General features: G+C 39.5%; 1 protein-coding gene across 1 annotated transcript; it reads right to left on the reverse strand.

The window, feature by feature from the left end:
- Positions 1 to 4,034: 4,034 nt before the first annotated feature.
- Positions 4,035 to 50,145, reverse strand: arglu1a (arginine and glutamate rich 1a). Its single transcript, XM_028799216.2, has 4 exons — positions 49,562 to 50,145; positions 30,022 to 30,247; positions 26,740 to 26,823; positions 4,035 to 4,581 (listed from the first exon to the last, which is right to left on the reverse strand). Exons 1-4 carry the CDS (start codon positions 49,924 to 49,926, stop codon positions 4,417 to 4,419), a joined length of 840 nt encoding a protein of 279 aa, XP_028655049.1. The 5' UTR covers positions 49,927 to 50,145; the 3' UTR covers positions 4,035 to 4,416.
- Positions 50,146 to 72,089: the final 21,944 nt, after the last annotated feature.

Genomic DNA, 72,089 nt, shown 5'->3' on the forward strand with positions numbered 1-72,089 from the left:
AATAAACATGGCTCATGTCAATAAAGTAACTCCACGCAGGGAGGACCTGGGACGTGAACCTGGGTCTCCTAACTGCAGAGCAGCAGTGCTACCACTGTGCCACCGTGCCGCCAGCTTATTAACAAGAATGCTATAATTATTGTTGTCTTATTTTACTTTGCCTTTGTTTAAACTTTTGATGTTGCACTTTGAGATTTACTGCTAAAGTAAAGTGCCCTATAAATAAAATGCATTATTATTATCTCTCCTGTTTTTCACTGGTTACCGGTCCCATCAAGGATTAAATTCAAGATTCGGCTTCTCCCCGTCACAGCCCTCCATAACCTTTGTCCCCCTCAGCTCCTTACACTCCCCGTCATCTCCCGACTGTCCCACACAGACACAGAATTACTAGACGCCTCATGACCATCAATGTCGCCGCCATATTGCGAGTGGCACTGCTGTGGAGTGAAGTAATAGATAAAGACGCATGTGCGGCTTGGGATTGTACAAACCGCTGTATGCTCCAAACCAGATCACAGGGATTACATTTCATAGGTAAAGCTGAACAATTGTTATATTTGGCCATTAGAAAATCCCGCTTTATAATCTTAACTTAAGCTAAAATAGCAAAGCTATGCATTTATGTGCTCAAGTGAGCCTCCAAACAACGTTTTGGCTAAACGTATTTAGTCACTAACTATGTAGATTGTTGTTAGCTGTTAACATTCCTCAAACTTTGAAAGTTTCCCAAAGAAATCCACCTCAGGAAGCAGTGGGAGGTCAGGTAGCCCTTAGACGGGATTTTGAGAAAGCTGTCCTGTGATGTGTGCCGTGCTAGTTTGGTATCAGATGCTGTACCGGCATCATATGATCATTGCTACCACTTGCTCACATTAAAGAAACAAAGGAGGTCTGATGATTCCTTCTGAGGGTCCAGTCAAGGTGGTCAAAGCAGCTGAGCGTGTTATCCGACAGTCGACATTAGGACAAGCTGTCAGTGGATCTTTGATCAGTCAGTTTGTTCGGGCTGAGATTGGTTCAGATGATAGACCACATTGAGGAAACAAAGTTTGAAATTGACAACCATCATTTCATGCTCATGTCTTTAGTTGTGTCTGTCTTCCACAAACTAAGGCTGCACCATATTGCCAGACTGAATACTTTCAAATTACAGAGTGGCAACACAAGGAAAAAGCTACGAAAGACAGTTCTGTTTCAAGGATTTTAGATCCTATCCTGTGTATATTTAAGTAACCACATTACTGTATGTGTGTGAAAGAGAGAGAGAGAGATTGAGAGAGGAATGAGTGAAATGTTTTCAGAAATTATTAAGCCAATTTGTATACAATAAAATTGTTTATTTTTGTCATTGAGTGTATCATTTCACTGTTAAAAGAAAGACAAAGATAACTGGCAGTAACAATTCACAATTGGTATGCCAGTTTGAAAAGATAAGTTTTGTGGTTAGTTTTAAAATGTGTTATTGAATCGAGCTGACGAATATGAGAAGGATGAGAATTTCCGAGTTGAGGAGCACAATGAGAGACACTCGAGCTCCAATAGAACTGAGTGTGATGTGCGGTACAGAAAGTCGAGGTGCAGATGAGGATCTGAGTGAGTGAGAGGGAGTGTAAGTCTGGAGGAGATCAGTGAGGTTATGGAGAACTTTAAATGTTAAGAGCGGTATTTAGTAGTGTAATCGGTAGTTAACAGGGAGCCAGTGAAGTTGAGAGAGAAAGAGGTGTAATATCTTCAGTGGATTTACAACAGCAGGTTATTATCCTGGCAGCAGAATTTTGAAGAAGTTGTAAGCGATGGATACGTTTTTGTGGGATGCCAGATAGAATAACATTACAGTAAACTATAGGTGAGGTGACTCGGGCATTAAACAATACTTCAGTACTGTGATGTGTAAGAACAGGACAAAGTCTAGAAATGTTTCAGAGATGGAAGAAGGCAGTCTGAGAAATGTTACTTATATGGGAGGAATTATTGAATAATAATAATTATTTAATAATTGTCATTATTAGTGTATAAATGGGTATAAAGAATTGCATTTAAATGATTCGCCAAAATCTGTTGTATGTAAACGATACTGTTTTAGACGTTATTGTTTTTTCATCAGAAAACACAGTTTCCACGTTTACCTGTATTAGTTTAAATGGCACTTTTGCCACCCGCAATATGGCGTACGCGCTGACGTATCGTGTCGACTGGGTAGCACAGTGAATGCGGCGTCTACCTATACGTGTCTATGGTCCCACACACCAGACGCTCCACCCTGGGAGGGCAGGTCCTTTAGTGTTATGGCCCCTCAACTCTGGATCTCTCTTCCTCAACTTTTAATATCTCAACTGAAAACTTTCCTCTTCTACAAACTCTGTATGTAAAGCGACCTTGGGTTTGTGAAAAGCGCTCAATAAATGTAACTTCTTATTATGATTGTGTAATTGATGTCTGAGTGATGGGCTATGCAATGGGACAAGATTAGTTGTATTCAAAATTGGTCGAACAATTCTGACCTAAAAATTTGAACAGGCGACACAAAAATGGGGAAGTGTTTTAATCCCAATGGCACATCACGATCTCCTCTGGTGTCTCGTGGTATCCCCTCAAGGTGGACTTCATTACGTTTCTAATCGCCCATTTCAAGCAAATCTCGGAAAGAAGTGTACGGGAAATAATTGCATGTGGAAGAATACACATACGGTAAAGTACGCACACAGAAAAAAGCACCCAGCGGCGACAAATAACTATTACAAATAAAAAATATACTCCACCTATACTGCTAGACACTTTTTATTATAATAAAACAATGACTGGTTTGCTCTTGTACAATGTCTCCGCTCTTCGTTTTCATTAAGGAATGGCACTTTGTCTATCGATTCTCACGGCACCTCCAAGTATCTCTTCCATTTATTGTGCGAAAACGCAGATATTCAAATCCCCTGTAACTGAGTATTTGCTTGCCTTTCTGATCGATAACTCCACCTCGCTTATTTAAAGAAAAAAAAAAATGTCGACTTGCCTTGCTCGAAAGTTAGGGAAGATTAAAGAAAACTTAACTGTGTGGCCTGTTTATAGGACGACCTTCACTTACTTGACGTAATCAAAACTATAAAGCCCTAATTTGCCTACCTGTGAAATAAGAAGGTATAATATAAATTCTGAAAACTAAAGAATAATCATTTCCTAGAAATGGTAATTTAGGCACAACAATGACAGTAATAAAAGGATTAATGACTTATTTTATTTAATGGACCATCCAACAGCTCACTACCCCAATTAGTACAAATTAAAACATACAAGCTTATAAATCTGTTTAGTGAACAATTATACAATTTCGTTTATTGCGATGTGTAACATAAAATGTTTTTCTTCTTTCTCATATATATGCCTTTGCCGTATGCGTATTTTTTCCCCGTGCGCTTCTTTCCGGTCACCGTTTCAAGCTCAATAACGTTGGCTTAGCTAATAATAATATTTCTTTAATTCTTTACGCTTTTCTCACAAGGAGGACCCGGGAAGCGAACCCACAATCTCATTACTGAGACTCAGCCTCGGGTCCCGGGGTGCAAGACAGCGACTGTCACGTCACAATACCAAACTATTGTCCACGTAATAATTATATTGACCCTTTGGTCTCAGTTTTCTGGCGCACTGGGCCTTCCTTAGTGCTGTAAATTCATCTCAAAAATTTAATTTTGGAAGTGGAGAGACAGGGAGACAAAGACATTTCCAAGTAGAGACTTTTTTATTTCTCATTTGTGATTATTATCAGGTTGGGGGAATATCCAATAACAATGCCAAAAAAAAAATAAAAATAAAAAATAAATTTTGACCTCCCTACCCCCCCCCCCTCCCACCCCCCCCACATGCAGCAGTTATTTCCTTACCTGGGTCAGGATTGCCATTGCAGAAAGTGTAATTGAATTTAACATCTTACTACTTACAGATACAATATTTGGGGAGGGGGTGGGGTGGGGAGGGGGGTGCAAAATACCCATTTCATCAAACAAAAAAAAAAAACAAAAAAAGGTTTAAAAATGAAAGATGGAACAACCGCATCTTTTAATTATGACATTATCTTACGTTACATTACATCACACAGGATCTTAAGAACACAAAAAGAAAATCTCTCATCAATTTTGTTTGGTGCTAAAAAAATAATAATAAAAAAAAAAATGTGGTAGAGGAGAAATTAAAAGGGGGGGGGGGGGGGTCCACTGTTCTAGACAGATGAGAGAAAGACCTTTTGCCAGTTTAACATCAGAATGAGGAAAATCCGTTTAAAATCATTTGCTTCTTTTCGTTAAGAAAGATTGTTGAGCACAGCCCACATCAGTATAAGCCAACTTGTCAGACTTTCCAGAGAAAAACACTTCAACATGAAGCTACCATACACAGTTTTGAAAAAAGTATACAAGCTGCAGTTTATTCACTCGGCTTTAACGTAAAGGACAGCTTGGGCCTCGACTTCCCTTTGCCCAGAATGAGTTTCTGCTCCTCTTTTTGCTGACGCTGCCTTTCTTGTTCTAATTTCATCCTTTCCTCGTGAATTTTTCTTTGCTCTTCAACAATTTTCAACTGCTCCTCAGCCTGTAGGGGAGGAAAGAAGAAGACGACGACACCATTAAAGTTTTTTTAAAAAGAAAAGCTGCAATCAATTTGCTGTCAAATGTACAAACCACACGCCATGGCGCAACGTTACAGGCAAATCCGAGGTTCAATTTCCCGAGAGGAGATGCAGTGAGTGCGTACGCCTGATGAGCCCAGAATTACAGCAAAACACGTGTCGCGTACTCTTTGCATTATTTGACATTAAACTATTCAACCATTCTATGATCTGCTTCTTGCAACTGAAAGAGGGCACCGTGGCAGATGTTAGCCAACTTGCTGACCAACCACAAGCATTACCTGGTAGGTAACCACTCATACAATCAGATTTTGATTCAGACTACAAATACCATGAAAATATATATTATTAATCCTCTTTAATAAAATCCCTGTGTGCGTCCAGGTGTCCGTTTGTGTGTGTCTTCTGGTGAAGTGTGCATGCACGGGGCAGGGTATGATGCGTGATATTACTGTCAGAGAAAGTTACAGGCGTTTTACAGAAATACAAACCAGTATTACTGCGAGAGGAAATGAAAGGTTCACAATACAGTGACGCATATTACAGCCACATACAAGCCAGTATTAAAGTCAGAGGAGATTAAAGGCATATTACGGACTTACAAGCCACCGGGCATACAAGACAGTATTACTGTCACAGAAAATTAAAGACACACAATACACGGCGGCAGCCCACGAAGAACGGTCAGCTCAGCAAGTAAACATCAACAAAAGAAAGGCTGAAAGAAAGAAAAATACGACCAACAAAAAGAATGAGGTCAAAGTCCCTTGCCATTTAATATAGACTGTTCCTACTGTTTATGCACTACTGTTCTAGCACCCGTTCTTGTAACGGGCTTAATGGCTAGTTAATATATATATATATATATATATATATATATGTGTGTGTGTGTGTGTGTTACGGCCAAAACTGAAAGTTCTGCCAGTTCCCAAATTGGCTGGCATTTCAAATTTTGGCCGAGAGTTGTGGCCAAAGTCTGAATTACTAGAAATGACTAGTGTTTATGCTACTTTGGCCAGCCATTTTGTGAAGTGGCGAAAACTCCCTGGCCAAAATTCGATGTGCTGAAATAAGACTGTCCGCTCAAGGTGCGAAGATGCTTAAAAATTCAGATGCAGATTCAGAAGTGAGTTTTCCATTCTGCACGAGAAACTGCTCACACCGGAATCCGTAGGCACAGAAGAAAAATCACTACAAACCGTCGCGTCTTCCCAATCACCGACTGGCAGCCAAGGCTCGAAGCGATTGCACTACTAAGGGTGCAGCAATTTGCTGCAAATGTAGAAATAAGAAACTGTTGTGCAATTTGAAATGTCATAAAAGTTCATCTTGTTGTAACAAGTAATGATGAATATTCAAAAAGTAAAGAGATTGTACAGTAATCCCTCCTCCATCGCGGGGGTTGCGTTCCAGAGCCACCCGCGAAATAGGAAAATCCGCGAAGTAGAAACCATATGTTTATATGGTTATTTTTAGAATGTCATGCTTGGGTCACAGATTTGCGCAGAAACACAGGAGGTTGTAGAGAGACAGGAACGTTATTCAAACACTGCAAACAAACATTTGTCTCTTTTTCAAAAGTTTAAACTGTGCTCCATGACAAGACAGAGATGACAGTTCTGTCTCACAATTAAAAGAATGCAAACATATCTTCCTTTTCAAAGGAGTGCAAAGCAAGCAGTCAAAAAAAAAAATCAATAGGGCTTTTTGGCTTTTAAGTATGCGAAACACCGCCGGTACAAAGCTGTTGAAGGCGGCAGCTCACACCCCCTCTGTCAGGAGCAGGAAGAGATAGAGAGAGATAGAGAGAGACAGATAAAAAAAATCAATACGTGCCCTTTGAGCTTTTAAGTATGCGAAGCTCCGTGCAGCATGTCCTTCAGGAAGCAGCTGCACACAGCCCCCCTGCTCACACCCCGCTACGTCAGCGCAAGAGAGAGAGAGAGAGAGAGAGGGAGAGAGAAAGTAAGCTGGATAGCTTCTCAGCCATCTGCCAATAGCGTCCCTTGTATGAAATCAACTGGGCAAACCAACTGAGGAAGCATGTACCAGAAATTAAAAGACCTATTGTCCGCAGAAACTCGCGAAGCAGCGAAAAATCCGCGATATATATTTAAATATGCTTACATATAAAATCCGCGATGGAGTGAAGCCGCGAAAGGCGAAGCGCGATATAGCGAGGGATCACTGTATAAAGTATAAAATTATACAGACACACCAAAATCTGCTCATGCCTTTTTTCTTTCAACTTTGGCCGATTGCCCCATGCTATTTCACAAACTGGCTGGCCAAATCAAGGAAAGATCGGACACTGGCTGGTCAATTTACAGCAACACTGGCCATTTCCCCGATTTAGCGGAACACTTCCCACTTTGGCCATTACGAGGTGTGATCAAAAAGTCCGGTGAATGTTGATGTAGAGCACCATCCAAGAGCAACACCAAACAAATCACTGCTGGTTCTGACAGGTCCATCCGAGAGCCGAGTTTGTGACCAGTTTCAACTCATTTGGTATACCGTCAGTCGTTTGTGAGCCCACTGTTGAGTTCTAGTGGGTTTTTCAAGTTTTCCAATAATAACGGATAGCGAGCAACGCATTAACATGAATTTTTGTTTCAAACTGCACAAAGCTCAGGAAACCCATCAGATGGTAAAATCGGTTTATGGTGACACTGCACCGACAATTAAGACTGTCTACAAGTGGTTTAATCAATTTCGTAATGGATCTGACTTGGTTGAAGACGAGAAAAGATCAGGACGTCTTTCAACATCAATAACCGAGGAAAATGTTGAAACGGTTTCATTCTTCATCACAACAACACTCCTTGTCACACATCCCTTCTAGTATGACAATTTCTGTCGAATAAAAACATTAAGCTGTGTCCGCATCCACCTTATTCGCCAGATCTGGCACCATGCGACTTCTGACTGTTCCCTAAATTGAAAATAACCATGAAAGGCAAACTATTTCAATCCATTGAGGACAGCCAGGCAGCCACGACAGCCCAAGTAAAGACACTCTCGAACGGAAACTTCCAGAACTGCTTCGCAAAGTGGCAAGAGCGTTGGGATAAGTGCATTCCAAGTGGAGGAGAGTATTCTGAGGGGGGCTACCAGTTGGAAATCTTTTACTGCAATAAACGTTTCTTTTTAAAAACATTCACCGTATTCTTTGATCACACCTTGTATGAATTTTTGTTTTGTTGAGAACATTTATTTTTCTTTTTGTAGAACCTGACTTGTGTTTGTGGAATGTTATTTAATTTTAATAAAATCAATAAAATAATAAAAGAAAAAGTTAAGGCGGCAAAACTGGGATGTGGGACCATAAAGGTTGAGAAACACTGGTGTAAGGAAGGCAGTGAGGATTTAATATGTAAGAATTAGATGTGGGGCAGCGCCCGTCAAAACAAACCTTAAAGGGTCCACCAAGAATGCAAAGACAATTTATCCCCAATAAATAAAAGATATCAAAATAAAGAGTCAGAAAACATAATTATCTATTTAGTATTATTATTATTTTTACAAGGCCTCATAACGAAAGGTTTATTACTGTGGCTAGTTTTGGAAATTTCTAGAACATTAAAATAATTTTTCCTGTGGTCCTTGGTCACAAGTATGAATCACCTCAACTCAGTTGTAAACAGCACATGAGTATCTCTCTATTCCCTCTCATATATCTATCTAATGTCTATATCTATATACGTACATACAGTATATACTTTATATATGTGTGTGTATCTATAGATCTATCTATACATACACACATGCAGTATAAACACACTGCGGGAGGAAAACAAAAACGGCAACACTGGGACTGAAATTTCAACCTTCACTGCTGCAAAAACAATAAACAAATGAGAACAATAGGAAACAAAAGAGCACAGCACAAACAAGCAGAGAACAATGGCAATTGTGTACAACACCAGAAGTCAACTAGGAATCCTTCCATAAACTGTGTAACCACCTACCTCTTGCAGGCACAACTGCTTGACACCTCTGGTGTAATGAGCTTACCTGTAGTGGTGGGGGGCTATCATCTTGTGAAATCTCACTGCTGACCCCTGGCTGAGGGTCATGTGACTAGATGTTGGGCATTCCAAAGGTGTTCTACGGGGTTAATGTTAGGAGAGATGGCAGGCCAACGACATGTCATCAGTGTCATCGGTGATGAGCACTTCTGCTGAGGAGTTCAGCCACATGGAGCAGGCACTGTTTCTGCTGGCAGCTGTACCAGTTGTACAGGGGTAGTTCTGCCATTACCTCTCACAGGGACCAGTCTGATGTGTTGGTTGTGCTGTAGTCACTCAATGGCAACCAGATCATGGACAGTCATTTGTCCATCTGGTTTGCTAAAACATACATTACAGACGGCCTACCAGCAAGCAGCATGCCACTGGCCCCAGTCTCTTGCAAGTGGTGATACCTTTGACATTATGGAATATACAGAAATCTGACCAAAGGAGGCCTTGGTCTTGATGTGACCCACAAGCTTTGTAAAGGTGACCTGATCAGGTGTTGCTGCATCTCGATCGCTGGGTAAAATCAAACTTGACAAGTTTGCTTGTGGCTGGCAAAAATGGCAATGAATCGCTGCACAAACTGGACTACTGGTCTGAAGGCTAACACAGCACTTTAATCTTCTCACTCCAGTAATTCTGGATCCTTTTTCTCCATTTACATATATATTAATAAAGTTTATTTAATCTAATCTACACACACAGTGGTTTCTTTTAGAGTTAATCACATCAACAAACTTGTAACCCGACACAAACTGTGAAGTTCAGATTTTGCCACAATATCACAGTCTCTTTCCACCAAGATAATAATTAACTCTCAGTTAAGTTTAGTTGCCACGTACAATCAAAGCTATGGTGGTCAGCAGTACAGAAAGGCCGTCTTGAATTGCTTGCTTACAAATTTTGGACAAAAGTACACAATTAATTAAAACAAAATTTATATATTCAGTATGTGTGTGTATCTGTGTGGAAAGACAGATACAGTTCATGTTAATAGTAACAACAACTTTTTATATATTGCTTTTCTCACTACACCAAGCGCTTTACATGGAGAGTGGGGAGCCACTTTAACCACCACCACTGTGTAGCACCCACCTGGATGATGTGATGGCAGCCATTTTTGCGCCAGTACACTCACCACACATGCGCTGTTAGATGGTGAATTGGTGAGAGAGAGAGATAGCCAATCAAAAACAGGGGATGATTAGGGGCCCAGAATGACCAGGCCATGGTGGGCAATTTAGCCAGGACATCAGGATACACCCTACACTTTACAAAGGATGCCCAGGGATCTTTAATGACCACAGACAGTCAGGACCTCAGTTTTACATCTCATCTGAAGTACAGCGCAGTGTTCCCATCACTGCACTGGGGTCCACATTCAGACCAAAAGGTAAGCATCCCCTGCTGTCCTAACCAACACCTCTTCCAACAGCAACCCAAGCTTTTCCTAGATGGTCTCCCATCCAAGCACTGGCCGGGCCTAAACAGGCTTAGCTTCAGGTGGGTGACCTGTTTGGAGGTTTAAGCTGTGAATATTTTTTTCCTATGAAAGTAAGCACACACACACACCTCAATTTTCACATTTCAACCATCAACAAAGGTCTGCAAAAAAGTGAAATAAATCTAAAATGCCCCATGCATTCTGCATCACATGCAAATTTAAAATCTTCACAGGCGAGTTTCAAAGATGTGAAACTGAATCAGCACTGATTGGCAACGCTCTGCAAGGCCTCATTTCAATTCAACAGCACTCGGATAAGTCCATTCTTTTCCTGCCCATGATGCATGTACAAAAGCTTTGCCAAATTACTCCACAACTACTGCGCTTTCAACAAAATACTCAAAAAGAATGTATCGGGCACTTGTTAGAGCGTAATAGAAATGTGACCACCCAGAAAAAGACTCACTGATGTCAAACTGAAACAATATCTCAGCTAAAAAAAGGCAAATTAAATCCAATGTGATAAAAAAAGTGAAAACACCCAAGGAGATATATATATTTATATATATTATATTAGGGGACACTTTCCCCTGCTCGCTTCGCTCTCACACCCCTGGGTTTGGCTAACTGGACATACAATTTTAAGAGATTGTTATTTTCATGGGAATTGTTACATATGCATTATTTTCACTTTTACTTAAAAACAATATTTGGAATTAACTTTTCTTCAGGATTGCATTGAATTTTGATTGCATGTTTGGACTTGCATCATGACAACACAACGTATAACTGCGTGTAAGTGAATTTAGTTTCTCTCTAATAAATTACCCAACTTTTTCGAATGTTTGTCCCTGCTCTTTCTTCTTTGCTTAGTTGTTGACGTGTCATCTAGAACGTATAAAATTATTGTCCTGATTAAATTTATAAGAGCTGAGAGTGCAGGAAGTGTGCCTGCCAAAAATCATTCACACAACTGAGAGGTTAGATGCCTGTGGTCTTGTTTGAAAATGGTTTTAAGTATGGCATGACTTGAGAAAGAACCTCGTGTTAAAAGACTCCGCCTCGCGGGACTTCATTCCAAAAAGTCTCTCAGAAAGTCACGTCTCGTCCCAAGATTGTTTTTATTATAATATCCATATCTCTATTATAAAAAAAATCTTTGGGAGGGAGACGAGACGTGATCTTCTCAGAAGACAATTTCAAGTCCCGTGAGAGATACATTAACTTGCTCCCAGCTCTCAAAACAACGACAAGCAAAACACGCAGCTCACCAGCAGCAGAAATACAGCAGATGATCTGACAGCATCTCCTTAGCATGCGTTCAGCCAGCCCCTCTTCACAATGCAAGCAGTGTTATACATCCTGTGAGAAAGAGATGTAACCATGCCCGGGGCCAAAAATAAAGGACAAGTATTGTTTTTACTAAAGTTTTAAAGTAAAAGTGAAAATAATGCATATGTAACAATTCCCATGAAAATAATCTCTTTAAATTGTAAATCCGGTAAACCAAACCTGGGGGTGGGTGAGCGACGCGAGCAGGAGGCGGAGCCCCGTGTATGTGTGTAAATATATATATATATATATATATATATATTTTTTTTTTTTTTGCTGGAGCCAATCCCAGCCAACACAAGGCGCAAGGCAGGAACCAATCCTGGGCAGGGTGCCATCCCACCGCAGGAAACACACACACACCAAGCACACACTAGGGCCAATTTAGAATCGCCAATCCACCTAACCTGCATGTCTTTGGACTGTGGGAGAAAACCCATGCAGACACGGGGAGAACATGCAAACTCCACGCAGGGAGGACCACCGAACACGGGTCTCCTTACTGCGAGGAAGCAGCGCTACCACTGCGCCACCGTGCCGCCCACATAAGATATATAGATATAACTCTATATCTATCTATGAGGGCTGTGGAGTCGGTAGATAAATCTTTCAACTCCGACTCCTTAGTTTCTAGTACTTCTGACTCCAACTTCTCTGTATTTAATATGCTAATGTATTTTCCATGTTGATTAAAGAAAGGCAACATACACGTCATTTAACCACAGAACTACGGGCTAGGATGCTGACTTTCTTCCGTATTGGCCAGTTTAAACAAAAGACAAGAACCCCATAACACACATCAGGCCATAGCACACACCTACACCTACATCATTACACTTGTTTGCACTCAAATCAACTTGTTAAACACATTATATCTGAAATAAAATGAAAACACTTTCTGTAATGTACCATAACCCAGATTACAATATGTGAATGTCAGGTTGTATAATAGCTCAGCTGAACTTCACACTAGCAGTAACACAACTATGCACTGGGCTTTATTCTTGCATCTGAGAAGTACTTAATTAGGACTATTGTTTGTGAAATGGGACATTTGCACTTGTTGTATTTTTTTTTATTACAATTTAAATTTATTAGGAGTCAGAGTCAGTACATTTTTGCCAACTCCAGGTACCCAAAATTGTCTCTGACTGACTCCTGGACTCCATAGCCCATATTATATATATATTTGTGTATATATGTATATAGGAGTGGCAGCGGGAGATGAATGGGCTAGACTCGGCTTGGCAGGGCGCATTGCTGGGAGCCCATGTGACTGCAGTGCCCGAGCCTGCGAGCATCGGAAGGACATCTGGGTTAAACAGAGGAGATGTTGGATTTTAGAAAAGATGCACCAGGGCTTGAGTGTTTTGTTTAACAGATTTCTGCATCATAATTTTTACCTAATTTTCAATGGATATTTATTTATTGGATTGTTATCCCCTCCACTTTCTCATGGATCATTACTGATGAATTTATTTATTAAGAGGAAGAATTTGATACACTACACTATTTGAACAGTTTTGTTTTTTTTTAATTGATTTTAATAAAAAGCACTGACACTTTTTGCACCAACCCCTTTCTGGATGTGTGTGTTCCCTTTTGCGTGGTTCATCTCGGTCTATGACTATCCACAGTTTTGGGTTGAAGAGGCTCCAGGAAAAGGCAGTCCGGTCAGTCTCAGGGTGGGGTTGATTATTTCCAATTGCAAGTGTATATACACAGATGAGTCACAACAATATCAAACACCACCTGTCTAATATCGTGCAGGCCTCCCTCATGAAGCCAGAACAGCTCTGACCTGTTGAGGCATGGACTCCACAAGACCTCTGAAGGTGTCCCATGGTGTTTGGCACCAAGACTTTAGCAGCATATCCTTATAGAGTACTGTTCTAAAAAAATTAATAAATGTATATAAATACATATCTAAAAATCTACAACCATTAACAACCAACTGCATCTTTTGCATTAATATAAGGAGTTAAAAAATGGAACGACGCAAATTTAATGTGACTTGAGAGTGTACAAATGTAAGAAATTCGTTAACTGGCATGAAAGAGTACATAAGGACACATTCCTAAGCCTGGCATTTTACCACACCAATGCTTCGTGCCATTCACTGCAGTACTGGGGGCCAACTGTGTGCCTGCATGCCCTTCCTGAGAACCCCTGCAGCTGTGTTTCATGACACCACAAGGATGGATTCTTTCACTTAAAGCATCGTAATAAACACACAGTTAATGCCCGCATGTCTACAATGTGAACGATGGCATGTAAAGTGGCACACACAGGGGATGGAGTACAGGAGATTAAACTAGTCATCACATTTCTATAAAAAATACAAGGCAGAAACTTTCAGTCACAACTTGAAGTGAAAACCAAGTTACAAGAGAGCACTGACAACATTCCAAAAATGCACTTAAAATACATGTTATTACTTGCTCTAAAAAAGTAATATATAAAAAAAAATCTGACTTGTTTAACAGAAAATATGAAAAATGGAACTAAAAATCTCTCTAAATCACTCTATCATTATATTCAGATGTTAAATATGGTGTCCTGTGGTGCTCAGCACTTGGACTATCATACCTCCACTGTGAACTAACAACAGTTATTTTAACTCATATACAGAGGATACCCTGCTGCACTTTTCTTTTAGAACAGATGACGGTGTTCTTAATCAATTACGTCAGTGAATCAAAAGTGTGGATGGATAGAGCCTACTTGTCTTAGAATACAAGAAAAACAGAAATGTTATTTACTCAGAAGAAATGATGACGTTTATGAATAATAATCTTCCCTTTGGAGGAAAGGTACTTTTATTACGAGGAGATTTTAGACAGTGCTTAGCTATTGTTCCACATTCCATGCGCTCAGCTATTGTTCAGTGCACCTTAAAATACGCAGACAATTGGCATTGCTTTCAAAAGATACAGTTAGTACAAAACATGCGATGTCCACATCCAGATCATAACAATTGGTTATTACAACTGGGAGATGGTACACTCACCAATACAGATAGACTTCTCCCAGATATTATTACAATTCCTCAAGCCTTTATCTGCGCCAACTTAGTTACAGACAGATTTGGAACAGCAATCTCATTAGACCAAATGCCCCTTTTAACACAACGCACTATATTATGTCCAAAAAATATTAATGTGGAAAACATAAATACCCAAGTCATTGCATTACTTCCTGGAGAGACACAACTCTTTCTAAGCTCTGACAAACTTGACTCTGATCACGACAATAACCATCTTCATTGACCTTACAAGTTCTGACCTGGAATTACCTTTTACACTTAAACGGTGTGTGCAAAGACATTTTCCAATAAACCTTTACACTGTGCCACACACTTTATTGTTTGCTTTCTATTTGCATCATCTACACCTTCACACTATTCTATATCTCATTCATACATCACGCTCTTTCTCATTCCCAACACCAGGGGTTGGCGAGCGAAGCGAGCAGGGGGCGGAGCCCCCTAGTTTACTCAGAAGAAATGATGGGGACAGCCATAATATTCTTAATTGATCTTTCAATTTTTAACCCAGTTGATGCAAACAGTAGGTTTACTAAATCAGCACACAATCTTTTGACACCAGTATGTCTTATAAAAGAAATTACAGAAATATCTCTAATATGTTTTTTCCAGTTTAAAAGTTGGAAAGGTAAGATCTGAGAAATTCCACTGTAGATTGCCCAGGAAGGGCCGAGTGGCAGCTGTCTCTCCAATTTTGCTGTAACTCACTGAGGACCCCTTCCTCCATTGTCAACTGGCCTTAACTCAATGATAGCAATGTTAGTGGATAGTTCCGTTTATCAGTATGGAACTGCTTTGTCTTCCTGTTTCTGTGTATGTATTACTAGGGGGCTTCGCTCACAAACCCCCCGGCCTGCACTATGTGCCAGCCATTTCGTCTCTGCCACTCGCGTATGTGGATTTCACTTTCACCAAACAACAAATCTTTTAATTCTTGCGGATAGGCCTCTTCATAGGGAAGCAACATTACTTTTCCCTGATGGCAACACAAACTAGACGATCTACAAGTCTCTGACTTAAAGTTTAAAGCCAAACAATATCTACATACTTGTGTCATATCATCTATGTCCATATATTTGATCTCTTTTCGCTGTTCTGTTATTTCACCGAGTAATAATTTTCATTTGTTTGCACTAACGCGATCTTTACTATCATTTTTTTTAGACTTTCGAATTTTTGTACTTCCATTATCTCTAACCTGCTCTGCATGTGTATCGCGTCAACGTTTTTTGAACCTCTTTACGACGTTCTACTTTGTCATCTACTCTTTGTCTTTTATTTCCGGCCCCAGGCGTGGTCAAATCACTTGGCACAAAGTCTCCTCTTGCAGGACATGAAATTATCTCTTTGAAAAAGTTACGTCTTGTCTCAGGATTTTTTTATATAATCGAGAGATGTAATTGCATTTTGCCTGTGAACTTGTTACAGCACTCAAGTGAAGAACGTCCTACAAAAATAAATTGAATTATTACCAAGTTAATATGGCACAGAACTTGTATGACTAGTGGTTGATACCCGTATATTGTAATTAGTTGGTTTTAAGTCATGTTAGAAGATAAATGTATTCATTCAGTAAATTAAATTTTCAAACACAGTATCTCCAGTTCAGGGCTGTGAATGACTATTCAGCAATTCCACAAATATAAATGAGATCATAAAACCCCAACATTTTTTTTTCAAATGAATTTCAGTCAATTTTGATTTAGCAACTTCTATTTGTGAACTTACAAAAGAAGCCAGCGAGTTTTGACTTGGATGATTACGCAGTAGCCATCACAGACAGTGATGTGTCGTAATTAACTTTGTTACCATTTTCAATTACTTTGTGCACACATGGCACAGAACATAACAGGCAGCAGCATGTGCAGCCGTGCAGTACACTCGGTGACAAGTGAGCAGCTCGATTAGCCGCTGTCCGTTTCGCTGGATCAGTACAACTCACTGCTTGTAAGTATGCATCCCAGCCATGTTGTTCTCAGGGAGTACTAATGAGTGGGATAAATGAGCCTCTTAGCAATCCCTCCTCAAGCACAGCATAGCACATCTCAGCTAAGGGATCAGGAGTCACTTACTGTGGCTTTTTGTGTTACCATTATGCCTCTACCAATACTGTGTGGTACCATGTTATTATCAAAAACTGGAGAGCGTAACATACTGTACATGCCCGTCATTCATTTTGATTTTGGTTTTTAAAGCAAAGTACCTTTATTCCACTGTCATTTCATCAACAATTTTAGAATGCTTTCTGTAAAGTAAGATATAAAGCATTATGCTAGCTTATCCATTAACAAGCATTTTCAGTGCAAGTTTTAGCTCACATACAAAATGCGGTTACGAAACCCAAAGGCCACCTGTATTTCAAATCCAGTACGTAAACTTCACAAAATTTTAGTGTGCAGTTAACAAGCTCAATGAGGGGCAATCTGGCTTGAAGAAAAATGGATTTTATTGTAAGTCTCGTGGCCTGGAACCCCTACAGATTTTATTTTTTTTCTCCAGCTTTCTGGAGTTTTTTTTTTTGTTTTTTCTGTCCACCCTGGCCATCGGACCTTACTATGTTAACTAATGTTGTCTTATTTTACTTTCTTGTCTTTTATTTTTCTTTTCTTCATTATGTAAAGCACTTTGAGCTACTTTTTGTATGAAAATGTGCTATATAAATAAATGTTGTTGTTCTAAGTCTCTTCAACGTGCATACAATTGAATAAAATCTATTCCTACCTCCATCGTCAGCTGTTGTTAGATATTAATCCACCTTTGAAAAGGCTACCCACCAGCATGCCATCAGATCAATAAAAGACAATCATTAAATGGCAACACAGATCAAAGTAAGTATAGTACTTGAGAGACAGCTACAGCACAGAGCAAGAGCTTATAAATAACTCCCAAACCACCATTCACAAATTTACACAGATACATACGCATATATTTTTAAAACTAGGGTGCTGTCTGCCTAAATACATCAACTTAAAGGCTCTCAAATCACATTACCGATCATAAATACATACATACAAAAAAAAAAGATGCGGCTTTTATATATATATATATATAAAAAAAACAAAAAAACGTGTCATTATTTCAGTAGACCAAGGTGAATAAAGCTCAGAGGCTAGGGACAATTTAGATACATTTGATACTATTGGGGGGAAAAAAAATTACGTCATTTGCAGTTTGTCACTTTCTAGAACATTCGTGTAAAGTCTGAAAGTGACAAACAGCAGCAAAAATACAAGATAAAGAGCTGACTCCCAAAAGCACTTTCCTGTTGCAAAAGAGAATGTTAGTAATACTCACATGCAAGACAATTCGCTCACTCAAAACACGTGTTGTCATCGCATTGAAAATGAACTGAAATCTTAAGCTGGATTTGGCGACTTGATCTCCTGCTAGGTTACGTAATGCGCAATGATTGGACACTAGTTGGAAAAGTGAAGTCTTAGTGAATAGGCAAACTGAATCTTGTCTGCTAACTCTTCACACACATCGCCACTAATTAGGAACGTGAAAAATGAAGAGGAAAGGGATTTCAACAAATGATGGTAACTACTGGTGTTGGAAGCCTTCCTGCACTTGACAGAATGAGCTGGTATAGATCTTCACAAAAGGTTATTCAACAGCAATATCTCTTTTAGACAATAATGACGGCAATGAGAAAAGTGTGCTGTTTTTACATAAACAAACTATTACTGGGATGTTCTCAGGAAAGAGATTGGACTGAAGTATTTCTAAACATCTCCTAATGACACTGAACTCACCCACACAGGTTTTACAAGCACATATGTACTCTGGAATACCACCTAACTGGTTTAGTGTAGGAATGGGTGCTACTGTTAACTTAACATCCTGCTAGAGCATCTGCTCAGTTCAGGAGTTCAAGGTACTACAGAGGGAGAAGTCTGCACAGAATTTATATCAATGGCACACAGCCTCCTACTCTTCAAGACTTAAACAAAACACGCTGAGGTTGAAAGGCAAACAGTATTAAATAACTCGGCCCTTCGCTCTCCCAAAAACGTACAGGGCTGTGAGCAGCTGCTCAACAGATTTAGGTACAGCGGCTACTCTTGGGTCACAAGATTACTTAAAGGCTAATTACACGAAAACCTCTTAATTGTTTCTCACATATAGGGCATATAAAAAGCATTCAACTCCTTGGAAGTTTTAAAATTTCATGTCATAAAAAACTGAATTAGTGAGTTTAATTTGGTTTTTATTGTCATCGATAACAGAAAAACACTTTTAATGTGAAAAGTGAAACCAGATATCTGCAAAGTGGTCTAAATCTCTCTCTTTATTATATATATATATATATATATATATATATATATATATATATATATAGAATCCAACATCTGTCTGTCCACTTTTCACAAGAGAACTAAATGGATTTAGATTGGGTATTTTCCTATAATTTGCTTGAACATTCCAGTTGATTTTGCAACTTCTGTCACTGTGCTAAATATCAGTTCGGCTGCGGGGCGAAGGGAGGGGGGCAAGCGGGACCTGAGGAGTGGGGAGCTGGTTAGGACCCTCCCTCCATCCCTCACATGCCAGCCTCTGTTTGAGTCAGTTTAGGTCTTGCCACATGTTTTAGTGTACCTTGCCTCCGCTTAGCTAGCAATACCTGTTTGTTCAATAGACAACGTCAACTAGAGATTGTTAAGGAGTAAGATTTGATGTTAATGAGAGAGAGATCAGAGCTCCATGTGTTTTAGAGCAGGGGTTCTCAAACTTTTTCAGTCCTGGGACCCCTTTACAAGCCATACAATATTCGCGGACCCCTGATGCGGCCTGATTTGTCAACCCAAATTATAATAGCATAGCCACAGGCATAAAGTGTAAACTTCTTTTATCTGAAGTCGACTTTATAAAATAAATCATTCTTTGTAGTCATATCATAACAACACTAACTATTGACAGTCAATGATACAGTGTCATACGACAGTCACAGGACTAAAACCTGCTTAGCAAAAACAAAAAATGCAAAACAACTACAACTACAATATTTAGTGCTTAATACTCATACTGCATAACTACAATACAACATTGTTCATTTAATAATAAAGAGTAAGACTATTAATTTTATGGCTCCCTACCAGTGGTAAACGTTTTAATTATTTAATATGTTCAAATGTATTACAAATACAATTACATTAGACTCTAATACTCATAGAAACTAATGAGATGTGTGGGCTTGCTTTTGTCGGCAGAGAAGGTCTATCCTTGGTGAGATTTTTGATAGACACACTCGAATGTCATCTTCCACCTGGAGACGTGATCTAAACTTAGATTTTATCACAGCTAATGCTGAGAACGATGCTTCGCACTGGTAGGTAGTTGCAAATGGGACCAGCACAGTCAGTGCTCTCTCAGCTAAAAGCGTATACTCGTTCCTAACGTTGCACCAAAACGCGGTCAATGTTTGTTCTTGAAATTTAAGTTTGAGACTTCTGTCACTAGACAATTCAGCCAACTGTTCTTCTTCCTTCCCGGTCAAGTTGGTAAGCTGACAACTGAATGGATTTCTGATCCAGTCATAATCTGCAATGTTATCTGTTGGAAAGTACCTGTCAAAGTATTCTTCCATCGCCGACAAATGGTCAAAGATATCTGTTGCCAAGTTATCAATGGCCATATTGTTTTCATTCAGAAATTCAGTTAACAGTTCAAACATATCACAGCTTTTATTTTGTACTCGTGTCTTCCATATTCTCAACTTTTTCTTGAAGGCAGTTATCTTGTCTGTTGTTTTCAACACGCTTGAATCTCTGCCTTGCAGTGATGTGTTAAGTGCATTAAGTTGACAAAAGATATCAGCCAGGTAAGCCAATTTTGCAAGCCATACATTATCTGAAACAAACTTCACCAGCTCTGAGTTTTTGTCCATCAAAAATGATGCCAGTTCACTGCGAAGCTCGAAGACACGTTGAAGTACCTTTCCGCGTGACAACCAGCGAACCTCTGTGTGTAGCAGCAGATGTCGATGATCTGAGCCGCTTTCTTCGCACAGTGCAGCAAACAGTCGTCCGTTCAACGGTCTGCACTTCATCCAATTAACTAGTTTAATGCATGTATTTAGCACTTCACCGAAGGATTCATTTAAATTCTTACTAGCAAGAGCTTCGCGATGAATCATGCAATGTGTGGAAATAATATTCGGAGAAACAGTTCGTACGCGTGCAACAACCCCACTTTTATGACCTGTCATTGCTGCAGCTCCGTCCGTACAAATTCCAATACAGCTGGACCACTCAAGCTTGTTAGCAATGAAGAAATCATTTAGCATTGCAAATAAATCTTCACCTGTCGTTCTAAGTGGCACAGGTTTGCAGAACAGAAAGTCCTCGACCACATCATTGTCAAAGCAATATCTAACGTAGACCAGTAACTGCGCTTGGCCTGCAATATCGGTACTTTCGTCCAACTGTATGGCAAATGTACTGCTTTGTAGGCGCTCAACCAATTGTAATTGGATGTCATTGGACATGTCGCAAATTCGCCTTCTGATGGTATCGTTTGATACTGGTATAGACAGTAATTTTCGGCTACTTTCTTTTCCTAACATTATCTCGCATATTTCTAAAGCCGCTGGCATAATCAAACTCTCCGCAACCGTGTGTGCTTTTTTGCTCTTAGCTATTCGCATTGCCATAATATACGAAGCCTTAAGAGCTTTTTCATTCACTGTTGTCGCAGTGCTAATAATTTTCTGCTGATTTGCATACACTTCTGCTCGACGTTTGAAGAAATCAACGGGGTTGTCTTTTAGTTCATTATGCTTTGTTACAAGATGGCGCTTCAGTTTAGCAGGTTTCAAACTTTCGTTCGATAACACGTTTAAACAAATGACACATTGTGGTTGATCACTGTTGTCTTTGTACGGTATAAATCCGAATTGTAAATATTCAGGATCATATTTACGTAATTTTGCCTTACGCGGTGCGGACTCTCTTTCGGCATCATGTCTCAGTTCATCGCCACTATTTCCATTACCCCCGTGCTCTTCTTCAGATATCCGCTTACGCTTCAAATATTTATCCATACGTTAGTTGGGCGTACGAAAAACAATTTAACAAGCAAGAATTACCACTGTATAACTTAATAATTAATCATAAACTGTGCCCTGCCTGGGGTTTGTTTCCTGCCTTGCGCCCTGTGTTGGCTGGGATTGGCTCCAGCAGACCCCTGTGACCCTGTGGTTAGGATATAGCGGGTTGGATAATGGATGGATGTGCACGATTACAGGCTGCGTCTATAATGACGTCATCGTAGAATAGTTCTTAATAGACATATATATACTATATATAGAATATAAACAGTAGTGAGGGGCGAGTTGATTATTATTCGCATTATCCGATTGGATAAAATGGCGTTTAGCGAAGAAGTTATTAATTGTAAGCAATTTTCACCCTTTCTGCGGACCCCCTACGGTCGTCTCGCGGACCCCCACAGTTTGAGAACCGCTGTTTTAGAGGGTACCTGGTGATTGGCAGAGATATCACGGCTACGTGCTTTTCTCCCCACACGGGGAATGCACTCCTATTAGTGCTGAATACGATCAGATACAGTGCCAGTGTTTAAAGCTGGAACGTAACTACCTTCCGCTTGGCCAGAATTTTATATATCTCTATATATATATATATATATATATATATATATATATATATATATATATATATATATATATATATATATTATTTATACAAATTACACAATTATTTACCTCTTTAATAGTCCACCCCTAAATCATTAATAGTGTAGCAGGTTGGTTTCAGAAGTCCCATAATTAGTGCAGTGGAGATCACCTCTGTGGGATTTCAGCCGAATGCAGAATAAACATATCTGCATAAGGAAAGCTGTGGCCTGACCTACACCGTAAAGAGAAATGAACATTCCAAGCAACTCTGTGAAAAGCACAAGGAAGTGGATGGGGACAAGAAAATCTCCAAGTAAATCGACCATAAGAAAATGGAAATAGTATGGCACAGCTGTAAATCTGCTAGAGCAGGCTGTCCACAAAATCTGAAGATGATGAGTGAGGAAGGCCACCAAGAGACTTGTGAGAAATGTGAAGGAGCTGCAAGCCACAGCTGTCAAGATTGGAGAGCCCGGGTAGACAGTTGTTGCCAGGGGGCTTTACTGATAACAGCTTTTTGAAAGAGTGGAAAATTGGGGAGGACACACACACTAGACATCTGGGCAGAAAGCACATGGGAGGCTCTGATGTCAACTGGGGAAGAAGCTTCTGCGGTCTGAAAAGATCAATATTGAGCTTTTCAGCCGTCACCATAAGCACAACACTACAGAGCACATTACCAAAAACACACCATCCCTGCCATTAGGGCAACAGTATCGGGAAATGGGGGAGGTTTCTCTGCAGCAGTCCCTGGAAGACTTGTTAGGGTGGAATCTTTATATATAATATGCTACCGTGGCTGTCCGTTTGTCTGTCCAGGATTTTAAATCACCTGTAGCTTGCAAACCGTTTTGAGTTGTTGACCTGAAATTTGGTACACATATACTACGTGACCTCTACTGTACGCTTTCCGGGTGACGATTGACCTCCAAGGTTATTCCTCTTTTTATTTTCATTTTATTGTAGAATCAACTCTCGGCAGCAGCCAGCAGTGCATGTGTATGGGCGCCGTTCTCATTCCCTCCCACCTTTGCCATTACTTTCCCTACCTCTTCATATCTTAAGTCTTCAATCTGCCTCAAGAATGATTTAAGTGCCAGCTTAAGTGAAAAATTAAAGAAAACAAACTAAGCAATTGCAACACAAACACTGACTTAATCAGTTTTAACAGGAAAAGATGTCGACGGAAGACAAGAAGAAGTGGGCTGCTAGGGTGGAGAAAACAAGAGCTGCTCAGGAAGCAGCAAGCACATCAACCTCTGAGCAACAAATGCCAAATGTACAGAGTATGAAGACTATAAGTTAAGTGTATTCACTGCATGTTATCGTGCAGTGCGCCGTTACCGGTGTAAAATAAATGCAACAAAATACAGGGAAATCCATGGGAGAAACCTGGAAGCAGTCGGCAACCAAACTGCACCTCGTGAGAAGATTAGCTTTCCAACAAGACAACAAGCCAAAGCAGAAAGCCAAAACTACACAGGAATGGCATTAAAAATAACGTCGTCAATGTCCTGGAGTGGCCATGTTAGAGTCAACTGGGAATGTTTGGCTGGACTTGAAAAAGGATTTTCATTCACAATCCCCAAGCAAGCTGGGAGAGCTCGAGTAATACCACAAAAAAGAATGAGGAAACACTGCAATGTCTAGATATACAAAACTGACAGACAGAGACTTGTGCACACTGATTTGAAGGCGATGAATACTTGTGCGATTAATTAGTGTTCAATATTTGCCATTAATTTAGACAACTTTGTGCAGATCTGCTTTCACTTTGACATTAATGTGTATTTTTCTGTTGATTGGTGACAACAAAAAAAAATCAATTAAATTCCCTTAAAGGTTGCATAACAATAAAACGTGAAAACTTCCAAGGACGTGAATACTTTTTACAGGCACTGCATATACAGTTTATATATTTTCTACGTTACATTAAATGTGTGATGTTGAATTCATTGTACATTCTTTTCCTGTTGTTGGTATTATAATAGCATTGGCAGTCTATAGAAAACACACAAAGGACAATTTCTTTGCACACATGACAAACTTCTGATCACGTGGTGCTGACCAGAAATACAACTAGCATGATTGTTAGTAACATTTAGAGTAAGATTTCTTTAATCGCCTTGCAAATAAGCAATGTTAATCTATCACTTGTGTTACAAAGATGACAACATTGAATCGCTTTTGCAATAACTAAGTTAAAGCAAAAACAAAATTTCAACACAAAGTGAAATCCACCCCAACAGGTGTGTATTTTTATTACGGCCAGTCAACCCTGCTCTGTCATGGTGAACAAATTCAGTTATTAAAATGTATATTAAATGAACCATTGCACAGTGATGCTCATGAAATGATGGAAGTAATTTTAGTCAGATGTTTAAAAAACACTGTATGGTTAAAAACATTTCAGGATTGTTTTATTGCCTTTGTATTTTATTCCCCTCATATGATAAACTAGTTCTGCATGTCATTTCGAGGTCTACGCACTTAAAGCTTGGTCTAAAAATAAATCCCTGCTGTCTCCTGAAATAACAAAAGCTTCCACTTTATGTCATGTGGGGTGAGAATTTCCAGGGAAACCACAATATAAAATATACCGAGTTATTTTCTTCAATGTTTTGAATTAAGAATTAAGTATGGGATTTGGCTCTCCGGTAATATGCAATTTTACTGTTCCTTTCTTATTTGGCTGAAGTTCCACTTTAAATCAGATTCCTTTAGGCAAAAAATGTCTCAGCCTATTATACTTAAGAAAAACCGATGACTCAATTAATTCCATTGACATTGTAGTTTGTGAAAAGGGATTTTCAAGAATCCCAGCAGCCTACTAAACAGTAATACTGGGAACGTTCATACCCTTTATTTATTTCTTATTCCTTGCGAGATAAACCTTAATGTCTGCAGTAGACCTGACAGCCAATAAATCAAAATGAAATGTCTCATTTTTAAAATAGATTATCTGAGTGTATACACAACTGTGTACTCAAAATTTAGTGGGCAACTTATCTTTATGGTCCCACATGTGGTACACTTTATAATAGCATTAATGCTCAGTTTTCACAATAATGTATTTATTAAAATGTAAAATGTGTTGAAAAGTTTCAGTTTTCAAATAATGATAACGCTGTGTTGGAGACTCAACACCTTACATTGTCTGCAACTTTTTTGGAAAGACATTTGGTTTTTTTTGGGTCAACTATATCAAGCCATAAGGGGAAAATTGTCTTTTCTTAGGACTTTTGGAGGACAGAGCACAGGGTCGGCCATCGTACAGCACCCATGGAGCAGTTTTTAGGGTCAGGGCCTTGCTCAAGTTTGGTTAGCTGTAGTTTTTTCACACAACAGAACAGCAGAATAAAACACATAACTGCTTGCAAAGTGCATGTTTCCTGTGAACTCTGTGAGGAGTCGTCTATGAGAAGGCAAAAAAAGGATACGACCAGAGTGGAGCACGTGATTTTATTTATCTTGACTTTCAGAAAGCATTTGATGAGGTGCCACATGAGAGGGTGGGCATCAAACTAAAAGAAGTGGGACTTCAGGATGTGGCGTGTAGATGGGGGCAGAAATGGCTCAGACACAGGAAGCAGAGGGTGATGGTGTGAGGAACCTCATCAGAATTGGCAGATGTTAAGAATGGTGACCAGCGTGGGTCAGTGGAGGGGCTGCTGCTATTTCTAATATATATAAATTATTTAGATAGGAATATAAAGAACAAGATGGTTAAGTTTGCAGGGCATACCGAGATAGGAGGATTGGCAGATAATTTGGAATCCGTTATATCATTACAGAATGACTTGGACTCCAGACAGTCTTGGGTAGATGAAATTTAATGTCAGTAAATGTAAAGTGTTACACATAGGAAGTAAAAATGTGAGATTTGAATACACAACGGGTGGTCTGAAAACCGAGAGTCCGCCTTATGAGAAGGATATAGGAGTCATAGTGGACTCCTTGATGTGTGGAGTACAAGTCACAGGAGGTTCTGCTCAAGCTTTATAACATACTGGTGAGGCCTCATCTGGAGTCCTGTGTGCAGTTTGGGTCTCCAGGCTACAAAAAGGACATGGCAGCACTAGAGGTGGTCCAGAGAAAAGCGACTAGGCTGATTCAGGGCTACAAGGGATGAGTTATGAGGAAAGATTAAAAGAGCTGAGCCTTTACAGTTTAAGCAAAAGAAGATTAAGAGGAGACCTGACTGAAGTGTTTAACACGATGAAGGGAATTAGTCCATTGGATTGAGACGGTGACTTTAAAATGAGTTCATCAAGAACACGGGGACACAGTTGGAAACTTGTGAAAAGTAAATTTCGCACAAACATTTAGAAGTTTTTCTTTACACAAAGGATAGACACTTTAGGGACTTGATCTTTTTTTGAAGAAATAAGTGGATAGGACTTGTGAGCTTTGATGGGCTGAAAGGCCTGTTCTTGTCCAGATTGCTCTAATGTTCTAACTCTTTTCCCGGTAACCCTCTGAAAAAGAATTCAACTACTCCACCTAAGTGGACAGAGCATCAGCACTTTGTAAAGCATGAATGACTAAAAGCACAAGTCTCAGTAGTATGTTTCTACTGTGTATCAGTGATACACTGCGACTATTCTATTGTTTCCCCCCTCCATGCAATCAGCACACACATACCAGTTTAGCTTGAGCATCAGCAATTTTGCGGTTGTTCTCTTCTAATATTTTCTCCAGCTCCTCCCGTTTAGCTCGTTCTTCTTCCTAAATGGAAGAGATGGTGAAGTGTTAGATTAAGCAGCAGCAGCTATAAATGTGTCACAATCCTAACTTGCTCCCTCCTTTAAATTTTTGAGCCCTGACCATTAAAGACAATCAAAAAAAAAAAAAATAAAAAAAAAAAAAACAAATAGTCCTAAAAGCCACCTGCAGTCCTTCAGAACAATTTCAAACACATATACGTATATACAGAGTGTTCAGGATTAATGTAATGAATACGCCACAACACATAAAACAGCACAAGTAATATCATCAGACAATTACAAACTGACTAAAAAATGTTCACAGACCAAGACTTCACTTCTGACTTGGATGCAATGTACCTTCAATGGAGTGGGTGAGGCAGTTTTATCAAGTAGCTGTTTCTTCTCAAACCCATGGCGCTGTACCTTTAGTAACAAAATACTCTCAAGAGCAAGAAGACTATGTTACAAATATTAAAATCCTTAAGATGTGCTTAAGTGGATTAATATTACTGTGTAATTAGTATAAGCATGGCACCTATCTGTCAGGTCAGGTGTGGTTACCTAAAGCTATTACAACTAAACGTGAAATAAGAGAAATAACCATGATGAAAAAGCCACAGACAGGCACAGCTTCCCGCTAACACCGTGTTCACTCAGAAACCATTTGTGTTCTTTAATCCTGAAAACCCTGTATGCACATATACATTATTATTCTGGTAAATGATGCATCAGCTACAATGTAAGAATCTCCCAGATTTAGACACCTTTTTTTTCCTGTAACAATCAAAATCCCTCCCAACAACTAAACCAAACATAATTAAACCCTCCCTGCTCCAAATAGCTTAATAAGTACTTATATTAAATGAGAAAAAAAAAGCACAATCAACATGGCCATCTAGAAAATATTTTACAGCAATTATTTTGTTTAAAATAAAGAAAAAATAAAGAAAATGGAATAGTTTGGCTCACCAATTAATGAATACCTACGCATTCTTTACCTATACTCCTTTTACCAGCATTAAAAGTTGAATATTTACTGTCTTGTCCAGTGTCCTGCAGAGACAGAGAGTGCTCCTCGGCTGCCATACGTGCCAGCTTCCTCTTTAAACTGATTTGTACTGTTAGCGTGGCAACACCTGCATCTGCAGCTCAACCATTTACAAGAAACAACATACAAAATGCAAGCTGAGCTGAGGAGTGCAGATGTTTATGGTAAGAAGGAACAAAATTATGTAATTCATCATTCCTAAGGCAAACAATTAATAAGAAAAATACATGTACTGTTAGTTATTAAAAAAAAAAAAAAGTTAAATACAAGTGTTAATCCAAACTCTATGGAAACTATTGGCCTTATACACAGGAGTAAATGATCAGTTCAAGATGTCCAAAAGAGAGAAGGACCTTTTAGGCAATAGGTTTGCATGTGCTTCGCAGACAAGTTTTACTTAATTACTGCGTGTAATTTAAAAAAAAAAACAAAACAAAAAAAACAAAAACATGCATGTCAAAAATGAGTGTAAAAATGAACTAAAACTTGCCTGCTATTTGACTGTTTGGAGTAACTGAAAACCAAAAAACATACACAACGGGGAAGGCATGTTATGAAATATAAATATTTATATTTACAGCAATTAAAAGGAAGACTATTAACTGGCAACAATTCTAATTTTTAATTTTATTTCTTTTTAGTTGCTTTTGGGTATTCAGTCCATAGTGTGTTCAAGTATTTATTTATTGAGCTTCTGTAAAACAGCAAATTCCCCCCAGGGGACAAATAAAATTCTATCTTTCCATCCATCCATCTATCAGAATGTTAAAAAAAAAGCAACCTATTCAGTTTAAATGAGCTTATGGATGCCTAACCCTGATGCACATCACACACTATGTGTCCGATTTTCTGGATTTGTGTTTTTTGGTATTTCTGCAATGTTGGTGCAGCCCAGTGTGTGCCAGCTGCTCAAGACAGTTCCTAGCCTTATGAGGATGAGCGGCCAAATACCACACAAAGCCACAGCGCCCTGGAGTACAGTAAAGGTAGAAGAACTAAAAACGGAAAGGTCCAGAAGGACCAGAGCACTATTACGTCGCTTTAGAGGGCCACACACTGGCACAAGCAACCTGATTGTGAAGTACAGTAAAAACCATAAAGACTTGCTATGCACTGTTAAGAGTTACTGCTTTATTAAACTTCTTTTTACTACACTGTCAAGTTACATTACGATAAACGTGAAGATAAGAACTCAGGGAAACCTTGAAGAAAAACAAAAACCCAACAACCAACATGCATATGTTTCAAATGCACCGAGTAAAGTGAATTCAAGAAAAAATGCCAATGTTTGAGGTGCATCTGAAGACCAAGAGACAAATGCCACAAATTTTTTAATTTAACATTGCAAGTTCGGATTTCACCGAAAGACATTCCTCTATTGCCTTTACGGCCTGTGTCCTAAGTAAATGATGCGTTTCGCTTCTTATTAGGCGAGGGCAGACATGGCATTTTATAATCCTCTCCCAGAAAGCTCAAGACAGTTATTAGTAGGTACTGAAAAGTGTTTCTGAAGAATCAGATCAATTCCTTAATGGCTCCATTGAGCACTAAGAAGGGCCGTGTAAGGAGGCCTAATGATCAGGTTGCTCGTATTTATAGTCTTACATCTAAGGCAGGATATAAGGAAAACAAAAACCACCGTACCCGAGGTAGCGACATTAAGCCACTCGGCTACATTTTAGATAAGGGGGAGACCAAATTGTTGAGTGAGGATTAATTTATAATTTATATTTATGTGTGTGGATATATAAAGAAAAACAAGGCAAGAATAAAACAGAAATGCAAAAACCTGTTTATTTAAAAAATAAAAAAAAGGAAACAAAAGTCAATTTTCGTTTTAACTTTTTCCGCAGCCATGGCAAAAGTTTCCCATGCATTCTAAGAACAGTGAATCGCACCAGATGTGCATATATAACTTATCCCACCATACAGCAGGATTAAAAAATATATATATATATATATATATATATGGACCTGAAGCCCACATTTACGATGTTAAAAAAAAATCAAACTTTGTTCGTAGTCTTCTTGCTTATTATTATTATTTTTTTTTTTTTAATAAATAAACTGTTGCAACTTCCAGAGATTTAGAAGCAGCAAGAGTAAACATTCCAGGCCCGAAAGTTTTGCCATGGACTGTCCCCTGCATTTCCAACGACCAAGCGTTACCTCTCTAGCTTTCTGTGCTGCGAGCTCAGCTTGCCGCTGACGCTCCAGCTCCTCGAGCAACTGTTTCTCCATGATGCGCTTGGCCTCCTCCACCCTCCGGAGCACCTCACGCTCAATCTCATCTTTCCGTTTTTCTAGTTCTTCTTCCACTCTCTTGGCGACCAACTCCTCCACCCGTCTCGCCGTCTCTTCTTCAATCAACTTCTCCTCAATCTCCTGTTGGCGACTGGTGAAAAGAAGCACAGATGCAAAGATTTATAAATAAGCGAACAGATAAAAGAAAGGACTTCTCTGATCATTTAGAACAAAAAATGCATTATGAGATATGAGTCTATGAATATTCACACAATGACTTAGGAAAATCTCATGTAATGTCACCCATCTCCCTCTCTTTTTAACCTGATAATGAAGCTCAAACCTCAGAGAGTTGCACCATGGTGTGCTAAATGCTTCCTGATCACCCCATGATATAGAACAAATAGCCATCCCCACGGCTTCACTCACATATTAGTGAAACAGGACAGTGAGGAGGGCCCAGCCCAGCTCTCTACTCCTGACGTCACTCTTCCCCCTCCCCTTGGCCCGCAGCCTCTGTCTCGGATTAGCGCAAATATATCACTCCTGCAAGCGAACTATGATACTTAGCACAATGAGAAAAGTCGCAAAATCAACCAGAATGTTCAAGCAAATTATAGGCAAAAAAAATGATCTAAATCCGTTAAGTAATACACTCATTTACTAGCTAAGCAGAGTTAAGGTTATGCTCCGAGGCAGACGTGTGAGTGAGGAGGGCCCCGCAGCCCGATGAGTCTCTCTCGGATTTGCACTAATAAATCGGTACTGCAGCCGAACTATGATACTTAGCACAAAGAGAGAAGTCGCAAAAATCAACGATCTAAATCTGTGAAGTAGTTCTCCCGTGAAAAGTGGACAGACAGACAGGTTTAAAAAAAACTAAGAAATTTTGCTTTTTAGCGAGCACCTATATTATATATATATATATATATATATATATATATATATATATATATACACACACACACAGTGAGGAACATAAGTATTTGAACACCCTGTGATTTTGCAAGTTCTCCCACTTAGTAATCATGGAGGGGTCTGAAATTCACATTGTAGGTGCATTCCCACTGTGAGAGACAGAATGTAAAAAAAAAAAAAAAAAAATTCAGGAAATCCCATTGTATGATTTGTACAGAATTTATTTGTATTGCACTGCTGCACATAAGTATTTGAACACCTGGCAATCAGCAAGAATTCTGGCTCTCAAAGACCTGTTACTCTGCCTTTAAGAAGTCCACCTCTACTCCACTTAGTAATCTTAATTAGTAGCACCTGTCTGAGCTCTTTAAAGACACCTGTCCACCCCACAGTCAGTCAGACTCCAACTACTATCATGGGCAAGACCACAGAGCTGTCAAAACACACCAGAGACAAAATTGTGGACCTCCACAAGGCTGGAAAGGGCTACAGGGCAATTGCCAAGCAGCTTGATGAAAATAGATCAACTGTTGGGAGCAATTGTCAGAAAATGGAAGAGGCTAAAGACGACCGTCAGTCTCCCTTGGACTGGGGCTCCATGCAAGATCTCTCCTCGTGGGGTATCACAGATGATAAGAAAGGTCAGGAATCAGCCCAGAACTACACAGGAGGAGCTTGTCAATGACTTGAAGAGAGCTTGAACCACAGTTTCAAAGGTCACTGTCGGTAGAACACTATGCCGTCATGGTTTCAAATCACGCATTACACGGAAGGTTCCCCTGCTCAAGTCATCACATGTCCAGGCCCGTCTGAAGTTTGCCGATGACCATCTGGATGATCCAGAGGAGGCATGGGAGAAAGTCATGTCGTCAGATGAGACCAAAATAGAACTTTTTGGTCTAAACTTCACTCGCCGTGTTTGGAGGAAAAAGAAGGAGGAGTTGCATCCCAAGAACACCATCCTTACTGTGAAGCATGGGGGTGGAAACATCATACTTTGGGGGTGCTTTTCTGCGAAGGGGACAGGACGACTGCACTGTATTAAGGAGAGGATGAATGGGGCCATGTATTGTGAGATTTTGAGCAACAACCTCCTTCCCTCAGTCAGAGCACTGAAGATGGGTCGTGGCTGGGTCTTCCAACATGACAATGACCTGAAGCACATAGCTAGGATAACCAAGGAGTGGCTCCGTAAGAAGCATATCAAGGTGCTGGAGTGGCCTAGCCAGTCTCCAGACCTAAATCCAATCGAAAATCTTTGGAGGGAGCTGAAAATACATGTTGCTCAGCACCAGCCCCGGAACCTGAGAGATCTAGTGGAGATCTGTGTGGAGGAGTGGGCCAAAATCCCTGTTGCAGTGTGCGCAAACCTGGTCAAGAACTACGGGAAACGTTTGACCTCTGTAATTGCAAACAAAGGCTTCTGTACCAAATATTAACACTGATTTTCTCAGGTGTTCAAATACTTATGTGCAGCAGTGCAATACAAATAAATTCTGTACAAATCATACAATGGGATTTCCTGAATTTTTTTTTTTTTTTAACATTCTGTCTCTCACAGTGGGAATGCACTTACAATGTGAATTTCAGACCCCTCCATGATTACTAAGTGGGAGAACTTGCAAAATCGCAGGGTGTTTAAATACTTATGTTCCTCACTGTGTGTGTGTGTGTATATATATATATATATATATATATATATATATATATATATATATATATATATATATATATATATATATATATATATATATATATATATATATATATTAGATTGTTAAAAGAACAGGCTATTCACCCATAGAAGCTCACCAATCCTACTCACCTAGATTCTCCAAAATAACCAACCAAAATTACCAGCACTAAGACAACATTTACTTTTCTTTGGTTTACATCAGTGGTTGTCAGAGTGTTTTGGAACAAGCACCACATTGTTAGAGATATTGTTGACCACATATAGCCAAAAAGCCACTCGTTACAATAAATTCCATGTGACAGGTATCACAATCTTTTTTGCTGTTCCACATTTACTTGTGTAAAAAAAAAGTGTAAGTACCCAAGGGACAAACAAGAAGAAATGACACACAAAGTTAAACAGTGAATTACTACGCACAACAGGGCAATTTATTGGAAAGCAAAATGTGCTTGTCTGGGGCGTTGTGAGCATACAACTGGATAACTTGACAATTGCATTATGAGACACAAAGAACGCTCAATTTTTTTTAATGGACGTTTGCGGTTGTCCGGTGTTTGTCATCACTGTCATCTCTCTCTCTCTCTATATTTTTATATATATATATATATATATATATATATATATATATATATAAAATCCAACTTCTGTCTGTATGTCTGTCCGATTTTCACAAGAGAACTACTTAACGGATTTAGATTGAGTTTTTTTCTATAATTTGCGTGAACATTCCGGTTGATTTTACAACTTCTCTCATCGCTTTAAGTATCACATTTCAGTTGCGGCATGATTTACTGAAGCAAATACGAGAGGGAGTCTGCTGGTTTAGGGGAGGGAGAGGCGAGATCTCAGGAGTGGAGAGTCGTGTTGGGCCCACCTCACTCACATGCCAGCCTCCGTTTGAGTCGCTCTACTTCTCACCATGTGTTGAGAGTGCATCTTGCCTCCGTTTAGCTAGAGATACCAGTTTGTTCAGCAGACATTATCATCTACAGATTGTTAAGGAGTAACATTTGACGTTTTTGAGAGAGAGATCAGAGCTATGTGTGTTTTAGAGGGTACCTGCTGATTGGCAGAGATATCACGGACACATGCTCTTCTCCCAACTCGGGGGATGCTCTCCCGTCAGAGCTGAACACGATCAGATACAGTGCCAACGTTTGATTTTGGAGCGTGCACACCTTCTGCTTGTCCAGAGATACCTTGCCCACTTTTTACATTTTTGGCAAAGAGATCACAGCTACATTCTTGCCCCTGATAGCAAAACCAAAAATACTGTATAACAAGAAGCTCTCGGATATGAAAGCTATCAATATAAATTCTTCTCAATACAAATTATATTACATTTTTTTTAATTGATTTGCAAAACCAAAAATACTGTATAACAAGAAGCTCTCGGATATGAAAGCTATTAATATAAATTCTTCTCAATACAAATTATATTACATTTTTTTTAAATTGATTTTTAAAGTTTGTCCTGTTTCACTACTATGCATGTGGAGCTATGAGGGACAGCTAGTATATATATATATATATATATATATATATATATATATATATATATATAAATTCTTTTCGTGTTTGAAACAGAAATTACGTTGACCACACGATATGGAAATTACGTATGACCACAGAACATATTACAATACAGGAACTAATCACTTCGTTTGTGGATGCCATTTTTATATCGCCTTTACGAATTGTTATTATTTGTGTGAGAGTTATTTTACTGATATTGAAAAGAAATAAACACAAACACGTCGATCTATCCCATAGAAGTTCACCCCGCGTCATCCTCTCCCAGCCCTCCTCTCTGGACTACAGCGCTGAGCCGTCCGCCGCTAGGCACATTCTGACTGAGAAGTTTTATTTATTCATCCACGTGACTGTCTCGGAAACTGCCACATTGTAACTTTTTTTTAGTTGGCAGTACTTGATAGTAGAAGAGATGAGGAAAACAGCTTTGCGTTTTTCTACTTTTTAACTGCGGCGAGCTGTAAACAATGTGCGTGAGAACAAAGTGGACTCTGGGAGGCGCGGAATGTCGGGCTGCTCCGCGGGGTCGAGAGCGTTGCAGTTTTGGGCAGCGTCCTCTCTTTTCGCACTGTGTGACACTTCAAGTGCCCCGTCGGCTCCTGGGAGAGTGGAAATCTTTGCAAATCAGTGTAATCAGCGCCATCGAAGCAGGACTCTGTTTGTAAATTACTTTAGTTGTACTTAGTTTACTTTTAATTGTAAATTATTTAGTTCGGGTCACTAAAATCCCGCAACATTCAAGGTTCCTTTTGTGATTAATTATTTTAAGAAGTAAATCACAGCATAGTGCAAGGTTGTCAGGCAGAAATTTGGACAGTCACATAGAAAATGTAATTTCTATACCACAGCAGTCGTGTAGTGCCTTTCACAAGGGATCTACTATCGAGAGATAATCCAATACATTTTAGCTGCTGTTAGTACTACTTACCTGTTGTGTTACAGCGCCTTTAAAATGTAGTTTACCCGAAACCACTCCAGTAGTGCTCAATATATCTTTACTTCTTAAATGTTAATGTTTTACTGATTAATAACTTAGACTACATTTTATTTTTTTCCCTTGCACTCAGTGAGCGAAGCCACTGGGTAATCAACTAGTATTACATATGAAACTTGAGCTTGTGTAAAGTTTCATACTTCATTCTGTATGAAAACAAGAGAGATTAATTATTTTTCTGGGCCATCACAGTGAACTACATGGGTAAGTAGCAAAAAGTTAAATATATTTTAGTTTTGTCATTCAAGCACATTATTTGTATACAGGGCAAACCTTAAATAAACAAACGCAGAAAGTACAATATAGACTTCTTGTCTGGAGAGCCAATGCAGTACAACTGGTTTTAAAGGTTATAAGCAAGTACAGTATAAGGTTAGCCAAAGCCTTGGAAAGTAGACTAGGGGTCATACCAAAATAAACACGGGGACATATCTGTGTGTTTCAAGCAGGGCTGTGGAGTCAGAGTCATTTTTGGGTACCTGGAGTCGGAGTCAGCAAAAATGTACTGACTCCGACTCCTGACAAATTTAAATTGTAATGGAAAAAAAAATACAGCAAGTTCAAATGTCCCATTTCACAAACAATAGTCATAATTAAGTACTTCTCTGATGTAATAATAAAGCCCAGTGCATAGTTGTGTTACTACAAGTGTGAAGTTCAGCTGAGCTGTTATACAACCTGACATTCACATATTGTAATCTATATTATGGTACATTACAGAAAGTGTTTTCATTTTATTTCAGATATAATGTGAAGTTCATTTGAGTTTAAACAAGTGTAATGATGTTGGTGTAGATGTGTGCTATGGCCTGATGTGTGTTCAGGGGTTCTTGTCTTTGCCCACCTGCCAAATTGTTTTGCCTGCCTAAGGTAAAGTATTCCCTGATGGAGAATCGCAGGAATGGTGGGGTAGAGGGGTCCTTTCATCGGATTGGCTGGCACAAAGCTATTTCAGCTGTGTAATGGCCAATAGGGGGAGGCAGCCTGATGGCTGAGGTCTCCAGGACTCTGAACAAATCCAAATCATATTCTGTGATATCATCTACTGTTAAATTCTGGTCTGTACTTGTAAAAATTTTTATTTTTATACTGTATTGAGGATTTGTTCAGTTCTGTGTATTGTATTGTATTGACACCTTCTTTTTGACACCCACTGCACGGCCAACCTACCTGGAAAGGGGTCTCTCTTTGAACTGCCTTTCCCGAGGTTTCTTCAATTTTTTCCCTACAAGGGTTTTTTTGGGAGTTTTTTCTTGTCTTCTTAGAGAGTCAAGGCTGGGAGGCTGTCAAGAGGCAGGGCCTGTTAAAGCCCATTGCGGCACTTCTTGTGATTTTGGGATATACAAAAATAAATTGTATTTTGTTTAAACTGGCCAATACAGTAGAGAGTCAGCTTCCTAGCCAGTAGTTCTGTGGTTAAATGACATGTATGTTTGCCTTTCTTCAATCAACATGGAAAATATATTAGCATATTAAATACAGAAGAGTCGGAGTCGGGGTCAGAAGTACTGGAAACTAAGGAGTCGGAGGATTTGTCTACCAACTCCACAGCCCTGGTTTCAAGGTACACTGTCCACCAACTGACACAGAGAATTTAAGGAATGAGACAAGATAAAAAGAGGAATTATCAGATCAGAATGAAGCCACTGCCTGATCACATAAAGTGCACATAATCTGATCTAATAAATCCCATGGGTGTTGTACTGTGTTAGCCATTATGGATGAAATGAGAAGTCAAACAAAATGACACCTTTTATTGGCTAACTGAACAGATTACAATATGCAAGCTTTCGAGGTAACTTCTTCAGGAAAGCTTGCATATTGTAATCTGTTCAGTTAGCCAATAAAAGGTGTCATTTTACTTGACTTCTCATTAAATTCCAAGGGGATATTCATACAGCAGCAGAAACATAAAATACAAGAAAATAGGCTCACTGGACAGATAATACAGCCAATCTGACACATGACAAACACATGACAATCACACATCAACCTTGTTACAAAGCTTTGTTTCTTCTATCCACACTGCAGCACAAGACCCGACATTTTTATATTTACACACTGTGGAGAAGATTTCAGTAGTCGATCACGCCACTCCAGTGTGGACAGAAGGCCAACACAAATTTTAAAAAAGATAACACGGACTAGGTAAAAGAGACGAATGAAAGTTTAAAACACTTGGAAAAAATTATAGTACTAATGAGTTACATGAGCTATGTTTTTAATTTATTTTTGGATACAACTATGTGCTTTAACCACCTATATCTATTTGTATGATCATTTAACATCACTGGAACCAATAAACCAGTCTGGACTTTTACATTTTTTTTTGGTGCTGGTCAAATGAAATGACCAAACCATTTACTTTTGGAAAACATTCACCTGGGGCCTCATGTATAACGCCGTGCGTAGAACTCACACTATAACATGGCGTAAGCACAAAAGCGGGATTGTGCGTACGCACAGAAAAATCCAGATGCAGGAATCTATGCGCACACATACTTTCACGTTCTTCCACTACATAAATCCCGATCAGCATGAAAAGTAACACACGTGCACGCACCTTCTGTCCCGCCCCAACTCCTCCCAGAATTACGCCTCTTTGAATATGCAAATCAATATAAATAGCCTTCTGTGAAAAGACAATGGGAAAAGCACAGGGGAAAATATAAGAATTTCAGCAAATACCAAGTGGAGGCAAAGGAAAAACGTACTATTTGTTGGTTTAAACAGTGGTATAATCAACAAAAGAAAGTTGATCGAGTGACAGAGTGTCGGAAAAACTCGAAAGATCAAATTCACAAAGTCGCACAGTACCCGAAATAAAAAAGAAATCATATATCAAAGTCGCTGTGAAAAGGCGAGTCGTAGCCCACCGTCTGACGAAATGTCAACTTTAATCTCGAAATTTCCACTTTAATCACGTAGTTTATTTTGCCATTAAAGTAGAACATCATAAACTTCATCTTAAAATCGTTTATTTTACTAGTTTCTCAAGTAGCATATTAAATGCTTTGTTCTGTGTTTGATCTTCTATGTGCTCTATGTGTGTGAATCACTACATGCTTCCGTTCTTTCTCCGACAGGACACAGAATGCATTAAATTCGAGATATTACAGCTCTCTGAATAATTAAAATACTGAGATGTATACATGATATCATTTTCATGATGATAGGAATGAAAGCATGTTATTAAACATGGGAACACGGTGGTGCAGTGATTGTTCATATCTCACACAAGAGGCTTGCTGCACCATGTGCGACCTTCGATGAAATAATTTATTACAGAAGTACTGTCTCTTTCAAACGTACTAACCTCCAATTCCTGTCCATACTTTTCTTTCTCCAATCGCCGCACAATCAGCTCTGTAATAGACGTTAAGCCATTTGTAAGCTTAGAACGCCGATTCTTCAAAACTTTTAAGGAACATTGAAATATCTTCGTAGTACATGTTTAATTATTCTATCCGTCTATCCTTCCAGTGTCGCGTCAGCACCAGCAAGAATACAGCGCAAAGGCAAGAGCTATCCTTGAACTAGCTATACGCTGCGGCACCGTGTCCTCACATGTTTAATTATTAACAATACAGATTATTTAAATGAAGTTAAAGTTTAATCTGTATACTATAAGCAACATATTTTGCTGCATTTCATCTTAAAAATGATATTGTCATCATACACGCTTTATAAAGTAGCGCAGGTTGTGCAATATTATAACTGTAGTATAAGTTTACAGTGAGGTGATTGTACTTATAAGTACAAACAGTTCTACAAGGAGCACTTGATGGACTGATTGAGTGCGTTTATAGTTCTTGGGATGAAACTTTTTCTAAACCGCGAAGTCCGTACAGGAAAGTCTCTGAAGCGTTTTGCTGTGGCTCAGGCAGCGTCTGCTTCATGCTGTGTACCGATAATTCTCTTTCCAATCAGCTGCTGCTGTGAGTCCCCACTCAGTTACAGTGATATAAATACTCCGAGTGGTGCAGTGAGAGTAATATGGAAAAAGATGATCCGCTGTGGCAACACCTAACGGGAGCAGCAAAAAGAAGAACAAGATGCAGTGAGAGTAACAATGCTAAAGCAGTTGTGGTATTTGGAATACTATGGCTATTCCCTGGACCATTATATTGCTGCAGGTTAATTACAATCAGATGCATTACACTAATAAACAATATGCAGTTAATTTCAGTGTATTTATAAAGCCGCGTCAGGAATGTGGAGCTAAGAAAGAAAGGATGAGCACACAGGAACAGTAGTTTGACCATTCTGTGGATCATTATATTGTTACAGGTTAATTACAATCACATGCATTAAATTTATGAACGATATGCGGTTAATTTCAGTGTATTTGATAAAGCCGCCGCCGTGGATGTGGATCTAAGAAAGGGTGATCACACAGGAACAGTAGCACTGCTTTGACGCTGGGTGCCGCCAGTCTGCAAAACCGAGCGGAGAAATTGCGTACGCCAAGGTATGAGTTACCGTGGAAATGTGCGTGGCTTTACGCCAAGTTTAGGTTTTATACATCGCGATTTGAGCGTGGAAAGGTTCGTACGCAACATTTCTGTGCGTACGCACCGTTTATACATGAAGCCCCAGGACTTCAGAAAATTACAGAAAGAACTACTTTAACGTCAACATGCAATGCTTCAGTCTTTCAAAGAATACCAACATAATAACGATTTCAACTCTCTCCCCTGATAATCTCAAAAATTGATCAAATGGGACCAGTGAAGGATAGGCTGCTGGTGTGAATGGTGTAATGTATTTAAGGTAAGTACTGTGAATCAGACACTACTGGATGTATTTGTACCTCTTCACAGTAATTGCAGTCTGCCAGAGCAGATTTAAGAGTCATCAGGAGTATCAAATTCTCGATTTTAATGTTAGATGCTCCTCTAGTTGAAAAATGATGCACTGACACAGTGAACGATTCAAATTCAGATATATAAAACCATACACTTTCATCTGCCATGAGTGCTGAAAACTTAGCCTGCATTTAGATTGTCCAAAGAGTAGCCAAATGACCATTAATCTAAGCTTTTCATCCCACAATTGTTTTACCTTGTTTCTCAAAAACCACATTTTTCTTATAAATGTACACATTTTACAAATATGCACTGTATTTTTTTTGTTCTTCAGTCACTCTCTCCTTCTGAGTCATGGTCTACAAACTCAATATTTACATTAAGCCATTAGATGGCTAGTTCATTTTTAGTGATCAGGCATTAATAAAATCCATGAGCTACCCTGCTGGTGCTTAATTATTGACGGACGCATAGCATTCACCTAGCAGTAATTGCCTTTTGAGTACTCACCTTCCTCCAAAAGCATTCAGTTAAGACAGATTTGTGGCATGATGAGTCAAAAAATAAAACATTTGCCAAATGATATTACTAACAAAAACACCTACGCAATCTATTATACCAGCCCAAGATTTAAGTGTAACCAGACAAACTAGCCAACCTTCCCATTCTGAACAAAGAAGTTTGCTTGTATTAATTACGTATTCACCTGACACTTTTCCAAAAAATAAAAAATAGGGTTTGCTGATTTTTGGTGACTCTGCAAGTTACTCGAAAGTGTTTATCCAAATGAAATCGCAGTTCATCTCCAGTGTCATCACAACAAATACACTGTTGGCGGCAGCTAAGTAGTGACTAACTGTGGATTCTTAATGCACTGGAGATGTATTTCTACAATACACTGCTGTACAAGCAGCAGCCTTTTTAAAGAAGCTCTGTATTTCCCACTGTTTTCCTCTTTTGTTTGATTTATTTAAAGAACTTCTGTTAAAAGACAGATTTACCAATGGGGACAAATAAAGTTCTACCTCTCCATCTATCCACCCAGTGGCACTTTACAATACATAAGAGTGGCAGCAGTAATAGTACAGTCATGTGAATGGAGTTTAGAGAAATCATTATTCGCAAGTCTGTCCAGAATACAACACCTCACCACTCTGATTCAAATATGCAGACATTTTCTGACAGGGGTACAAGTGCAGTTGGATGAGTTTAATGATTCATCCAAACTGCTGCTGAGGACCAAGCAGAAGTCATTAGAAAAAAGGATAAAATAATTAACCAGGTCTACATAAACTGCACTGCCACCTTCAAATTCATTTTACTTTCAATATTTTCTAAAACGCAAGGGTTACTTTTGTACAGTAAAGCAAAAATTTATGATCGCTTAAAAATAATAGGAACATTACGTTGAACTTTGGGCTAGAAAGTTTTGAAACAACTATTTTAGTAAACTTACATATACAGCAGACTATAACAATCTTGCAGACTTGTATACGCTCAGAACGTTTACTGAGGCACCCACCATCTGTCGGCCGATTTGGAAGTTGAAATTTAACTATCTGTGTATATATTATATATATATATATATATATATATTATATATATATATATATATATATATATATATATAATATATATATATATATATATACTGCGGTGGGTTGGCACCCTGCCCAGGATTGGTTCCCTGCCTTGTGCCCTGTGTTGGCTGGGATTGGCTCCAGCAGACCCCCGTGACCCTGTGTTCGGATTCAGCGGGTTGGAAAATGGATGGATGGATATATATATATATATATATATAGATATATATATATAAAAAATCCAATGTCTGCCTTTCACAAGAGAACTACTTAACGGATTTAGATCGGGTTTTTAAAAAATTTGCTTGAACATTCTGGTTGATTTTGCGACTACTTTCATCGCACTAAGTGTCATGGTTTGTTTGTGGTTCCGATTTATTTGCGTAAATCCAAGAAACACGCAGCGGGCCGAGGGAAGGGGGCGGGGCCCTACTAACTAACATGTTCCTTACCGCCACTTAGCTAGCGAACGAGACAACTACTTAATGGACTTAGATCAGGATTTTTTTTTCCTATAATTTCCAGTCCAAATCTTATAGAATAATTTCATCCCGAAGGGTTATCAACAGAAGAGGTAAGTACACGGGCAATCCTAGAACCGAGAAATGATGAAGTCAAACAAATTAAAGCCAACATTGTTGATCGGTTATACGGCAAATTGCTTAAATGCGTATCAATAGACTGCTGAAACAATTGGTGGTGATGGTGCAGAAGATGAAAACATCAACTTACAATATCACGAAGAATATCTACAACCGTTAACACCGTCCGGTCTTCCACCGGTCGAATTACTGTAGAAAGAAAGGATGTATTGTAATGTTATTGCGTAATTTATGTAAGAGTGATGGGCTATGCAATAGGACAAGATTAGTTTTATTCAAATTTAGTCGATCAATTCTCACATGTTAAATTTGAACAGGCGACAAGAAAGGTAATGTAGTACATCTTCAGGGGATAACATGAGACACCAAAGGATCATCTTGATATGCCATTCGTATTAAAACGTTTACAGTTTCCTGTCCAAATAACTTTTTTGCTATGACAATTAACAAATCACAGGGACAAACATTCGAAAAAGTTCATTAATTTGTTAGAGAGGACGGAATGATATTCACTCACAGGCAGCTATAAGTTACATTGTCACAATGTAACTCCAAACACAGAATCAAAATTCAATGCGCTATTGACGAAAAGTTAATTCCAAATATTGTTTTTACTGAAGTTTTACAGTAAAAGTGTAAGTTTAAAAATATTTGCATGTTTCAAAGCCAAACGGAACAAAAACGTATAACGCAACAAATTCCTCTAATGCAACATGAAATAATTTTCTTTCAGTTTATTAAGTTTTACTATGGTTAATTACTCGCTGTAATGTAAAATAGTTCTACTATGTATATGTAACAAGCAACCAAACATTTTCCAACCCGCTGAATCCGAACACAGGGTCACGTGGGTCTGCTGGAGTACATCTTCTTCCCCATACGCGAGCAGCAGAGCCGGGAAGTGGCTAGCATGTAGCATGCAAGGGGGTTGACGAGCAAAGCAAACAGGGGCAGAGCACCTTATTAATAAAAAAAAAATGGAAAAGAGAAGGGCTGAGATTGCAGCTGAACTCGCCAAACCTGTAAAGCCTTCGTAATGGCACTGTCAATTGAGAAGTTAACCAGCTGTCAGAATTTATGCTGGGTCATACTAACTGCAATGGATATTGTCATTATTTTGATCCAAAATGTGATACTCTGTTTCTCAATATGTTCTCAAAACAGATTAAGATTGAAAATGAACACTACATAGATATAAACAGATTTTCTTTAGAAGTCCAAAATCTGGTATATTTTCTCACAATACTAAATAATATTAGCATTGTAAACCGTTTTCTTCTTTTTAAAATGCTTAACAATTTCATAAATAATCATGCCTTAAAGAAACAGTTTTTTTCCAACCAATTTTATTTTATATTTCAAAGAATATTTGAGTTTCCATTGCATGTATTGCACCTGTGCCTGACAATCATTGAACACTGCACTCTCTCAGACTGTTTCACAAAACTCCAAAGCTTTTGATTCATTACAGAGCTTATGACTGATCACAATGCATGTGCAAATGTGAAATAAAGTACTTCATGTATAATACACATCATTTGTAATAGTTGCAAATTATGTATTTGCATATTGGTGCATCTCATAGTTTGCATTCATTGCTGTTAACAGCATCTTGGATCCTAATTTGATAGGAGGTACTATACATTGGTGGGGCACACAAGAATCAGTAAGGGGCACTTGAAATTCAGAGATGGGCATGGGTATTTTGTTACACATGGGGCCAGTTTCACTTCCACTCTTAATAAAAAGTAAAGTGACATCTCCCTATTTAAATTTGGCATACAATTCCAGGTTTTTATGTCATTAATTGCATTTTATTATCCTATGACTAACCACTGCTCACAAAGTAATATGGTTGTATATCTGAATTGTATCCTGCGTAATCTTAACAGATTCAGATATCACCAAGACAGTATAATGCAGGGCCTCCAGACCTGAGAGTGACATGCTCCTCGGGTAACTGCAGGCTGTCAGAGGGGATAAAGATATGTAGAGAAGGCGGCCAGGACACAAGCATGCAGGAACTGGTAAGAACACTGCAATTAAAGAGCACTTTGACTCCGCGTCCCCACTGCTAAAGACCATCATATGTGTGTGGCTGCAGGTGACGCTCAGATGTACTCACGAGGCCAGCGGTGTGTGTGTGTGTGTGTGTGTAGGCATTGGGACAAAGCATTTAGAGCAGGGGTGTTGAACTCCAGTCCTGGTGGGCCGCAGTGGCTACAGGTTTTCATTCTAACCATCTTCTTAATTAGTGACCTGTTTTTGCTCCTACTTTACTTCTTTTGCCTTAATTTTAATTCACTTGACACATGTCCCTTTGTTGTTTCTTTTTCCTTAATAAGCAGCTAAATAATAGACACAAAACAAGCCGCCACATGACCAGCTCACCTGAAAATAAAGAAAGGTGAAGGTCTCAGTAAGGTTGATCACTCAGGTCACCAAAACATTTTTACAGTGTTCTTATTAAAAAACAGAATATCAACAGTTTTAGAAATGTCTGCAGTGGCAGCATGAGAGTAGCAACAAGTCATGGAATTAATAAGGAGTTTAATTAACAGCAAGAATCGGCTTCTCATTAAGAAAGTGATTCAAGTGAAATTGGTTGGAGTTTGTAACCCCAATTTAACTGGTCATCTGTTAGCTCTTTTCACATTTCTGTTTGGCGGTCATTTAATGAAGAAAAAAATCAATTCAGAGCACCGAGTCCTTAAAAACAGGGCTATTGAAATGAAGGGAAAAGGAGTTAATTAGCAGTGAAAACTGGTCACTGATTAGGAAAAGGGTTAGAATGAAAACCTGCAGCCACTGCAGCCCTCCAGGCCTGGAGTTCGACACCCCTGATCTAGAGGCACATGGAACCACAAAAGACCAAGGACGGCAGTTGCATGTTCAGCTGCTGAATAAACTTTTCACAGCTAACAACCACCAGCTTTCTGCAGAGTGCTTAATACATTTCTCTGTTTGCCACACCGTGACTTTGTCACAGTTTATAAATGTTAATTCAAAATGAATGTGCTATTTGTTGAACATACATTATTGTAATTAGGAAGCCCAATTCACCTGTTATGCAAAAACACAACTTAAAAAAAGAAGAAAAAAAAAACGGTCCAGGATGAAGTTTATCCCCATACCTGATACACAAATCCTGAATAAAGCACACACACACAAAACTGCAAAGTCGCCTGTTTCTATTCTCACTTCTAACATGTCAGCAATGGAGAAGGTGTTAAATGGATGCATGAGGATTTATGCTGCACAGATATCAGATTTCTGGCGTGATGTGAATTACTGGTTAGTGTAGTTATCAGACTGTCATCTTGGGGAAAACCAAACCATTTGCATAAAGGAGCTCTAACCGTACCTGTACTAAGCTCTTGTTCTTCTGATCCTCACTCCATTTTCTCCCTCAGGCTTATCACCGCCAGGCAATGTGGGTGGAGCAGACATAAACACACTCAGGAAGCGCAGTGGAAATTTTGTGGAATTTATTTGAAATTCAGAAGTGGTTCTTATGGATAAAAAGCTGAACTTCTGCGATATTGATTTTTGCGTATTGGATTTTCTTAAATATCAAATCAAAAATTAAGTATAGTGTCCAGCCCTAGTCAAAATCTGGCAGAAGTGCGAGACTTTAGAAATGGGAAACTGTGCTGAGAAATCTGCATAGAGTCACATAATTTGAGATCACCTCAGTTTTCTAGTCATATAATTTAACATCCTCAAGGCGACGAGATTTAGCAAATGTAGTCATTAAGTATGACACCAATGGCCAGAAGTTGGGCAGTGAGCCACCATCTTAGCTAACTCCTACTTCTGCACTTGAGGAACCTCATCAACATTCCCAAGCCGCTTCGCCATTCTCAGAACCCACAATCTGTAAAGCCCAACATCTATGTTTTTTATCAACAACACTTTCTCCATATATATTTCTATCTAATTATCTGTGACTACTCGATACTAACTTTTTCTCTGTTGTTGTTTAAAATGCTCACTATTATGGCAGACAACTACGCCCATGCTAAGAAACAGATTAGACCGTGCTGTTGTTATGATCCTGCACCAATAAGTTGCACAGAGTTTTCTGTCTGATTTGAATAAAGTGCAGAAAGTGCTGCAATGTTTTTTTTCAGCATTTCCACATACAATTGTGCAGTCACCAGTGCTGATGAATCTTTGCTGGCTGCAACGACACAAATAACAACACTGATCCAGCCAATAAAGATTTTTTTGTCCATTTGACAAGGATATTTAGAACATTAGACTGTAAGTAAGGCAAAAAAGGAGTTGGTTAGTTAATCTGGATGACTAACAGTTATGTTGCACAAACATCCCCTCCTTCCAGATACTTTGCCAAAGTTTAGATGTGCGAGTTAATGACAAACTTTAAAAATCACACTAATTTAGCAGAAAACATCACATCGATTTTTTTTCTGTGTAAATTTTAAACTGCATTCTTATACTATTAGTTATTTAAAGCAGTGGTTCCCAAACTCTGCCGGTTTTTGTTCCAACCAGATTCACAATCAGTAATAATAATTGATCATTAAGTTAGCTTTAAATTCTTCCATTCTTATTCTATATTCAATAAAGCCAAGTAGTATGACTTTGACATTATAAGACATTTAGAAATATTTATATTATTTGCTATAGCTTTAAATGCCCCTCTCTTTTTTGTGGTTTTCCTATTATTTTTCTCTTGTTCTGTGTACTCTGCTCCTTTCATTGTATCCTAATAGTGACAATTAGAAACAAGCAAAACACATACCTGGGCAAACAACACTAAATAATGAAAGGCTGCAACCTGACTAATTAGTCAATAATGGAAATATGGAAATGCAATCAGGATGAACGTAAACAAGAAAAAAAAATAAATCCACATATCTATATCTATCTATCTCTATATGTGTGTCTCTCTCTCTCTAAATATATCGGTTATATAAAAAAAAATCTTGAGCCGAGACGTGATTTTCTCTGAGACACTTTAACATCGGAGGACACCTGCTATACAGGCTTTTAAATGGTCGAAGCGCAGAGCGGCATGCAGATCATGCAGCACGGCACAAGCAGCAGCAAGCCAGCTGATCAAACATAGAGGAGGTAAATAAAATGTATTTGTTTTACGATTGTATCACCGTTTAAGAGGGGGTTTTGGAGGAGCAACTGCATCTCCTTAGCGTGCGTTCAGCCCCCCACATGAGCAACATAGACGCGAAGTGGCTGGTGTGTAGCACGCCCTGAGGTTGGGGGGTGAGCGAAGTGAGCAGGGGGCAAAGCCCCCTAGTATGTATGTGAATATGAATGTGTACATCTATATCTATATTATATATTATATATATATATATATATATATATATATATATATATATATATAGCTATATTTCTATGTATTCATATTTGTATATGTCTGTGTATCTATATATCTATATCTCCACATATAACTGCTTAATTTTTATTAAAATGCATTAACATACTTGCTTCATTGACCACAAAACACAGAAACTGGGAAATAGCAGCTCATTTAATTAGGCTAGGGGTCCAATTAAGAACAGAAGTTGGTTGAAACAAAAACCTACTGCCACAGGGGTCCTCAGGGCCGAGTTTGGGAACCACAAATTTAAAGTACCTTGTAATACTGAAACTAACCTGCGCAATATAACATTATTACTACTCATTATTTGTCAGACACCCTTGTCCAAGGTGACTTTACAACATTTGTAATACAATTGGATACATTTCCTTTGTTTTTCTAATTGGAGTACAGACAGGTGAAATGACTTGTTCACCATCACACAATGGTGTCAGTAGTGGGATTTGAACTCAGGATCTGAAGACCAGAGCCTTACACACTCAGTTCTTGATGGTTGGTGAAGACATTATGCATGTTATTCATATTTCATGAAATCAGGTGTATTTGTATTTATTCTTACCAGAATACCCATAACAGAACAAAAACGGTAAAAAAAAACAAAAAAAAACAAGTTCATTATATTTACATGCACATATATGTACACACCTCTGCGTAATAAAAAATGCAATTAAGAAAATGTTATATAATACAGTGTGAAACTAATGGCCACATTGAAATCTTCAGCATGGGGGTTATACTGAGAAAAATAAAACAAATCTAGGATCAGTGGTAGCCAATGATAGAGAATTAGTTGCAGAGATAACCCTCAGACACCAGTGTAGATGGAACAATTGAAGGATGTATCAGAAGTGTTGCACAATTGAAGAATTAAGGTGTAGCTTGAAGGTAAGGTTGTTGAGACAGTGGTATGACCACCAATGATGTATGAAGCAGAGACATGGGCAGTAAAGGGAGCACAGGAGAAAAAGCTGAATAGATAGATAGATAGATAGATAGATAGATAGATAGATAGATAGATAGATAGATAGATAGATAGATAGATAGATAGATAGATAGATACTTTATTAATCCCAATGGGAAATTCACAATAGATGTGGCAGAAACGAGAATGTTGAAATTTAGGCAGATTAACAGACAGAACAAAAAATGAGACAAAATGGGGTACAACAAAAGTGGGAGAAATTGCTAAAAAAAAGTACAGGAAAGTGGGTTTAAGTGTTATGGTCATGTGATAAGGTGAGACAATGAGCATGTGGGCAAAAGATTAATGGAAATCGAAATACTGATAATGTGAAAGCAAGGAAGTTTAAAATGGAGATGGATGGGTAAAGTATAAAAAAAGATATGAAGGAAAAGGGTTTGACTTGGGAGGACCGGGGTGCATGGAGAAGTGTTAATCAGGCACATCAACCCCACACAGAACTGAAAAAAAGGACAACAGGAAGGTACTATGTGGGGCGTAGTGGTTAATGACTAGCACATCACCCCCTTGAGGCTGTGGGTTCAAATCCCGCTATTGGAACCGTGTAACCATGAGCAAGTCGATTCATCTGCCTTTGCTCCAACTATAAAACCAAAAGTAATTTAACCGATAGCATCCTGGCTGGTGTATGTTGTATTGGAGTAAAGCTTGAGCCAAATAAGTTAATGCAAGCTCGAATACATTTTTGCATGAACCCGTTAGCACATTCATTACAGAATGAAGTGTTAAATCCCCGGTAACAACTGCGAATGTCCAATTCGAAGACGGGCCTGAAGAGGGCACTTAGTGTGTCACCTACTCGGCAACGATTTCATTTATATACGGTATTTTAATAAGAATAGTGCATTCCGTGTGTCACGCATATACAATGATACGTTGCATTTTTTCCCTCCTCGTTTCGCCGTAGCCTAAAGTTTGATTTTAGAAGCTTTCTTTACTTGGCACTCGCTGCTCATTTACTGCTTTGTTCCAGCAACTTACATTTTTCTCTGCCGCTCCAGCTCGGCCTTCTTCTCCTCCTCTTCTTTTTTCTGTTTCTCGTCCAGGCTGCTCCTCTTGCTCACCGTTCGCCCGAAGATGTCGATACGATCGGGCGGCGAGGCGGCGCGCTCCCTTTCTCTCTCGCGGTCCCGCTCGCGCTCTCTCCGGGAAACTGCGGCGGTGGCCGAACGGGAACGCGACCGGGACTCTCTCCGTCGATTCCTCTTGGCTTCGCGAGACTTGGATCGTTTTTTGGCCCTTTCTTTATCTCTGGACCGGGATCGGGAGCGGCTTCGCTTCTTGTTGTGTTTGCTGCTCTTGGCATGCTTAGAGCGGGACGAGCTGCGGCTGCGAGAGCGACCCATGACCGCCTCAATCTTCTTCGTGTGCACCGTCAACCGCTCGATTTCAAATGAGCGTTTTGCAACCAGTAATGATCCTTTTCTTCAGACAGATAAAAAGCTGCAGCTTCAAAAAAAAAAAAAAATACAGCACAGGATCCAATACTATGTCTAAAGTAATTGCACTAACACAGCAAACGTCTCCATCAGGCAAAATGGCGGCTGGCTCTTTTCTCCCAACATGCAGAGCGCGCAGCCCTAACCGGAAGTTCCCTGTGTGACACCGGAGGCGAGTCTAAACGGAAGAAGACGCTCTCCGTATTTGCATGTTGGATTGTTTTCTTTATGCTGTACACATTTTTGGTAGGTTTTTGCAACTCAAAAAACAAATATTATATTGGTAACATTTCACAGTCATAAATCCATAGGTATCAGTCAGATTTTTTTTTAATTTTTATTTTTGAAATTTGTTTTATTTGCCAATTTTGTTAATTATTATGTCTTTATAATGTTAGTCTAAGTCTTTTCCCGGTAATACAAAATAGTAAAACAAACGTTTTTTCATTTTTTTTTTTTACTATGAAGACCTGTTTTGAAACACAAAATGACAAATATCAGAAACACTCCAGACCGTGTATTCAATCCAAATGTTTAATTCGCAATGTCTTTATTGATTTATGATGAACTGCAATGCTGGATATGACAAAGCAGTATTGGAAATGTGAGGTGTGTTATTCTCTGTTTCTATAATGTAGTAAACATTTAATGTTTTGGATCTGCTGTCCTTAGCCATTTCACTATTCTTGTAATACACATCAAGGGATGGCCTGCAACTGTAGGAGCTGCCATGCAGTTTGGTCAGATAAAGTATAATATTAATATATAATATAAGATATAATAAATATACAGTGAGGCAAAAAGGTATTTAGTCAGCCACCAATTGTGCAAGTTCTCCCACAAGATGAGAGAGGCCTGTAATTTTCATCATAGGTATACCTCAACTATGAGAGACAAAATGAGAAAAAAAATTCCAGAAAATCACCTTGTCTGATTTTTAAAGAATTTATTTGCAAATTATGGTGGAAAAAAGTATTTGGTCACCTACAAACAAACAAGATTTCTGGCTCTCACAGACCTGTAACTTCTTCTGTAAGAGGCTCCTCTGTCCTCCACTCGTCACCTGTATTAATGGCACCTGTTTGAACTCGTTATCAATATAAAAGACACCTGTCCACAACCTCAAACAGTCACACTCCAAACTCCACTATGGCCAAGACCAAAGAGCTGTCAAAAGGACACTAGAAACAAAATTGTAGACCTGCACCAGGCTGGGAAGACTGAATCTGCAATAGGTAAGCAGCTTGGTGTGAAGAAATCAACTGTGGGAGCAATTATTAGAAAATGGAAGACATACAAGACCATTGCTAATCTCCCTCGATCTGGGGCTCCACGCAAGATCTCACCCCGTGGGGTCAAAATGATCACAAGAACGGTGAGCAAAAATCCCAGAACCACATGGGGGGACCTAGTGAATGACCTGCAGAGAGCTGGGACCAAAGTAACAAAGGCTACCATCAGTAACACACTACGCCGCCAGGGACTCAAATCCTGCAGTGCCAGACGTGTCCCCCTGCTTTAGCCAGTACATGTGCAGGCCCGTCTGAAGTTTGCTAGAGAGCATTTGGATGATCCAGAAGAGGATTGGGAGAATGTCAGATGAAACCAAAATAGAACTTTTTGGTAAAAACTCTACTCGTCGTGTTTGGAGGAGAAAGAATGCTGAGTTGCATCCAAAGAACATCATACCTACTTTAAAGCATGGGGGTGGAAACATCATGCTTTGGGGCTGTTTTTCTGCAAAGGGACCAGGACGACTGATCCGTGTAAAGGAAAGAATGAATGGGGCCATGTATTGTCAGATATTGAGTGATAACCTCCTTCCATCAGCAAGGGCATTGAAGATGAAACGTGGCTGGGTCTTTCAGCATGACAATGATTCCAAACACACCGCCCGAATAACGAAGGAGTGGCTTCGTAAGAAGCATTTCAAGGTCCTGGAGTGGCCTAGCCAGTCTCCAGATCTCAACCCCATAGAAAATCTTTGGAGGGAGTTGAAAGTCCGTGTTGCCCAGCGACAGCCCCAAAACATCACTGCTCTAGAGGAGATCTGCATGGAGGAATGGGCCAAAATACCAGCAACAGTGTGTGAAAACCTTGTGAAGACATACAGGAAACGTTTGACCTCTGTCATTGCCAACAAAGGGTATATAACAAAGTATTGAGATGAACTTTTGTTATTGACCAAATACTTTTTTTCTACCATAATTTGCAAATAAATTCTTCAAAAATCAGACAATGTGATTTTCTGGATTTTTTTTCTCATTTTGTCTCTCATAGTTGAGGTATACCTATGATGAAAATTACAGGCCTCTCTCATCTTGTGGGAGAACTTGCACAATTGGTGGCTGACTAAATTCTTTTTTGCCCCACTGTATAATATATTATATAAGATATAATAAAAAAGTATTAATTTACATAAGCCTCCCAAATCTGGAGAGTTCATCAGAAGTGTAAGGATTTACTTCATGAGGCAGAAGTACCTAATAAACAAGAATACAAGTGCATCTCAATAAATTAGAATATCATTGAAAAGTTCATTTATTTGGGCGGAGTGGTGGCTCTGAGGCTAAGGATCTGTGCTGGTATCCAGAGGGTTGCTGGTTCGAATCCCTGTCACTGCCAAAAGAGATCCTACTCTGCTGGGCCCTTGAGCAAGACCCTTAACCTGTAATTGCTCCAAGGGTGCTGTACAATGGCTGACCCTGTGCTCTGACCCCAAGGGGTATGCGAAAACTAACAAATTCCTAATACAAGAAATTGTATAAGGCGAAATAAAGAACAAAAAAAAAAGAACAAATAATACAATTCAAAAAGTGACACTCATATACAGATTCATTACACACAGACTGATATACTTCAGGCGTTTAATACTTTTCATTTTTCGGATTATGGCTTATAGGTAATGAAAACCCAAAATTCCGTATCTCAGACAATTAGAATATTGTGAAAAAGTTCAATATTGTAGACTCCTGGTGTCCCACTCCACTCACCTGCAAAGGGGTCCTGAGCCTTGGAATGGTCTCCCTGCTTGGTTCAGTAGGCCACACAATCATAAGGAAGACTGCTGGCTCATTGCTAAAGAAGCTGGCTGTTCACAGAGTGACGTATCCAAGCAGATTAATGGAAAGTTGAGTGGAAAGAAAAAAATGTGACAGCAGAAAAAGGTGCACAAGCAACAGCCTTGAGAGGATTGTGAAGAATTTGGGGAAGAGTCACAAGGAGTGGGCTGCAGCTGGAGTCAGTGCTTCAAGAGCCACCACACACAGACGTGTGTATGTGCGATGTGGGCTACAACTGTCGCAGCATTCCTTGTGTCGAGCCACTCCTGAACCAGAGACAGTGTCAGAAGCTTGTGATAATTCGTCAGTCTTCTCTGATGAAGGCATTTGCCATGTCGATGTGAGCTTTTGTGTGTGATGCTGATGTACAACCAGATTGGATTCTGTCGGTTACACTTCATGTCTTAAAGCTTTCTAGCCATTCATGAACTTTTCATTAAGTCCTGCTGAGTTCACTTCCTTACTGAGCAAACAGCCTTCAGTGAATTTCAGCAAGTTTCACTCCTTCTGCCCAAAGAAATTTCACTATGGCACGTTGTTCAGAAATAGTGCAATCCTGTAGCAGAGTGCTCATGTTCATGTGACCTTGGTTTTAACTGGACTAACTGCAGAGTGCTGCACGGTGTGTGTTTGAACTTCCCATAAGCCGCTGTAAATGTGTTGTGTCAGCTTCTATCTGTTACAGTTATTGTGTAATTTTCAATTTGCCTTTACTTGTTGATTTACAATTGTAGATAGATAGATAGATATTAAAGACATTATATCACTACCTTCAAATTAGAAACTTTGTTAAATAGAACCTGCCCAATTTTCCTCACCTCCCACCTCCCTCTATGCTGGAAAAAATATTGCTCATTTTTGAGGACTTAGACAGCATTTCTGCAATATATAAAACTATTTTACAGTCCCTCCCTTTCAAAGATCCAAGAAGACAATGGGAAAAGGATCTGTCACTCAACATCCCAGAAAAGAAGTGAAAGGTAGCAATGCAGAAAATTCACTCGAGCTCCATATGTGCAAAGCATACAATTATTCAACTCAAAATTAGATATCGAGCACATCTGTCTCGTTTAAAATTGTCCAAAATGTTTCCAGGGCAAGCAACACTGCAATCAAGTTCCAGCCTCACTGGGTCACATGTTCTGGGCCTGCACCAAATTAACATTATTCTGGACCAAAATTTTTAAATGCTTATCAGACAGCCTTGGTGTCACAATCCCTCAATAGCCCATTAACAGCTGTGTTTGGAGGGCTCACAGAGGGGCTTAAAATGGAGAAGGACAAACAAACTGTGATTGCCTTTATTACACTATTGGTACATAGACTTATCTTGCTAAACTGGAAGAATCCTAAATCTCCTCTTTTAAGTCAGTGGGTAACTGATGTTTTATATTATTTGAAATGGGAAAAAATCAAATTCTCAATTAGAGGATCTGTGCAGAAATTTTTCAAAACCTGGCAGGATCTGATCAATGACATTATAGAATAAGCATTTAAAGCACTGAGGAAGCAGATTCTCTCCCCATTTCTTTTTCTTCTCCATTTATCTTTATTCACTTATTAATTTATCTATTTACTTATTTTTACTAGCTTTAAGTTTTATTCTGCTGCTCATGCTCTCTTTCTCAGGGGTGGGGGTTGATTTGTTTTCAATCCTATTTTTGTAAAATTGATCTATTTGTATGGAATGTTGTGCGATTTCAATAAAATCAATAAAATGATAAAAAAATAAAAATAAATAAAGGCATATAATAGATAGATAGATAGATATTAAAGACACTATATAAGAGAGAGATAGATATGAAAGGCACTATATAATAGATATTAAAGGCATTATATAAGAGATAGATGTAAAAGGCACTATATAATAGCTAGACAGATAGATATTAAAGTCATTATATAGTAGAAAGATATTAAAGACACTATATAAGATAGATAGATAGATAGATAGATAGATAGATAGATAGATAGATAGATAGATAGATAGATAGATAGATAGATAGATAGATATGAAATGCACTATATAGTAGATTGATATGAAAGGCACTATATGATAGATAGATAGATAGATAGATAGATAGATAGATAGATAGATAGATAGATAGATAGATAGATAGATAGATAGATAGATATGAAAGGCACTCTATGATAGATAGATATGAAAGGCACTACAGTATATAATATATAGATAGATATGAAAGGCACTATATGATGGATAGATAGATAGATAGATAGATAGATAGATAGATAGATAGATAGATAGATAGATAGATAGATAGATAGATAGATAGACAAGAAAGGCACTATATAATAGATTGATATTAAATACTATATAATAGATAGCTATTAAATGCACTATATAAGAGAGAGATAGATTTTAAAGGCACTATATAAGAGAGAGATAGATATTAAAGGCACTATATAATAGATAGATATTAAAGGCACTATATAAGAGATAGATGGATAGATATTAAAGGCACTATATAAGAGAGAGAGAGAGATAGATATGAAAGGCACTATATAATCCATCCATCCATTTTCCAACCCGCTGAATCCGAACACAGGGTCATGGGGGTCTGCTGGAGCCATTCCCAGCCAACACAGGGCACAAGGCAGGAACCAGTCCCGAGCAGGGTGCCAACCTACCGCAGGACACACACAAACACACCCACACTCCAAGCACACACTATGACATATTTAGAATCGCCAATCCACCTAACCTGCATGTCTTTGGACTGTGGGAGGACTGTGGGAGGAAACCCACGCAGACACGGGGAGAACATGCAAACTCCACGCAGGGAGGACCTGGGAAGCGAACCCGGGTCTCCTAACTGCGAGGCAGCAGCGCTACCACTGCGCCACCGTGCCGCCACACTATATAATACATAACAAAATTCTTGAGCTCAGAAAAAATATTACAAAACAAAGCCTAACTGACAGCTCTACAACACCCATCCAGACAGACGTCCAGTCCACGTCAAGGACAGTAGTGTCCCATCTGTTTTGTCTTGCCCCAACTCCTAGGTTACCAGTGGGGCCCCCCATCTGCACAGTGGTCCTGTCCAAGTCAAGCACAGCTCCTTAGTGTCCCCCCTGGGCCCTGGTCCAGCACAACTCCTATAAGGTAGGAAACCCCTGCAGTGCCTCCCTTCACTCTGTCATTCTCAACATGGATTGACTGATTAGGTGTTCATTCTCAAATATTAAAATGCCCCATTTTCTTTTTACTTTATTCCTTTTTTTCCCTTTGGTTGCTTTATCCCAAGCCTCAGTCTAACGAAATAACACCTTGGGCATTTATCGTCCACCCCCACCCCCGACACCTTTAGTTGTCTAAAACAGTTAAATTCTAAACATGAAAGCCTTTCAGTCCAAGATATCCTTTCAAAACCACCTGGAATCAATCGCTCAGAGTGTTTGAGAGGGACGGTTCAACTCTGCTAGCTTCACGCCTGGCAACGCGCCGGCCAGCTTTGGTCTGTGAGGTTTCCTGTGGAATGTTAAGTTAAGAAAATTCCTGTGGATAGCCAATGGAAGCTTATTAAATTCATATTTTAAGACCCAGCCATTCCCATGCTGGTCCTTTCCGGGTTTTGGTGATAGACATTTCAAATCTTCATCCAGGAAAGAAGGCTTTAATGTTTTTTGAGTTGTTTATTTAAATATGAGAAATGTCACTAATGAGAATTAGAATTCACTTTATTAGTCAGGTACTCTAATGTGTGCTAGGAATTTATCTTGATAGTATTGGTGTGATATAGAATTACAATGAATACAAAAGATAAAAATGAAATGATAAAAGGCCAATAAAAATATAAAGAGATAAAGTAGGATTTAAAAAGACCAGATAGTCTGGGGTTCAGGTGTCCTCTATAATGTTTAGCAGAAAGACCCTTTTTTTTCCCTTGATTTCCTCCTCTGCTCCACAGTTTCAAACAATCCTTGCAGACTTTCGTTTAAGGGGATTTGGAGACATTTTGGTCACACCACACTTTTTCTCCACAGCCCCCAATTTCAAGCCATAATATTTAGGACTTTGTCGCATATCACTTACATGTAATGACTGCTTGAAGTCTGCCATTCACATTCATCACCAGGTTCTTCTCTGGTGATGCTCTGCCAAGCCTCTAATGCAGCCATCTTCAGCTCCTGCTTGTTTCGGAGGGGGTTTGTCCCCTTAAGTTTTCTCTTCAGCATATGGAAGGACTTCTCACTTGGATTTAAATTGGGTGACTGGCTTGGCCATTCAAGAATTTTCCGTTTTTAATTTTTCCTTTGATAAACTCCTATGTGACCTCAGCAGTATGTTTGGCTCATTATCTTGTTGTAGGATGAAGCGCCGTCCAGTGAGTTTGGGGGCATCTACTGGAACTTGATCAGATGTTTCTCTACACCTCAGAATTCATTGAGCCGCTGCCAGTGAAGGGAAGTGTGCCAGGACCTGTGGCAGCCATACATGCACCGCCACATTTAACAGATGAGGTGGTCTGCTTTGGATTTTGGGCAGCTCCTCCACGACAAGATAATAACATTACATTAAGATCTCAAGATGCTGGTCTGCTTATGATTCCAAGGATTAATAAAATAACAGTGGGAGGTCAAGCTTTTAGTTACAGGGTCCCTAAACTGTGGAGTGGTCTGCCTGCTACTATAAGAGATGCCCCTTCGGTTTCAGCTTTCAAATCCCGGCTGAAGACTCACCACTTCAGTTTAGCACACCCTGACTAGATCTGCTGATTAACTGTACAGACTGCATCTCTGTTCTTAGTCATTAGCACTAAAACATAAGTAATATGATAGTTAGGATTTGTTACTAAAGTTTTACACTGCTGGCCTAGCTCTCTTTCTCAGGGGTGGGAGTTGATTTGTTTCTAACCTTTTTCTTTTTTTTTTTTTGTAAAATTTGAGTTATGTGTATGGAGTGTTATTTGATTTATAAAAAATCAATAACATTAAAATATAAGTTTAAAAAAAAAGAAAAGAATTTGTTAGTAACCCTTACCTGTTCTGTTTCTCTTCTCAGTACTCAAATGTGGCACTTGGTGCCCACTGCCAACCTGCCAAGTTGTTCTGCCTGTCCATCTCTGATAAGGGAGCACTGGAATCATCAGGTAGGCGGGTCCTTTCATCTGATTGGCTGGGCCAGCACTGACTCCGCTTGTTGGCCAAGGTCTCCAGGACTCTAAACAAATCTGAATCCTCATATGTGATATCATCTGTTCTTGCATTTTACTCTGTACTTGTAGTATTATACTTTTGTACTATTGTATTGTATTTCTGAGATGGCCACGACAGATTGGCCATCTAGATCTAGTTACAGGGAGCCCCTAAACTGTGGAGTGGTCTGCCTGCTACTATAAGAGATGCCCCTTCAGTCTCAGCTTTAAAAGACTCACCACTTCAGTTTAGCACACCCTGACTAGAGCTGCTGATTAACTGTGTACACTGCCTCTCTGTTGTTAGTCATTAGCACTAAAACATAAGTAACATAAGAGTTAGAATTTTTTACTAACCCTCACCTATTCTGTTTCTCTTTTCAGTACTCAAATGTGGCACTTGTTGCCACGGCCCACTTGCCAAGTTGTTTTGCCTGCCTAAGGTAAAGTCAACCCTGATCACAGGAATCATCAGGTACAGAGGGGTCCTTTCATCCGATTGGCTGACTCAGCTGTGGAATGGCCAATAGGGGGAGGCAGCTTGCTGGCCGAGGTCTCCAGGACTCGTATTATGTGATATCATCTACTGTTAAATTCTGCTCCGTACTTGTAATATTTTTATTTTACTATTATATTGTTTTGATGATTACTTGTGTCCTGTTCTGTGTATCGTGTTGCATTGACCCCCTTCTTTTTGACACTCACTGCACGCCCAACCTACCTGGAAAGGGGTCTCTCTTTGAACTGCCTTTCCTGAGGTTTCTTCCATTTTTTTTCCTACTAGGGTTTTTGTTTGGGAGTTTTTCTTGGTCTTCTTCGAGAGTCGAGGCTGGGGGGCCGTCAAGAGGCAGGGCCTGTTAAAGCCCATTGCTGCACTTCTTGTGTGATTTTGGGCTATATAAAAATAAACTGTATTATATTGTATTGTCACTCTGATGAGGTTCATCTTTGTCTCATCTGCCCTCCAGACCTTTTTCCCAGAATACTGCAGGCTGTTTGATGTCCTTTGTCACAAATTGTAATCCGGCCATCCTGTTTTAGTGCGCTCCGTCTTGCAGTGTGGCCTCCTCTGTGTTTCTGTTCATGAAGTCCTTTGCTGATAGTCATCTCTTATAAACACACACACACACACCTCAGCCCCCTGAAGACTCTGTATGATCTGTCAGACAGGTGTTTGTTGCTTTGTCTTCACCATAGTGTGGATTCTTTTTTCCTCAGCAGTGGTAGTCTTCCTTGGCCTACCAGCCCCTCTTTGTGATTACTGAGCCCACCAGTGTGTTCTTTCTTCTTCATGATATTTCAAACAGCTGATTTTGGTCATCCTAAGGTGTTGCTGATGGCTCCAAAGTTTTGATTCTTGTTTGTCAGCATCATGATGGCTTCTTTGACTTTTATTGGCACAGCTCCTGTCCTCATGTTGAACAATGGCAGCTGCAGACTCCAAAGGGTAGCAGCAAGCCGGGGTTCTTAATGAAGCCATGAAACCCACCTGAGGAATCACAAACACCTGGGACTCCAATTGTCCCAAACATTATGGTGCCCTGAAATTGGGGATGGGGGGCATGTAGGAAAAGTGTCATGTGACCAAAATGCCCGCAAATCCCCTTCAATGAAAGTCTGCAATGTGCACTTTAATCATGACGAGGGGGAAATCAAAGAAAAAGGGTATCTTTGTCCCAAACACGATGGAGGGCACGGTAGACACCGTGTAGAAACTCAGACCTGACTGGTCGGAGTAACTGCATGTTTTTAGGTGACGTGTTGTTTTTACCTTTCACTGCACAGAGAGGTTTGGCGAATTGAAGTGTCTGAAAGAGGTGATGCCCTGAGTGAATCAGATCAGCGATGATTGTCGTGGCCCACGTCCTTACCCTGGATTCATATTGGACTTGAATGTGCAGTAAATTACAGCTGATGATGCTTTCACAGGTTCTGCTGATGCACTCCAGATTGGACTTAGCGCCCGGACAGAGGCAGCAGCAAACCAGATGAAGTCAGAATGGGCTCGATGTTGGCTGTGAAGAACTGGATGCTCACGGTGATGGAGCTTTTGTTGGTAGGTTCTTTCTGACAATTCCTTTCAATTTCGCCGAGCGCAGGCTGTTTAACTGAAGGTAACAGTGAAACACAACTACATACTTTACAGATCACTCAAAAGAACATTAAAATTTGAGAAACGAGAGGAGACCCTTCAGGCTCTCAAGGCCCTTTTGTTTAACTAATAGCTAAAATGTCCCAATATATCATCCACATTCTTCTTAAAGGTTATCCACTACTCGATAGTTTGTTCCAGAATCCCACAACTCTTTACATGAAGAAGTGCCTCCTGGCTTCAGCCTTAAAGGATAAGTTACTTCTACACAAAAATGCTACTTATGCACTTGGCACGTGAAATTGTGCTGTAACGTTAATAGTGTTCTGTAAAAAAAAAATCTTGCCTGTACTGGAGCTTCACATTGGAGGCTACGGGATGTGGAGGAAAAGCTTAATAACTTAGTCTGTGTGTCCATCTGGTTTCTATGCCTCTGTCATTCCAAAAGATGGTGCATCACAAACATTTTTAGTAATCAAATGCAATGCATTTGTAATTCCAACAGATGGCACATCACAAACATTTTTAGTAGTAAAATAAGTTACATTTGTTATTCCAACAGATGGCACAACACAAACATTTTTAGTAGTAAAATACATTACATTTGTCATTCCAACAGATGGCACAACACAAACATTTTTAGTCATTCCAACAGATGGCACATCACAAACATTTTTAGTAATAAAATACGTTACATTTGTCATTCTATTTGACATTCCAACAGGTGGCACATCACAAACATTTTTAGTAATAAAATATGTTACATATGTCATTCCAACAGATAGCACATCACAAGCAATTTTAATAGTAAAATACGTTACATTTTTCATTCCAACAGATGGCACATCACACACATTTCTACTAATAACATGCATTGCATCTGTCATTCCGATAGATGGTACATCACAGATATTTTTTGTAATAAAACACATTGCATTTGTCATTCCAACAGATAATGCGTAGCACACACTGACGCTACTTTTGCAAATCACCGTACTAAATGGCACATAACAGAGACCTATGCACTGCATTTGCCCTTTCATCAGATGGAGCATCACAAACATTTGTAGTCATGCATTTTATGACTACAAATGTTTGTGATGCACCATGTGTTGGAATGGAAAGTGCAATGCCTTTTTTCACTCCATTCATTAAAAAATACATTTCAATAGATGGTGCACTGGAAACATTAATGTTGAGGTCTACATTGATTACTTTGATTTCTCTCCATCTTAAACAGGCAGCGAAGCTATCCACCTTAATAAAAGGATAAGTGTCAATGTGCCTGTCTGTGTGTCCGTCTGGTTGCTATGTCGCTGTCATTCCAAAAGATGGTACATCACAAATTCATCCATCCATTATCCAATCTGCTACATCCTAACCACAGGGTCATGGGGGTCTGCTGGAGCCAACCCCAGCCAACACAGGGCGCAAGGCAGGAAACAAACCCCGGGCAAGGCGCCAGCCCCCCACAGGACACACACACTAGGGACAATTTGGAATCACCAATGCACCTAACCTGCATGTCTTTGGACTGTGGGAGGAAACCGGAGTACCTGGAGGAAACCCACACAGACACAGGGAGAACATGCAAATACATGCCCATACATGCAAACTCCACGCCGGGAGGACCCGGGAAGTCAACCCGGGTCTCCTAACTGTGAGACAGCAGCGCTACCCACTGTGCCACCCACATCACAAATATTTTTAGTAAAAAAATGCATTGCATTTGTCACTCCAACAGATGGAGCATCATAAACATTTTTAGTAATAAAATACACGGCATTTGTCATTCCAACAGATGGTGCATCATAGACATTGACACTTTTTTAACAAATCACCATAATAAATGGCATATAACAGAACATATGCATTGCATATGTCATTCCAACAAATGGAGCATCACAAACATTTGTAATACTGTATTTTATTACAACAAATGTTTGTGATGCACCATGTGTTGGAATGACAAATGCAATGCATTTTTATTACTCCATTCATTAAAAAATACATTCCAATAGATGGTGCACTGGGATATTAACATTGAGGTCTATGTTGATTTCAGCCCTTCTCAGACGGGTAGCACAGCTATCCACCTTAATAAAAGGACAAGTGTCAATGTGTCTGTGTGTCTGTCTGGTTGCTATGTCTCTGTCATTCCAAAAGATGGTGCATCACAAATGTTTTAAGTAATAAAATGAGCATTTCTCATTCCAACAGATGGTGTGTCACTAACATTAACACTACTTTTACAAATCCCATGCCAAATGTCATATAACAGAGACATTTGCATTGCATTTCCCCCAACAGATGGCGCATCACAAACATTAACACTTGTTTTATGAAGCCCATACCAAATGGCATATCATAATAATTCTTTGCATTTATATAGCACTTTTCTCACTACTCAAAGTGCTTAGAAATTGCAGGTTAAGGTCCTTGCTCAAGGGCCCAACAGAGCAGAGTCCCTTTTGGCATTTTACGGGATTCGAACCGGCAACCTTCCAGTTGCCAGTGCAGATCCCTAGCCTCAGAGCCACCACTCCGCCCACTTGTTTTATGAAGCCCATACCAAATGGCATATCATAGAGACATATGCATTGCACTAAGCACTGCAAAAATTATTAGTATTAAAATACACTGCACTTTCCATTCCTACAGATGGCACATCACATTGATACTGCTTGTACAAATCACCATATTCATTGCATGGTGCACTGCAAACAGTAGCGCTGAGGTCCACATTAATTACTTAGAGTTCAACCCCTCTTAGGTGGGTTGCACAGCTAGTTTATATACAAATTTTATTAACCCTTTATATTATTTTTTCCTTGAAGAATCTAATTCTGTTATTCATTTTTGGTTTCAATGTCATTAGAGTCAAATTCTTTTTTTTTAAGTTTTTGTTGCTCTGTGTTTATGTGATGGTGTATGTAGTCATCACGAGAATGCAATCGTCCCCTTGATGACATAACAGAAGTCATAGATTCAACATGGTGGCATTGGCACTCTGTGTTATGCTATCCTTGAGTTTGTGGTGCTTTAGCTTCCTAAACAGGTGCAAAGATTTGTTTTGGGGTCCTTTTGACTTTGGCTTTGTCTTCAGGAATACAGTAGTGATGGCACAGAAACAAACAGATTCCTAATTGTCCAAGTTTCACATGCAGTGCTTTAATTTGGTGTCCTCAGATGTTTAGAAACAGCAGCCAGCTGATGCTAAAACTGCCCTTCCTCTTCCTGTTTATGACTTGGGAATTTTCAAGCCACTTGGGTGGAAGGCATTATCTCATCTGCCTATTTGTGGCCCAATCAATAAGGCTGAAAACAAAGATCACGAGAGCTCCATTGAGCCTGTCAGGTACGCTGAAGAACTGCTGTCTTGATTGGGTCCTAATGGGATGTAAAGGCTGGTAAACGTTCAATACTGGCATCAGTGGCACAGCCCTCCAGATGTTGTGATAAAATAAGGAATAAACTTCTCTCAGTCATTTAAATTCTTATTAAATGTTTCTAACAAACCTCAACTTTTGTCATCTTAAGCAATTGTGTTCTAATTCTGCACCATATGCTCCATTTCATGTCTTATTACTTTATGCACTCTATGAAATTGTCTTGGTGCCGAGTGCTGCTAGTCTCTTTCCAGCTCATGCTGTTAGCTCTGTCAGCCCTGCTCTTGTTAGGATTCGTTTGAATATTTGCTGCTCTGTTTTTATGTAGTCTGTTTGTCTAGCAGCGACTTTTATATGAACTATGTCTGTTTGTTTTATAGTGCCCTTTATATGCATCTGTCTCTATAATATACAGCACCTTCACATCTGTGGATCTATCTACAGGTCTTAAAGTGACTTTTACACGTATTGTCATGGATAGACTGGCATCTCACCTGGGATGGTCCCCGTTACCTTAACTTTAAAGGAGGACAGTGTGATGGATGGTCACGAAGAGAGGCATGGCTGGCATGGAGGGCCACTAGCATCCTGGCAGCAACGGATGGAAACACCTTGCCAGGCTGGGAGGACAGAAGAAAGGAGGGACAGTGGAAGATTACCTCTTCCTCATGTCGCGCCCCAGTATACTTTGCCGAGCCCCTGTAAGAATGACCACATGGCAGCAAGGGAATTATGTTTCCATAACTCTGTGTGTTGGGTTGTGTGGGTGCTGACTGGGGAGGTGGATGGATGTCAGAGGGTGAATCCTCTGTCCCCAGTTGGTTCCTGAAGGTATCGGAAGATAATAGTTTGGCACTGCAGGGATTTAAGGGTTGGATTTAAAGGGGAGCCCACCATATTGCCCAAGGAGTTGCAGTTGGGTGAGGAGGAAGGCTAAAACTTCAATGGGTGGACTGGAACTGGAATAAAGAATGAGAAGCGTGTTTGTGTTGGATAAAGCCTCAATAAATATACTTTATTAAATAAAAATAAGCATTTTGAACCTGGGACTGGCTTAGGTATGGGGGTCTGTGACTCTTCTATCTATCTATTATATAGTGCCTTTCACTCTATCTATCTATCTATCTATCTATCTATCTATCTATCTATCTATCTATCTATCTATCTATCTATCTATCTATCTATCTATCATATAGCACCTTTCATATCTATCTATCTATCTATCTATCTATCTATCTATCTATCTATCTATCTATCTATCTATCTATCTATCTATCTATCTATCTATGTATTATATAGTGCCTTTCATATCTATCTATCTATCTATCTATCTATCTATCTATCTATCTATCTATCTATCTATCTATCTATCTATATATGTATTATATAGTGCATTTCATATCTATCTATCTATCTATCTATCTATCTATCTATCTATCTATCTATCTATGTATTATATAGTGCCTTTCATATCTATCTATCTATCTATCTATCTATCTATCTATCTATCTATCTATCTATCTATCTATCTATCTATCTATCTATGTATTATATAGTGCCTTTCATATCTATCTATCTATCTATCTATCTATCTATCTATCTATCTATCTATCTATCTATCATGTAGCACCTTTCATATCAATCTATCTATCTATCTATTTATTATATAGTGCCTTTCATATCTATCTATCTATCTATCTATCTATCTATCTATCTATCTATCTATCTATCTATCTATCTATTGTATAGTGCCTTTCATATCTATCTATCTATCTATCTATCTATCTATCTATCTATCTATCTATCTATCTATCTATCTATCTATCTATCATATAGCACCTTTCATATCAATCTATCTATCTATGTATTATATAGTGCCTTTCATATCTATCTATCTATCTATCTATCTATCTATCTATCTATCTATCTATCTATCTATCTATCTATCTATCTATCTATCTATCTAATCAAACTGCACATAATCGACACTCGTGTGGTTATGAAGTATTCATCTCTATCGACTTTGGCTGCACTTCCTTTTAATTTTCAGAAGGCTCAGGAAGATTTCTTTTATTATTATTATTTTTTATTTTTTTATTATTATTATTATTATTATTATCACACGCTGATCATAAACCTCCAGGATGTTCACATCCCATTGATATTATGGTGATTTGTCATTCCTGCCTCGAGCTCAATGCGTTCAGAATGGGAATTGGCCGCCTGCAGTCCTATGATTAGTTGACGCAGGTTTAGGACCCTGATGCGGTAATTGATTTTCTAACATTCTGTAGATGTATGGCAGATATCTAATTGGAGTCGTCCTCGGCTGCTGAAAGCCCAACATCTTCTTTAAGGTGTCTGGCTGAGTCAGCTTAATTAGAGGCTAATTAAAGGAGCCTGATGGCCTGAATGATCTCCTCTTGTTCTTGCCAAACCTCTTATAGCCTTCTGTTCTTTCTAACTGCCTCACTTGTCCTTCTGCCCAAATCTGCTAAGTGGTTTCGTCTTTCTTCCTGACCGCCCTGACAGGATGTTTCCCAGGAAAGGGTCCTATAGAAAGTGAAGATTGATTACAGGAAGGCAGAGACCAAGCGGGCTGCCCGAGGGTATCTCTGCTGTTCCAGTGCTTACATACCAGCAGCTGCAGAGGGTGTGTGACCTGAGGGAGAACGCCAGTGATGGGGACCCTGGGTGGTCCGCTGATCAATGACAGCACCCCGTGTGATGTCTAGGTGGCCCTAAATGGGGACACCTCAGGGCTTGCAGTTGTGCATGCGAAACCAGGGATGATTGGTTACTTTACCTCATTATTGTCCACGGAGGGCGGTGAGTCACATTCCTCCAACATGATAGAGAGGAGCAGAACACGGCGCATGAAATGTGTAGAACTGGTAAGGAGTTTGCATGTTCTTCCCGTGTCTGCGTTGATTTCCTCCCACAGTCCAAAGACATGCAGGTTACGTGGATTGGCGATTCTGAATTGGCCCGCTTGGAGTGTGGGTGTGTGTGTCCTGCGGTGGGCTGGCGCCCTGCCCAGGATTGGTCCCTGCCTTGCGCCTTGTGTTGGCTGGGATTGGCTCCAGCATACCCCCATGACCCTGTGTTCGGATTCAACGGGTTGGAAAATGGATGGATGGATGGATGGTAAGGAGCCCTGAGAATGGGAGCACTACGTCATTTCATATGTTGTTACTCTAACAACTTGTCACAGCAGGAAGAAATTATGTCATTGGGCCATTTTTAGGGTCACGGGCAGATGCAGCCTGACCTGATACCATCCAAGCCTGGCAGGAGTGATGCTTCATTGCAGGTTCCATTTACGCTCCAACACAGTTAATGGTGCTGAGATTATTTAGCAGGACAACACGCATGTCTATGTGCGGTGGGAGGAATCTGTGGTGCCCAATGAAGACACCTTTCTGTGATACAGAATACCCCGACCTGCTTTGTGCAATTTAGGCTACACAGTCACGGGCTTGACATTGGCACATATACTTTATTCTGTAATGGCCGGGTGCCATAATCACAGATCTTGTGATCAAATTATTTGAGGCAACAACCGGCCATCCCATCCCGTTTAATTCCACAAAAAGTTCAACAAAACACAAACACGTCATGCGTGTTGCCCTCAGGCTTAAAAAGAAACAAAGAAAAGGTTCAGTTTTAGCCATAGCATCGGGTTGTGTTTGCTCGGGCACTCCGTCCGGTGGATCACTTTTGTCCAAAATCAGTCCTCCTCCTGGGCAGCGGCGGTCTCTTATGGTGGGGGAACCAGAAGGGGTGGGGCTACATGCCCTTACTAGGCGGCTTCTCAGTGCAACAGGGAGAGAAGAAAAAAAAGTCAATGTTAGTGACAGCGCCTCCTCTTGTCCCGGTAGTTAATTACCAGGGACGTGCGGTCAGGGGAGGCATTATGAAAATAATAAATTTGCCCACTGATCTGTGCTATAAATTTGTTTTCTGTATGATTCTAATATTTTTGATGATCATTTTTACAGTCAATTGGCGCATTTCCTGTTCAAATATAGAGGAGAAACGCGAGGTGCGGCAGCAACGAGCCTCACCTCCCCTCGGATTGCGCTCTCCTCACACACTGACGGGGTTAATTTCTGGAATTGTCACGTGCCTATCGCTGTCTCTTTGTATGTTGCCAATATAATGTTTGCAGACACCCTGACTTTCCACCATCTGGCTAATATCTTTAATGAATTTGTGTGACATATTTAGTCTTGCTGATTGGACATAAAACCACAGTGTAAAGGCACAAGGTGAGGCAGACAGTACCGGGCCGCCCTGAAGGGGGCGCATGTGAGCCCAGCAGGTGCTCATCGCTGCTGTTGTTCTACGCAGAGGCGCCGATAAGTTAGCGACATCAGAAAGTCAAGTGCACTGCGGCACTCCGTTTAGTTTTAGTTTTAGTTCTGACTGCCAAAATGGAAAATTGACTTTTAAAACTTAAGAAAAATAAGGAGGGACTTTTACAAGAAAGTGATGGAGATTTTCGTGGAGAAGGATCGACACATGGACTTCATTTACAGATAAAGGTAAGACAAGAAACGGTTTTCAGTCTTATATAAAATGAGATCAGACTAAGAAAAAAAAACAATCCAATATTTAAAAACTACATTTTGACCTTAAATTAAATATCCTTTCTTGTTATCCTTTTGTTGAACAGTCTGTACTAAAATTGATGAAAGCATCAGAATTAAAAGTTTTAAAAAACAAGCATATATTTAAACTAAAATCAAAATTGAAATCCATTTTTTTGTACACCAGTCTATACTTTCATTTGTACTGAATGAGTGTGAATTGTGGAATTGCAACATCAAGTTTAGAACACATGGAGGGTGAGGAGCAAATGCGCTCTCTCGCCGCTATAAATGTAACGTTCTTTCTTATCCAAATATGAACCTTACCTGTGTGTGTGTAAAGAATGAGATATGAAACATAACCAGTAGTCAATGTACCAACTGAATAGTGAATGAGCGACTCTTTGGGGTTCATACAGTTAGGTCCATAAATATTTGGACAGAGACAACTTTTTTCTCATTTTGGTTCTCTACATTACCACAATGAATTTGAAATGAAACAACTCCGATGCAGTTGAAGTGCAGACTTTCAGCTTTAATTCAGTGGGGTGAACAAAACGATTGCATAAAAATGTGAGGCAACTAAAGTATTTTTTGAACACAATCCCTTCATTTCAGGGGCTCAAAAGTAATTGGACAAATTAAATAACCGGAAATCAAATGTTCATTTCTAATACTTGGTTGAAAACCCTTTGCTGGCAATGACAGCCTGAAGTCTTGAACTCCTGGACATCACCAGATGTTGGGTTTCCTCCTTTTTAATGCTCTGCCAGGCCTTTACTGCAGCGGCTTTCAGTTGCTGTTTGTTTGTGGGCCTTTCTGTCTGAAGTTTAGTCTTCAACAAGTGAAATGCCTGCTCAATTGGGTTAAGATCAGGTGACTGACTTGGCCATTCAAGAATTGTCCACTTCTTTGCTTTAATAAACTCCTGGGTTGCTTTGGCTGTATGTTTTGGGTCATTGTCCATCTGTATCATGAATCAATTTCACTGCTGTATTTAGCTGGATTTGAGCAGACAGTATGTCTCTGAACACCTCAGAATTCATTCGGCTGCTTCTGTCCTGTGTCACATCATCAATAAACACGAGTGTCCCAGTGCCACTGGCAGCCATACACGCCCAAGCCATCACACTGCCTCCCTCCACCATGTTTTACAGATGATGTGCTATGCTTTAGATAATGAGCTGTTCCACGTCTTCTCCATACTTTTTTCTTGCCATCATTCTGGTAGAGGTTGATCTTGGTTTCATCTGTCCAAAGAGTGTTTTTCCAGAACTGTGCTGGCTTTTTTTAGATGTTCTTTAGCAAAGTCCAATCTCGCCTTTCTATTCTTGAGGCTTATGAGTGGCTTGCACCTTGCAGTGCACCCTCTGTATTTACTTTCATGCAGTTTTCTCTTTATGGTAGACTTGGATATCGATACGCCCGCCTACCCCCTGGAGAGTGTTGTTCACTTGGTTGGCTGTTGTGAAGGGGTTTCTCTTCACCATGGAAATGATTCTGCGATCATCCACCACTGTTGTCTTCCGTGGACGTCCAGGTCTTTTTGCGTTGCTGAGCTCACCAGTTCTTGCTTTCTTTCTCAGGATGGACCAAACTGTAGATTTTGCCACTCGTAATATTGTAGCAATTTCTCCGATGGGTTTTTTCTGTTTTCGCAGCTTAAGGATGGCTTCTCTCACCTGCATGGAGAGCTCCTTTGACCGCATGTTGTCTGTTCACAGCAAAATCTTCCACATGCAAGCACCACAGCTCAAATCAACTCCAGGCCTTTTATCTGCTTCATTAATAATGACATAACGACGGACTTGACCACACCTGCCCATGAAATAGCCTTTGAGTCAATTGTCCAATTACTTTTGAGCCCCTGAAATGAAGGGATTGTGTTCAAAAAATGCTTTAGTTGCCTCACATTTTTATGCAATCGTTTTGTTCACCCCACTGAATTAAAGCTGAAAGTCTGCACTTCAACTGCATCTGAGTTGTTTCATTTAAAATTCATTGTGGTAATGTACAGAACCAAAATGAGAAAAAAGTTGTCTCTGTCCAAATATTTAGGGACCTAACTCTATGTTTGTAAATCAGACTCTGAATGAGTCAGCGCCATGAACCTCACCACACGTCATATCGCGATTGAAACTGTGAAGAGATGCTGTGACGTGCATGTGTGACACCATATCTAGAAAATACAATGTTGAAAGACTCACTCACTCACTCATCAACAAAAATAATACTTCCCATTGAGTCAAAAAATAAATAAATAAATACATTTGGCAGGACTGTACATTGTAACCAGTAAGCGGCGTCACTGAGCTCCAAACCCCAGACACACTCACACCTAACACAGTCACGGTTTAAAATAAATTCCTCTTTATTATACACGTTACCTTACATAGCAGGGAAGCACCACCTGAGTATAACACATACTTCATATTTCCTTTTCATTCCTCTGATGAGCTTCATAGTGTGCCTCCCAGTGCTGACTCCCTGATCAAGGTGTGTGTGTGTTGGGGGGATCTTCTTTTACTTTGGACCGTGGAGTTATTCTGTTGATATAGCAATACAAGGAGAAAAAACTTGTAGGTCATGTGGAAACTCCATAAACCAGGGAGATCTTCAGTCAGCTGTGCCCACTGGCAACACCCTAGAACCCCAAATGGGCTGCTCTTTAGAACTACAGGTCCCACGCAACCCCGTGGGTGTTCAACCTGGGATCATGCCAGAAGAGCACTGCCACCTCTCATAGTGGGAGATGAAGGGTTACTGGTAGATGAACTCCACCAGTCTGTCCATTAGTCTTTGTCCCCGACTGGGATTCCAAAGTGCAGTCATTCTGGCTGGGATGTACAGTACCTCCATCCATGCTGGCCTTCTGTTATGGACCTGTGGCTGTCCAAGAACTACGGCAGAGGAGGAGTGCCACCTGTCACAGTGGGGAATGAACTCTTCCTGGCAGGCAGCTTACCCCCGTACATCCAATTTTCTTTTCTCCCCCACTGGGAAAAAGTATGGGAACCATCCTGTCTGGGTCACACTAACATCTACGCTGTCCATCCATTATGGCACCCCAGGTGGGTAAAGACTGTCTCTCCATCTCAGTCAGGACCCCAAACCATATGTTACAGCATTCGCATCAGATAGATAGCTATATACGAAAAGCGTGATATGATAGATAGATAGATAGATAGATAGATAGATAGATAGATAGATAGATAGATAGATAGATAGATAGATAGATAGATAGATAGATAGATAGATAGATAGATAGATAGATAGATATGAAAGGCACTATATAATAAATAGATAGATAGATAGATTGATATGAAAGGTGCTACATGATAGATAGATAGATAGATAGATAGATAGATAGATAGATAGATAGATAGATAGATAGATAGATAGATAGATAGATAGATAGATAGATATGAAAGGCACTATATAATACATAGATAGATAGATAGATAGATAGATAGATAGATAGATAGATAGATAGATAGATAGATAGATAGATAGATAGATAGATAGATAGATAGATAGATAGATAGATAGATAGATAGATAGATAGATAGATAGATAGATAGATAGAACACTGACAGCTGATCCGAAGGCTCAAGAGCCCAAATCATAAGTGACATCTGCAGACCCAGCATGAGTTGGAGGATGAGGAGAGCACTGACAGAGCGGATTAATTTCCTGAGATTAGAGCCTTACTTTTTACTGTTCTTGCTCTTTTTTTAAGGAGACGGATTGCAGCAGAGCTTACATCATAAACACGAGGG

Source organism: Erpetoichthys calabaricus, chromosome 4 (assembly GCF_900747795.2).
Source record: "Erpetoichthys calabaricus chromosome 4, fErpCal1.3, whole genome shotgun sequence".
In the NCBI taxonomy this organism is placed as follows: Eukaryota; Metazoa; Chordata; class Cladistia; order Polypteriformes; family Polypteridae; genus Erpetoichthys; species Erpetoichthys calabaricus.

Bases quoted from the DNA above. Each gene is read 5' to 3' on its own strand.
- arglu1a (XM_028799216.2), bottom strand. From the start codon at position 49,926: ATGGGTCGCTCTCGCAGCCGCAGCTCGTCCCGCTCTAAGCATGCCAAG. The intron at 30,248-49,561 runs GTAAGTTGCTGG...TCTTTTCACCAG, and splicing joins CTGGAGCGGCAGAGAAAAAT to TCGCCAACAGGAGATTGAGG. The intron at 4,582-26,739 runs GTATGTGTGTGC...CCTCCCCTACAG, and splicing joins CTGATGCTCAAGCTAAACTG to GCTGAGGAGCAGTTGAAAAT.